Source organism: Cyprinodon tularosa, unplaced genomic scaffold, assembly GCF_016077235.1.
Source record: "Cyprinodon tularosa strain WSP-4 unplaced genomic scaffold, ASM1607723v1 ctg37, whole genome shotgun sequence".
Taxonomy (NCBI): domain Eukaryota; kingdom Metazoa; phylum Chordata; class Actinopteri; order Cyprinodontiformes; family Cyprinodontidae; genus Cyprinodon; species Cyprinodon tularosa.
In genome coordinates, this window is record NW_024039085.1 from 1671468 (window position 1) to 1743556 (window position 72089).

At 37.6% G+C, this 72089-nt stretch overlaps 3 protein-coding genes and 1 long non-coding RNA gene across 4 annotated transcripts; all 4 read right to left on the reverse strand.

The window, feature by feature from the left end:
* Nucleotides 1-200: 200 nt before the first annotated feature.
* LOC119790644 (golgin subfamily B member 1) lies at nucleotides 201-15137 on the reverse strand. Its single transcript, XM_038296258.1, has 2 exons — nucleotides 14644-15137; nucleotides 201-11942 (listed from the first exon to the last, which is right to left on the reverse strand). Exon 2 carries the CDS (start codon nucleotides 11751-11753, stop codon nucleotides 945-947), a length of 10809 nt encoding a protein of 3602 aa, XP_038152186.1. The 5' UTR covers nucleotides 11754-11942; nucleotides 14644-15137; the 3' UTR covers nucleotides 201-944.
* A 3588-nt stretch (nucleotides 15138-18725) lies between these two features.
* Nucleotides 18726-25681, reverse strand: drgx (dorsal root ganglia homeobox). The gene is made up of 7 exons (XM_038296337.1): nucleotides 25515-25681; nucleotides 25301-25380; nucleotides 24438-24538; nucleotides 23914-24015; nucleotides 20568-20740; nucleotides 20019-20131; nucleotides 18726-19926 (listed from the first exon to the last, which is right to left on the reverse strand). The coding sequence occupies exons 2-7, from the start codon at nucleotides 25356-25358 to the stop codon at nucleotides 19553-19555; spliced, it is 921 nt and encodes a 306-aa protein (XP_038152265.1). The 5' UTR covers nucleotides 25359-25380; nucleotides 25515-25681; the 3' UTR covers nucleotides 18726-19552.
* Nucleotides 25682-28229: 2548 nt separating this feature from the next.
* ercc6 (excision repair cross-complementation group 6) lies at nucleotides 28230-47498 on the reverse strand. The gene is made up of 22 exons (XM_038296259.1): nucleotides 47381-47498; nucleotides 46668-46873; nucleotides 46349-46577; nucleotides 46024-46144; nucleotides 45821-45935; nucleotides 42600-43320; nucleotides 40368-40499; nucleotides 39907-40065; nucleotides 39070-39205; nucleotides 38500-38670; nucleotides 37031-37207; nucleotides 35854-35970; nucleotides 35383-35478; nucleotides 33309-33527; nucleotides 32679-32789; nucleotides 32182-32301; nucleotides 31246-31340; nucleotides 30660-30805; nucleotides 29774-30325; nucleotides 29514-29682; nucleotides 29349-29427; nucleotides 28230-29265 (listed from the first exon to the last, which is right to left on the reverse strand). The coding sequence occupies exons 2-22, from the start codon at nucleotides 46861-46863 to the stop codon at nucleotides 28804-28806; spliced, it is 4323 nt and encodes a 1440-aa protein (XP_038152187.1). The 5' UTR covers nucleotides 46864-46873; nucleotides 47381-47498; the 3' UTR covers nucleotides 28230-28803.
* Nucleotides 47499-61277: 13779 nt separating this feature from the next.
* Nucleotides 61278-63213, reverse strand: LOC119790701. Its single transcript, XR_005281751.1, has 4 exons — nucleotides 62409-63213; nucleotides 62259-62322; nucleotides 61669-61805; nucleotides 61278-61371 (listed from the first exon to the last, which is right to left on the reverse strand). It is a non-coding gene; the product is annotated as an uncharacterized LOC119790701 (long non-coding RNA).
* Nucleotides 63214-72089: the final 8876 nt, after the last annotated feature.

Genomic DNA, 72089 nt, shown 5'->3' on the forward strand with positions numbered 1-72089 from the left:
CTGGATAGAGTTCTAACTGTTGACCCTGCAAAAGATGAAAGGTAGTCCGATTGAGCCAATGACTCCTGTCACACATGCAGACTCCTCCACCAGCCAGCCATCCATCAAAAAGTAGGACTCAAACAACTTACAAACCATCATCAAAAGCTTTACATATACAGGCTTTCACTTGTGAAAAAAACAAAATTGTAAAAATAAAATACATCTATTTCAGAAATCCTCCAGATTCTTTTATTATTATTTTAAACCCTCAAAAGAAACATTTCAACATCCACATGATGGGAAATAGGTGTTTTTGTTGTCTAAAAAAGTCCCTGCTACATTCACAGCAACACAAAAGCACTCCTAGAAACATCCCTCTTTCAAAAATAGACTACTGTATAACTTTTAAAACAGCAACACCTCATCACTAGCATGTCACCATGTTTATTTTGACACTGTTGCTGCGCAAAAAAAGTTATGTTGTATACCATTTGTAAATGTTTGGCTTTAAAGAGTTAATATTTCATGCATTACAAGGCTTTTACAACAGGAAAGTATATCAGTCCATTCATCGTTTATAATGCCGTACAAATGCATTTTCTTACAAGGACAAAAGCATTTCATAAAAGGGGGTTTGCAATTTGTATATATAAGGTATGTTTACCGCATGAGGAAATTGGATATGGATGATTCTGTAATTCCAGGAGACATATGTTTGCTTCTGACATTCAAAGTCAAGTGGAATGGTAACAATAAATATAGAATAATAAATATAGAATAGAACATCTAATCTCTGAAAAAGACATCATCAGCAGTTTAAGAGCATGTCACCATGACAACTTTAGTCAAAAACAAGATGTGTTTCAACTAAGGAGGTTGTTCTAAATATGTATCTGCATTTATACATTGTTTCATTTATCATTTTGGCAAATAGATTTTAAAATCTATGTCATTTTTTGCTGTCACCAGTCAGACACCTCCATGAAATCTTCTAACTCACTTATGGCTATGATGTGGCGGGACTGATATTCTGAATTAGCTGAGTGGTCGTTCTCACAAACAGAACTTTTATCAAGCTGGCTGTCGCACTGGATCGAAGGATTGCATGTGTCCTCTTTGCTGTTGGCCAAATTGTATGTTTTGGTGACGTCATTAACCGTGTCCATGTATGGTGTCTTCTCTGGACTGTAGCGATGCCCAGCAGAGTTCTGATCTACTTCAGGATTTCCGTAGCTGTGGTTTTGCCTTAAGACCTGTTGAGTTGCTAGGACTGATGTGTTGCTCGGGAGCACCGAGTTGACAACTGCTGTCTGGTAGTTTTGGGAAGTGCCATTATTGTGTTGATATAGACTGAAAGGCTTACTGTTAATAGATAGGGGCTGTTTTTGTTGCCTTATATGTATTTGTGGTTGGATTTGAGGCTGTTGGTAGGTTTGTTGAAGCTGGGGTTGAGAAATGTTTAGACCAGTCTGGCGTACTTTCAGTTGAACATATTTTCCTGTCTCTGGGTCAAAGAAAGTCTTTGTTTTTACTTGAACAGGAACATCCACAACAAAGTACTGACCCGATCCCGGGTCTTGTAGAACCTTGCGCTGCGTCAATGGATAGGATTGAGGATAATTGGCTGACTCAACATGGTATTGTGTCACTGAGGTGGCCGGGTGATTGACGTGATGGAGAGCTGGAGAAGAAGACACATGAGCAACTGTTTGAAGGGCAACAGGTTTGGAAGCAGTACTAGAACCATTAATCGATACTGCAGAGCCAGCATGAGACAAGGAACTGGGAATAGATATGGGGTCAGTGGCATGAGGAGAGGCATGAAAAGAGTGATGAGAGGATTTGTGATCTTTATGAGAAGAATGCAAGCTAGATCCAAGAGCTGGAGCTGGGGCAAGAGCAACAGCAACAGGTGGAGTAAAGTGGGGAGAAGCCACAGCATGGTAGTTGGAGGAGCATACCTCATTGGATGATTGGGATGAAGAAGGAAAACTGGAATCGTCTTTCCCAACTCTCAGAGGACTTTCTGCTGCCACCTTTGAGAGTTCTTTCTTTATTCTTCTAGAGGTTAACCTTTGAGCTCTGCGCAAGGCTTTTTCACTTTTTGGTGGAACAGCTGGAGGTTTGCCCATAGAACGAGAAATATCACTGCTGAAGCTGCAAGCTGATTCCGGTCTGTCAAAGTCAAACAGGCCTTGCATGTCGGTCAGATCAGCTGCACTGGTAGCAAAGCTTTCTACATCTTCTGACATATTACTAATGACAGAGCGGGATTCATCATCATCCATTGCCATACCTCTCCTAGAATATGGTCTAAGATGATGCAAAGAGTTTGAGTTATCCTGTGATGAAGACAGCAGAGCAGCTGCTGAGTCATTGATAGCAGCAAAGCGATTAATTGGGGTCCCTCGATTTTGTCTAAGTATTTCCTGGTCTTCCCCTGTTTTATCTGATCCTCCATCCAACGTTAAACCCATTAAGAAATCCTCTCCGAAGTTCTTATGGAAACGTGGCTTCACTGACTTTGTGAAAGAGGAACCTCGGATGGTGTTATCCTTTACTCTAAACATTAAAGGCTTGGCACCAAGAGCAGGAGAGGAGGTGTTGGAACGAGGTAGATATGGAGCTGGGGATACAGCAGCTTGAGGTCTGTGAGGTCTAGTGTGGTACAACAAGTTATTGGATGATTCAGGCTCTTGTAGTTTTTTATTTTGATTTTGTAATGGTGAAGTGGGGGACAACTGTCTATCCCTGGGTGTTTTCTCTCTGTTGTTTGAGGTGATTGCGTAATACTGCAGAGCATCCGTGTTCTGTGAGACTCTTTTTCCCATCTCCATTGGAAGGTCTACGGCTTTGTCTTTTGGAGATGTTAACTTCTCACCTTTCATCTTTTCAACATCAGTGTCATATTCTGTTTTTGTTGGTGTAAAATCTTGTGGTTTAACACTTTCTTTGACATGTTTTTGTACTCTATTTTCTCTCATGATTTTCTCCTTTTCAGCAGTTTTGTTATCATTTTCCAACTTTCCAGATTTCTCCTTTTCGCCTTCATTCTTTGTCTCTTCAATACGATACAGCATTTTATGTTCCTGCATCTGTTTGATGCTTTCTTTCTCTGAAATCAAACCAGCATTTACATCCACTCTTGGTTTTCCCTTTGTTTCCATTTCAATCTGTGCTTGTGTTTGCTCTTTGACCTGTTTAACTTGTATTTTCCCTTCAATCAAATATGGTATCCTTTGCTGCTTTTCTTGTGCAACCCTCTTCCAGTTCTCCTCTAAGTCCTCCTTTTGATTCTCCTCTTGCACAGCTCTTCTCTGTTGCTCTTCAGAGGCTGTTCTCTGTTGCTCATTGTGTGAGGATTTTGTTTTTTGGTCATATAATTCCCTGTGTTTATGTTCTTCTGGAAAAACTGTAATTTGTCCATCCTTTTGACCAACTCCCTCTTGTTGCTCCGCTTCTCTTCTTTGCCTCCTCTCTTCTGCAGTTTTTAATTGCTGTTCATGTTCTTTTTCGCTCTGTTTTAATTGTGAAGCTCTTCTTTGTTTCTCTTCTATTCCTTTCCTCTGTTGTTCATTTTGCAATGCTCTGCTTAGCTGCTTTTCTGCTGCTCTTTGGTGTTCCTGTTCAGTTTTCCCTTTGTGGTGTTCATATGCACCTTCCTTCATCTGTATTATTTGTCCAAGACTTATTTGCTCCTCTTCTGCTCCTCTCTGTAATTCTTCTTGTACTGCTGCTGTCTGTTGTGATTCCTCTCCAAGCTTCTTATGCTGCTCCTCTGATGTTTTTCTTTCTTGCTCTTTATGTGGAGCTTGTCTTGTTTGCTCTTCTGCAATCCTCATCTGTTTCTCTAACTGTGCAGCCCTCCTTTGCTGCTCCTGTGCTGCTCTTTTCTTTTCCTCATATGCAGCTTTTCTTCTTTGCTTTTGTTCTGCAATCCTCCTCTGTTCCTCTAACTCCACAGCCCCCCTTTGCTGCTCCTGTGCTGCTCTTTTCTGTTCCTCATGTGCAGCCTTTCTTCTTTGCTCTTCTTCTGCAATCCTCCTCTGTTCCTCTAACTGTGCAGCCCTCCTTTGCTGCTCCTGTGCTGCTCTTTTCTTTTCCTCATATGCAGCTTTTCTTCTTTGCATTTGTTCTGCAAGCCTCCTCTGTTCTTCTAACTCTGCAGCCCCCCTTTGCTGCTCCTGTGCTGCTCTTTTCTTTTCCTCATGTGCAGCCTTTCTTCTTTGCGCTTCTTCTGCAATCTTATGTTCCTCTAACTGTGCAGCCCCCCTTTGCTGCTCCCATGCTGCTCTTTTCTGTTCCTCATATGCAGCTTTTCTTCGTTGCTCTTCTTCTGCAATCCTCCTCTGTTCCTCTAACTGTGCAGCCCTCCTTTTGTGCTCCTGTGCTGCTCTTCTCTGTTCCTCGTGTGCAGCTTGTCTTTTTTGCTCTTCTTCGGCAATTCCACTCTGTTGCTCTAACTGAGCAGCCCACTTTTGCTGCTCCCACTCTGCTCTTCTTTCTCGTTCATTCTCTGCAATGCTCCTCTGTTGCTCCTCTTGTGCAGCCCTCCTTTGCTGCTCCTCTGCTGCTCTTCTCCGTTCTACTTTTCTTTGATCTTCTGCAATACTCCTCTGTTCCTCAAATGGAACACCCTTAAGTTCCTGCTCATGTGCTTCTCTTTTCCGTTGTTTGATCTCTGCAAGCTTCCTCTGTTGTTCCTCTATTTCAGTCTTCATTTGCTGTTCCTCTGCTGCTCTTCCCTGTTGTTCATCCTCAGTTTGTCTGATATTCTCTTCTTCTGTGATCTTCCTCTGTTGCTCCTCTTGTTCAGACATCCTTTGCTGCTCCTCTGTCGCTCTTCTCTGTTCTTCATGTGTGGCTTTCCTCTGTTGCTGTTCTTCTTTGGCACTCATTTGATGTCTCTCTGCTGCTTGTACCAATAGCTCTGTCTTGGCTGAGGTTGACTTGTTTATATCAGTTTGATTCTCAGCACTTTTATTTTTGTCTAAAGAACTTATGTTCATTTTGGCATTCAGTTTTTCTTGCTTTTCTTTATCTCCTAGTTTAAACATGCCAGTTTTTTGGTGTTCCTTCTCCATTATTGGAAATCCTACAGATTTGGGCTTTTTATCGACTGTGGCACTTATCTCTGTCTTATTTGGCAAGCTTTGGGTTTTCATAGAACGGTCCTGTGGGTCGTCAGTAAACACAGGACATCTGCTATGACGGGTCTGAATTAGTGGGAAGAACCCTTCCCTTTTGTTTGGTGGTAATTGCTGATTCTGAAGGTCTTCTTTATCCTCTGAAACAATTACCTTTAACCTGGCATAGTCTGCAATAGCTGATATCTCAGGAACTGCACAGACTCGTTCTTTTGGTTTTGGTTTAACCTCCGATTTTTCTTTAGCAAAGTGTGTGTTTCTTAAATGTTTATTACTTAAATTATGCCTTTCCTTCACAGAGGAGTCAAACCGATTCTCTTCATTGTGTTTTGTGGTAGTGAGAGATTGCTCTGCTTCCATCTTTTTATCACCTCTACTCTCCATGGAACCATCAGTCTGTTTCGAAGCAACTATATTATCTTCATTTTCCATTGTTTTTCTTGTCAAGTTTTCACCTTGAGTTTTTGCTAAAAGTGACTGATTTGCTTTTCTTTCACTCTGATCAACAGTAAACACAAAAACATCACTTCTTTGATCCTCATGCAGTTCATTGCTGATCATTGTCTTGCTTGGTAATAACTGCTGAATGTCCTTTTCCTTTAAACCATTTTCAGGTCTGATCTTGTTTTGAGACATATCGCTTGTCTCTTCTGGCCCTTGTACTTGAAAATAGTCTGCTTCTATTAGCTGTACACTTGAATCAAACTTTTTGCCTTGAGTTTCAATATGTTCCTTGGTTGTATTTTCTTTGTTCTGTTTATCACTTGCCTTCAGTGTGTCAGACAGTTTCTTCACACTCGAGAGAACATACTGTACAGCTAATTTTTCTTCCAGATTGTCTTCTATTATCTCCTCACTCTTTGCCGGAATTGAGTTTTCAGAACAGCTTCCAGTATTTGAAATCTTTGCTTTTCTTTCTCCACTAGATGTTGCAACTTGTGACTGTTCATAGGAAGAATCCTTACTTGAAGAAATTGTTTTGATCTTACTCTTTTCCATCATACCCACATGATCTTCTTTACCTCCAGATGGCATAACTCTGATAGCAATGTTGCCAATATGTACACTAGTATCTTCCTTATTATGCTCCGCATTATGTTTTTCATTTGATTGAAGGTTCTGAGACACATGTTTCGTTTCATTCAAGACTAGATTATTGCTGGGACTACCAAAGCTGAATAAGCTAGATGAGGAAGAGGGGCAGATGTTATCTTCTTGTGTTGGTGCACATTTGGCTTTGGAAAGGATTTCACCAGTTGTATCATCTTTGACGGGACAATTATTTTCAGCTTTGTTAACTTTTTCATGAGACACTTCACCTATAAGTGTTTTTTGCATTTTCTGTTGCTTTTCATCATCTTTTCTTTTTGTGTCTTTAGAGTTTTCTGACATTTTTTCCTTTGATATTTCAACTGTGGCATCCTTTCTTTCCTCTACAAATTTCTCCCTTTGGTGTTGAGTTTGGTCCAACAGTCTATCTTTGGATGATACAGCCATTGTCTCAGGTTTTCTTTTTCTTAGATGTTCTGCATCAAGTTTGAGATCTGTCGTTTCAGCTGTTACTTCTTTGTCAATCACCTCCAACGTTAAAGCTTCTTGCATATGTTTTATACGATTATGCTCAACAAGGGTATGCTTATCTTCTTCTGCTTCCTTGTGGCTGGGATTCTCTTTGCCTCTCTCTGGTTTATTGCAATCTACTTTTGCTGCAGCAGTTTGTTTTTCCACATCGTCTTTTAGGGAGCCAGTGCTCTGCATCGGTTCTCTTTCTACTACAGTAACCATGATGCCCATAATCTGTACAGTGTCATTTGATAGCGAAGGTTCTTTTTTATTCAGACTCGCAATCAGTCCTGACTCACTGCAAGCTGCTTCTTTAGTTTTGGTATCCACTACAGTCACTGGTTTAGACAGACTTGTACTTTGTGCTAGATCTTCTTTTGTTTTGGAAGGAGTTTCCTCTTTGACTTCTATCAGCAGTTTTTCAGATGTCTCTATGAGATTTCCTTCTTTTTCCATATGCCCATTCAAGGCTTTACTCACATTTGTCCCTGTTAGTTGATTAGTTGGTTCTTCTAAACAGTCGGCAGAATCACCACGACCTGCTGTATCATCGCTCAAAGATGAAGCAAATGCGGTTGGTTCTTTTTGTACCTCTGAAGGCTCCACTTGATGCTTTGGTGTGATTTTATTAGAAGCCATGTTTTTTTGCTTCTTAAACACCTCCTGCAAAAAAGGCCTCTGCTGAACATTAGCACTTTGACCGTTTGCTAAGTGCTTGGTGGAACTTTTACCAATAAAACCTTCTGGTAAAGACAAGGTCTTTTCTTTTATCGCAGAGATCTCTTTTTCAGCATGAGCTTTTATTTTGGAAGTCAGTATCTCTTGCTTAGTTTGAGCTTTCTCCTTCTGAGATAAAGCTCTAGGTGGAGTTACAGCCATATCTAGTCTTGAGTTTGTACGTTGATCAATTGAATTTCTTTCATGTTTAACCGAAGCAGATACTTTTTGCAGTGGAGCTACGTCTTTAAAAACATTTATTTTTTCCAATTTCGGGGCAGTGTTTTCCTTCAATTTCTCTGCTGCATTGTTAGATTTATCCTTCAAATTTTTTTGGTGAGAGTGAGAGCTTAATAACTGTGTCTTTTTTAATGCATCATTGTGTTGAAACTGACTTCCTGTATCCTCATTGCCCCCAAAACTTCTGACGCATTCCTTATTTTCTGTTTGTGATGTCAAAATAAAGTTCTTTAAAGAAGGCCCATTAACTGATTTTGAATTATTTCCTGACTCAGCTTCGGTCTTGTTGACATCGTTTGAGAGAACATTTTCTGTGACAGACATTTTGGTGCAGTTTGCTGACACAGCTTGAGTAAAACCATATTTCTCCCTAAGCCGTTCATAATCATTTGGAATTGCATGGATTTGCATTTCTATTGGGTGGTTCTGGTTTTTGCTGTCTGCATTACTAACAGTATTTGTATGTATATGATCAAGGTTTTTCAAGGTACTCTCTTCATCAGTAAAAAGAATATTTCTAACCTTTTCTTTTTGCTCTCCTCTCATTTTCTCTTTTATTTTGGCTAACTCTGCTTTGGCTTTAGCTAACTCTGACTTAACTTGCTCCACTCTGTCTGGTTCCTGCCTGTCTTGTTGTGGAGCTTGGAGTTTAGCTGACCTCTCGAGCAGGTCTTCTGTTTTTGATAGCTTGGATTCCTTTTGCTCCAATTTTCCTTTTATCTCTACCTTTGTGTGTTCACTGTTACATGTAGAGGATGTAGCCAGCTCTGAATTAATTTGACATGTATGACTTAAATCTTTCTCATCCCCAGCTTCTCTGACATCCTCTCCTTTTATTTGGTTTGTTTTGACCTCTAGCACTTCAGCATCCATTTGCTTCATGTCTAGTGTTTCAGTTTGTGACTGGTCTTTCTGCTCCTTTTCTTCACATCTGATCTGTTCTTCTTCCACTTTTTCATTCTTGATTTTCTTCTCTTTCATCTGCTCTCCTTCAGCTTTTTCTGTGTCTCGCTGTTTTTCCTCTGCTTGCACGCTAATGGGCTGATCATATTTAACTTGGTTGGCTCCGACCCTCTCAGGCGTCTCAGTCTTTGCCAGTTCAGTTTTTATGTTTTCCTGTTTTAGCTTCTCTGTTTCAGCTTGTTCTGTTTTGAGCATCTTAGGGATTTTCTTCGTGCTATTTGTTGACTTGTCTTTTGGCTTCTGAACCAATTCTTTTTCATCCTCTATCTGCTTGTCTTCATTGGGCCTAATCCATTTGTTTTTTAACTTATTTCCATATTGATCTTTCTTCTCAAATGTATTTGTATGTTCCTCTTTGACTTGTTTAATATTTGTCAGCTGTATTGGTTCTGATTTTGGTAATTTGATAGTCTCTAAACCAGTTTGCCCTGTTAAAATAAACCCAGGTTGTTCTTTCTTGGGTGTCTCTTCATGAGCCTGTTGTTGGGGCTTGGCTAGCTCTGCTGGAAAACATTGTGGCTTCATGTGGAATTCCTCAACCTGTTCACATGTGATGTCCACATTCGGTATGTCCTTTACCTGATTTGCCTTTGTGTTGGTAAATGCATTTCCTGGGATTAAAAGTGCTGAATTTTCCTTCTCAAAATCCGATTTAGTTTGTTTTTTCTCATTTAGAACTGGTATATTTTGTTTAATATGGTCTGCTGTTAGCATGTTTATTCCTTTGTCTGATGTAAAATCAAGATTTTTTATGCCTGTGTCATATTGATTGGTAATTCTTTTGTGATTCTGTATTAAATTTGCATCTGTTAACTGTTTTGTTTCTCTACCTTCCAGAGTTTCCTGCTTTGAGCCGTCTATGAAAGACCATGTTTTCTTTCTCATTGGCGAAACACTGGTTTTGATTTGGTTGCTTTCTGTATTTTGGTTGCTTGTTTGTCTCCAGTTATCCTGCAGGGACACATTTTTGTGATCTAGTTTGCTTTCTTTGAGATTCTCCCCCTTTGTGGACATCCTTCCTGTAGTGTTATTTAAACTGCGCTGGTTGTTGTCAACACTCAGTCTTACTGTGTCCATAGCTGAGTAAGGCTGCTTGACTTCTCCAGATCCATACGTTTCTTGGCTATAAGGAGTAAATGCTGCAAGAGATTGATTGGGATTCTGCCCAATTCCTAACAGCTGATTGTTGGAGTAACTTGAAGGCATGGAGTTAGTGAGTCCAGAGCTGTAACCCATCTGACCCTGCATCTGTGATGCCTGGTAATTGATTTCAGTGTTTTCTGGATCTTGGCCTGTGTTAACACTGGCAGTATGAGAAGTCTGGGATGTAAGTGATAGTCCAGGGATGTGATACTTGTTTACAGAAGCGTTTGTCCTTCTAGGTATTTCCTGCTGGAGACACTGAATATTGGAATCAGTGAATGTAATTTCATGTGGCTCCTGTATAGAAGGCTGTTGGTTTTTCTCCAGTGTATCAAAGCCTTTAAATTTGTTTGGACTATAAGTGCTTTTCACTCTTTTTCTGTTGTCTTTTAGGTTAAAGAGAAGGCTTGAGGCTCGGGATCTGTAGCTGGACATCCTGACCTCTGGAGTTGCTCCTCTGCTTTCAGCTCGCACTGGAGCATGCTCTACTGGTTGAGGGGACACTTCATACTGTTGTAAATGAGATATATCTGTGTCCTGATGTTTTTGGACAGAAGGAGTCAGCAGTTGACCAGTTCTAAAGGAACTTACTGTGTTATCGCTGACAACATTAGTCCCCACTGGCAATGCATTGTTGCCTGAGTAAATCCAGCTTTCAGTGCTGTTGAACACTCCATGTTGGTTGCTCATTTCATGCTCTGAAATCATTTTAACCTTCTGCTGCAGAGCTTTGACAGAGCTGATGGTGTCTCTGACACGTCGAGACATGTCTGTTGAGGGCGACGCAGTTGACGGGCGATGGGTTGGAAGTTTGTTAGTCCCCAGGCTTTGTGCCCACTTCCTGTGATGATGATGAACTGCCAGCTCAGATTCACAGCGTTTCTCCACAGCTGAAGGTCTCTGAAGCTGAGAGGATGTTGAGATGGAGCGTGGATATTCAAGGTGGCTCCTCGGGTGTCTGATTTCTCTACAATGACTACCGGCTTGTTTTTCAAGAGAAAGTTCATTGTACATTGGTGTCTGATACCATTTAGGAAACCCTGAGTAATGCATAAAGCCTGAGGCTTCTGCTCCCTGGAAAGGAAACCTGTTATAATCTCTCCATAGCTTAAAGGGACTAAACTCACTATGGATAAAGAAGTTGGAGCTGCAGTTCACTTGTGAAGACATACTGTGTTTAATCTGTGATGACTTCATGTAGCTGTGAGATATTTGGGCCATTTTTTCTGCTTCAGAGGGACAGAAGTTGGCATCCCGACATGAAAATGACCCGGCAGGATGAAAATTATGACTTTTAAAATTTTGCTGACATGAGAATTCAGAAAGTTCTCTCTGAATACTCATCAGAGCAGATTTGTCCCAACTTGGCTCATCATTCTGCTCTCTAATCATATCATCTGTTCCCGGTCCATCTCTGTGCCTGTCAGTGTCAAATGCTCTAATGAGAGAAGAAACTCTAGAGTTGCTTCTGCTTTGCTGTGAATGTAGCTCTGTGGCTCCATTGCTGTGGAAGGACAGCTTCTCTGCCCTCAGAGACTTGTCCAACTGTGAGGTTTCCACTAGGGAGTGCTGGAATGTGGCAGAAACCATCCCCAGTGTCCTATCCCCATGAGCCTCCCACTGCGGATCTCTGTGGATCTCTGCTCCATAGATCCCTCCAGTGATCCATTCGTGTCCATATTGCTGCATCCGGAGGTTGAAATTCTTCTGGGCCACTCTCTTTCGGTCCTCTCTTTCTTTCTCCTCTTGTTCTCCGCCAAAAGCCAGCTGTCTGTCTGAGTTGGTGCTCGGCGAAGACAAACTCAGGTCAGAGTCGTTATAAATAGCCTCATCCCCGATGCAAAGGCTTCTGAATGCTCTGTCTGTCAGACTGCTGACCTCCCGATCAGTTTCGTCTAGGAAGGAACCTCCACTAGACGTGTCACTGAAGCCTCCATCACTCTGTTTCCTATGCCCACCGCTCTTTCTGCTTGAGCGGCGTTTTTCCACTGAGGTCATGATTTAGACTTACAGACCAAAACAGTTGTTCAGTCATTCAATAGAAAATATAGACCGAAACGATTCACGCTGTTTCTTCTGGTGGAGCTGCTGCACCCGGAGATTGGGGCCTCTGTTCAGGTTTTGCTCCAAAGGCATTGCCTTTTTCAGTTTGGCTCCACACACTTAATCCTTAAATCTGCTGCTGTCCTGGAAGAAGAAAATAAAAACAAATTAGCCTATAACTGATAACATAACCAATAAACATTTTAAAGAAAAAACCTTCATTCTTGACAATGGTGTGTGATATAAAACTTGAAAGGCAGCACCTTTCAAATGTATTCCCCCCTTTTAACTTCTCCTCATTTTCTCCCATAACATCAACAAACATTTATGCATTTTATTTGTATTTTATCTGACACACCAACAGAATGAAGCACATAGCTGTGATGTGAAAGAAAAATAACACACTTTATTCACATTTTTACATGATGTTTTCTGAGTTGTGCATTTTGTTGTGTGTTCTGCATTTCTATTAGTTACCTCAACTTTTAGTTCCCCCAATTGGTTGTACTGCAACCAATTGTTTTCAGAAGTCTTCTACTAGAGACCCACTGTGTGCAAGTTAATTTTGTATAAATACAGCAGTTTTAAGACTCAGTGATTTGAGACTGATAAGATTTAGAAGCTTTGCTGCTGAGTTTGGTTATAAAACAATAACATAATTCAAATATGCCAAGAAAGTTAATATAGAGCATCAGCTTGAACATAGCTATCTCCACAGGTTAACATAATAGTGGCAACATTACAGTAGGCATTGGCAAGCAGGGACAGGGAAGCTTGTCAGAAATTAACTAAGATAAATTCAGGACAATCCAGTAAGCATTTCAAAAGCCTTGATAATATTACAGAGCTCCACATCCCAGACATACAGTCAGAGCTACGACTGAGTGGTTTATTTCAAAAAGCATAAATGTTCTGGAAAGGCTTAGATTTCAAATTTTAATCAAAAATCAGAGTTGGTGGTAGTATAAGAAAGAAAATTGATGTTCCCACATCTATCTTTCCTACTGAGTTTGAGCTGTTTGCATAAGGTATAGACATATGCCTAAAGCTGTTGTTGCTGCCAAAGATGGTTTAAGTTTTAACTCAAAAAGAAAAACGGCATGCTGAACGTATATATATTTTTTTATCTGTTTTGAAATAGTTGTAAAAACAACAACAATCCATTTACAATAATGCACTGCTATGTCTTGCTCTAATGTGTCAAAATTATCTTGTCAATACCTTTTTAAGGAACTGCGTGCATAAGGGTTTTTCTAAGATCCCTTCAGCTCTGTCAATATGATGTTTCGTTTATGATAAGTTATTTTTTTTTCCCTCTTTGAACTAAGCAGCAATGTACTGTATGTGGTTCTGAAAACAGCTCTGCAAATCCTTTCTCTCAATCACCATGACCTTCACGGACATGTTGGTAAGAAAACCTCTCTGTTGCTAGGCTCAGAAAAGGCAGACTCACGTGAGTTATTTTGGGTGATCAGGATGCATCAGTGCAGGTTTAACAGAGCACAAACACACACAAACACACAAGTTCATTTTGCATCTGAAGCCAGATAATGATGCTTATTTAGCAATAATTTAAGACATGAGCTGTTTGAAGTGCTTAACTGAGCTTAGCTGTTTTAGGCAACAAGTGTCTGAAAGAAATTGTAAAAATACTCGTATGACCTACTTGAGACTAGTCTTGGAAAAGCCATTCAGTTTATTATAGAGAGTGCAGCAGGTGGAAAGTAGAATATGCTGTACCAGAAATACTTCTAATTTTAGTCTTCAGACGTAAGATTAGATAATTAACAGCAGATAAAGCTAATACAATTTAATGTATTCATATGACGCTTAATATAGTCATAAAAATGTTTGTTTCAAAATCAAGGAGATTTAATATTTGCTTTAAAGCATTTTTATGATTAAAATATTCTTTGAGAACAAAATTTGATATACTATTAGTGAGTATGTGTAAACAATTTAAAAACTGAACGCTGACTGTGGTTCTATATACTTGAATTCACTGGCCTTACAATTCACACTTATCTCTATTTATAAACTTTAATATAATTTTAGTTTAAGTTATAACAGTAAGTGAAAACTTGTTAAGAATTTCAGAAAAAGTGTCAATGATTTGAAGGTACCTCAGTATCGTCACGTGCTTAAAGGAGAGCAAATTCCAAGAAGACGTCAACCTGCTCAGAATATCCTGAATGAATCATTATTATTCTCTGATTTGGAGAAAATTCATTTCATGCACATTTTCACACATGCTTAGTCAGCACTAAATAAATTGCAATTTAAACTATTTGTCCTTTGGTGGAGATTTTTCTGCTAACTTTGAATTAAGAAAAGAGCTTAACTATAAAAATTCCTTTTAACAAGCTCATTCAGATTGTTGGAAATGTAATCCACATCTTTCATAATATCTGAATAAAAACATATCCAGCCATGAGAAATTTCTTTACTCTAAATGTGTTTTTATGCAGCAGAAATCTCTCTCTCTCTAACTGTCAAGAGGATTTTTTTTTTTTTCATTCTTGCTTGTGACAGGTTTATTTTGGTCCAGTGACGGGTTTGCAGCTCTAAAACCCGACACCAAAGACGAGTAAATTTCAGCTTTGGCCCCATGAAGGGCTGAAACAGCGTCATAGCTGTCCCTTTTAGAACAGAATGGACCAAATGTTTTCAAATTGCAGGAAGGTGAGAGAAAACTTCAACCAGAAGAGTTTAGGATAAAAAAATTTTGGGGGCTTTTTTGTGTGTGAATTTGCATTTACTTAAATTCTCTCCATTATCAATGTACTTATTTATTAACCTAAAATTAGGTTTTAGTATGTAACACACAGTAAGCTCATAGTCTTACCTTCCTGGTTCATTATCCATAATTTTTGGGATTGTGTAATAACTCCCCGTTCCCAAAAGAGATCAAGTTGTGGACTGTCACCTTACACAACCACTCTTTGAAAGATCCAGGCTCTTCCTAAGGATAATCCAAATTCAGTTTCGGGTCCACTGTGAAATCTCGGAGGATCTGACCAGCAGCAGGCATTGGAACTCAGGACAGGAGACCGAACAGAAATAGAGGAGCTGTCCCACAGAGAGTGTCCACCATGGAGCCGAAGAATGAGGGCTAGAGCTTAGCATGTGGGTCTGAAAGATCCTCCAGTGTCAGGTGTCCGACAGATGAAACAAACAGCCTCTAAACTATTTATAAATCTGGACAGCTATGTTGGCCATTAGCAGTGATGGCTAACTGTGAGTAAACTGGGAACGTAAGTCAGAAAGTAGAGTGGGTTAATGCTCAGCAAGACTGCAGAAAAACTACATTTTCTTAAAATGGGTGAAGGGTGTGTGAGGGCTGCCCCCAGAGGGCTGCAATATGGAGACATAAATAGCTGGAAGCCTCACTGTGTAGTCATCCTGACTGAACAGAGCTGACAGTAAGAAGGACTGTAAACAAGTGGCCTTTAGTCACCACCCACAACACTGCAGCAAAGCTGGTTGAAGCCAAGACAAACTGAGACCTCTTTAACTTTTTCCCAATGTGTCACATCGTACACAAAAACTACACATCATGTTATTTTAGAGTTGAACTAAAAGTAGAGTTTAGCTGAGAGCAATGGTTGGTTTTAAAATATTTTTTTATATTTTTACAAGTAAAATTCTAATGAGTGTGGAACATATGACCGTTTGGAACAATGAGCATTTTCTCCATCCAAATTTCCAGTTTGTCTTGAGGATGTGCATCTTACCAGCTTTGGAGTCACATCTAGGGACTAAAATGTATGCCCATTATATCTTTGAAAACATTGTAATTTCAGTCAGATATGATTGAAAGCTTTGGTTTACTTCAATTTTCATGTTTTGCCACAGATTCCACATTGCATTTAAGTCTGGACTTTGTCTGGAAAATTGGAGCGTATGACAGAAAGAAGTGTAGTTCTGGATGTGTGTTTGGGTTTTTTATGTCATACCAGAAGGTAATCCTCTGTGATTTTCATATATCTTTATCTCTTCTAACATGTTTCTTCCAGGAGTGGCTGGTATTTAAATGTTAAGTTTAGAATGACAGTCAAGTTTTAACAGCTTTCCAAAACATGCCATTCGATTTTCCCCATTTTGGATGTTAGCTTTCAAATTTCTCTGAAAAATAAAGCTGAAGATACTGTTTTGAAACCTCATCCTTCTTTAACATTCTCCATTTTTTTTCTGCCTGACTTGTCTTTAGTGGTTCTCAGTCTTAATGATGCAATTTTTTAACTTACATTCCCTGAAAAACTTCTGAGGACCTTACAGAACAGCTAGGTTTATACTGAGATTAAATTAAACTCAAGTAAACTCAATTTAACAATTGCTTGCACTGGATTTTATTAAGGTTAACCAGGGTAAGGAAGTTTAACACAAACACACACCAAACACTCCTATATTTAACCTACTTTATGATGATTCATTCATTTTTTTTTTGTCAGGTAAAATCCTCAGAGTGTGCATTAAAGCTTTTGGTTGTTATGACTATATGTAATAAACTTTGAAGCTTGTGAATGATTTTGTGGATTCTGTATGTTTTTATAATTTCTTTGCTTTTCATTAGTTTACTAAAAAGAAAAACTTCATGAATTTGGATTGCACACTAAGCAGCAATCAAACATTTAATGGCTGACCTCCCTGTCTACAACCCTCCTCAATCCAATAAAAAAAAGTACCATAAGGCACAGGAAGGGGAGGACCTGTTCCTCCCTCTTTCACTCCCACCTACCTCCTCTCCAACCCCTGCTGCTTTATAAGGAGATCACTGCAGCGGGTTGCTCCCTGGGATTGTTGATGGTGGCTCCGGAACAGCTCGGGTGATGGACACACACACATGGGCCTTAAGGGAGACAGACCTGTTCATATAAGCATGCACCAGCACACATTCAAGCTCCTAGTGCTATAGGAAAGGAAGAGGCAGCAGAATAATCCCTCTACTCCTTTTAAAACACATTTATAGAAATATTATTTTTTTTATGTAATACTAAGAATACTACTTTAGAATTTAAAATTAATTACTGATTCTTAATTTTACTTATTTTTCTCCATTTTTTCTTAATGACACCTGATAAATGATAACAACTGATAGCTAAAAAAAAGAAAAGATTAAAAAACATTCTTAATTTACATGAAAAATGTCTTCCTTTTAAATATTCAGGCTCCCTGTAGAAGTCTGAGATTAGCTCATGAAGTATGAAGTATTCACCCAATTCCTGCTCACTAAGTCCCTCTAGTGGATGAACTAGGAAGACACATCCAAAATGATTTCACTCTGCCAAAAATACTTTTTTGAAGCTATCATCTCAGGTTATTGTACCTCATAATTCTGCATATTTATCTTTTTAAAGATTTCAGTAAGAAAGTCACTGAGCCCAATGAGAATTGATCACGAACTCTGATGATGCTCATCCCTTTGCTGAGTCATAAAAAAACAGAGAGAGCTGTGGTTGAGTGGTAAATAGCAGACAGGCACATTACTTGCTGCATTAAGAATGGCTTTGTTTGGATATCTCCATTCAGACATGAACTCGACTGATTCTAATTGATTGTGTTATTGATCAGCTCTGTTGTGGGAATTAAAAGCAGAGATGATGTGTTAGCAGGCCATTTTGGGCCTTCAGAGGAACAGGCCTGACTGCACGTTAGGAGTTATGTCTAACTTTAAATTTTTCTGTGAAGATTTACAAGGATTTCTTGAGTGCGCAGGGTAGTGTTTGTAGATGTAGATGGCTGGGCTAACACATTTTACTGCTTCTATGCAGGACAAAAAAAATAATATTTCATTACTGCAACAAAAGAAGCCCATTAGCTGCAATGCAGGAACAGAGTTCATCTGCTGTCCCCCCCACATTCACAGTGTTTGTCTGTTTTCTGGATGCTCTCCAGCTAATTTGATATAACAATGCTCGACGAAATATCACCAGGACTTTTTTTAGGTGACAGAAAATTATCAATGATGCCACATGCACAAGCTGAATGTCAACAACCAACTTGACTTGTTTATAAAATATTAAAGCAGTGAATTATGGGCACCATGCAGAACTTAATGATGATCGGAGTCATTATGACTTCAGTTTCCTTTGTTTTGGCAAATGATTAAATTCCACAGCTACTGTTGTCAATTTTGGGGAGATTGAATGCGTTTTTGGGCGCCTTTTGTATGAGGTCTGCTATCCAATCTGCCACATTGTTGGAGTGAAGCTGATTTAATGTGTTATCATTAGCTGCCATGTCACCCGGCTTAACATGGATGCTCTCCCATTGACTTAAAATAAAACCATTATATTAGAACAAGATGTTTTCTGTAGATTCAGTAAAGTACCTGCTAAAGAAACCAACAATGCAGTGATAAGCACCTTTTTTTTTTTTGTTTAGTTTTGTTGAACATTTTACAGGGTTATTTGGTGCTACATTTAAATACAAATATTGTAAAATCTAAAAGTCAAGAACATGAGTGCATCACTTTATTGTTATATCTTTAAAATATTTACAACATGCACACACAATGGTGTTGTCATAATAATAATAGTAATATTAATGAACATAGAGATGAAAGTGAGCTGTGTACAATCAGACACGACTTCTGACATTATCTCCTTCTCCTATGTCATGGGTGGGGGGTGTCTCCTCATCAATTATTGAACCAGTACTTCATGGTAATACATAATTTCCCATCAATTATTCACGATAATGTGTGTGTAGTTTACTTACTTGTGTTATCGACTATCAAAAGTAATTTCCTGGAAATCCTCAAGGACTCAAATTGAATCAGGCGAACTACTGCCCGTTGTCCTGCAGTTAAGTGTAATCAGTCCGATCAGCTGACCCGTTATTCAAAAGCGTTATTCAAAAGGGGATAAAGAGAAGTCGACAAATATGTGGACATACACACTAAACATAATTCAACATAATTAATAGTTTTTTTTTTTTTTGGATTTATAAAAAAAATTAAAAAAACGTTAAGCAGTAGGAACAGGAAGCGTTCCTAAAAGTAAATAAATGATAAGAGTCCCCTTCTGGCTTTAAGAGTTGCTCATAAATTATGTATCAGAACAGATGGCTGGAGCGAGAGGCAACAGGAGAGGAACATGAGTGACTACATCTTTAATTGTTTTAAAGAACATGTCACAACAGGACTGGTGTGTTTCCTGTCTGCTGCCACTACAGATGTGCTAACAGAGAGCGAGGGATAACTGAACACGCACAGTGACAATGGCATTTTTTTTTACATGTAGTACAGCAGATATATTACTAAAGTGCACTTTCACTTTAAGATAAAAAAAAAATAGATACCATTGTTTTGTCTCACTGCTGACTTAAAAAAAAAAAATCCCCAGTACTATCATAACTTCAACACTCACTCTTCATGCACTGACATTCAGAACATAAGCAACAGTCCCCACACCATTATTAAAATTCACATTATCAAATAGGCCTTTTGCTTCACACATAATGCATCTATGTTATAGATATTATAGTCCAAGAGTGCAGGTAGATGGACAATTATTAAAAACACAGTTTTTCTTTTCCAGCGTCACACCAACCCAGATATTCGGCATTTCTCACAAGAATACTTTACAGTCAGATAAATGTGTTTCTGTTGCCATCCATACAAAACATCTGTCAGAGGATTTTTCTGAAGTCAGCCAGCAGTTGTGCTTTGTTGCTCATTTTTCGAGCATTAGAAGAGATCAGGAGGCTTAATCACAGATTATCAGCAAACATCCACATTTGTGTCCAGCTCCTCACTTCTTATCCAGAGGTTCCTTGGAGCAGTGAGGATGTTTGTCAGGACTGCTGCCCAGGATCGGGACTTTTGCAGCGGTGCCAGGGCTGGAGTTGTCTCCTCCTCTCAGACCACTGCTGGGTACTTCTATGTTGGGTCCCAGAGAAGGCCTAACCACCCCAGCCGTGCTCACGTTGGATAGGACTCCCATGCCTGCTCCAGGAGTGGCTGCGGCGCCAAGCAGGTTGGCAGACTGCAGAACAGCCTCTGAATGCTCGCGGGCTTTCATTCGCAGGGCAGCAACGCTGGCTGTGCGGTTTCCCTGACAGCCATAGGGAGGCAGGAAGGACAAGCCCATGGGGTCAGAGACACAGCAGGAGCACAAACCATTCCCTGGGTAAGAACAATGAATAAAGGTTGGATTCATAAGGAATTTGTCCCAGCAAATACAGGATCTTCAGACAGGTAGTGAGAATCATATTTACCTTTCAGGGTAGCAACGTGTGAGAGGGCCTGGGCATAGGTGGCAGAGTTGAGGAGCGTACCTGGAATGCATGATGGAAAAAACGGACCGCCTGGACCCACTGTCCTGTTGATGCTGCAGAGAGCAGACAAACTGCATCTTAACATCTTGAAACTTGTATGGTTATCATACCACTTTATCATGCACATAGATATAACAATAAATAACTATAATTTCAAGCTTTTAAACGTCAAGGCACCTTGAAGGGAAAAAATGTTGTAAACAATGCCATGGAGCTGCAAACATAGGTCTCATCACATACTGTACAGTATATATATATATATATATATATATATATATATATATATATATATATATATATATATATATATATATATATATATATATATATATATATATATATATATATATATATCAACAAAAAAAAAAGAAACAGAAACTACCTGAATAACTTGAATAGTGGACAAATCAGAGGTACTTTTATGGCGAATTTTCAGCACCCAGATCCACGGGTTTGGCAATATGTGAAATTACTTTTTTTTTTCTTTACCTCTGCTGTATCTCCAGAGGTTCTTTTTGTTTCCTGCTGTGGTCCACCGGGGACTGAGAGTTGATGCTGCGAGATGGAGGAGTGCCATCGCTCATTGGCTCCTTCCCTGCATCAGGCTCCGAGCCACCTCGCTCCGTCTTCCTCCACTTAGCTCTGCGATTCTGAAACCAAACCTGAAAAACATTGAAAGGTAAACATGAGAGATGTGCTGATGCTTTTATTCAAATGATCTGAAAATACATTCCTGGCTAATTAAGATTTTCTGATGAAAACTATTATAGCATGCCAGTTACAAGTTATTATGATATTATTTTTAATCAAAGTGAGAAATATAAATATGCTAAATATACAAATACCACAAATATACATAGATTTAGACATATTAAAAGAAAAAAAAAATACATAACTTTAATGTAAAATAAACTGGCAGTAGTATAACTGGAAATACGTATAAATCATAAATCAATATTTATGCTGTGAAATCACTGAAAAAAAACCTGGATAAATTTTTTTCAGAGGAGCAATAAAGGAGAAGAACTACAATATTTTCAAAATACACACTTAAAATCAGTTTTTCAAAACTTTTAATATCTCCATTTACATATATTTAAAATATGATTAATTTTCATTAAAAAAAAAAAAAAAACAACAAAACAAGAAAACCGAGGACTCAGAATCTTGTGAGGTAAGTGAGGAAGAGACATTTGTATTTTCTCTGGCAGGCCAATGTGATGATGCCTTTAAGAAACAAATATGTAAATTCAGCTTCTAGATTTTTTTTTGGTTTGTTTTTTTGTTCCATTAGGTTTTAAGTAACAGCAAAATTATTTAAATCCAATCAGAGGCACAAAATCTTCTTTCTGTCGAGACATAGAGACACATTTTGAGCGCTCAAGACAAAGGGTGTTGCCTTTAAAGCCTGATAAAGAAAAGAAGAACTGGAGAATAAAAGATTTTGGAAAAACAATAATTATTTAATCTAAGTATTTTATATTTTAAATATAAGACAAACTGTCTATTGTTTAGCATCCTTACTGATTTATTATGCATTTATATTCACATATTAATAATCTTTTTCGCCCCCAAAGGATGGGCTGCAAAGAAATCCTCAAATAAGGCAAAAAATGACAAAGAAAACTGAAGCACTGATCAATATAATGTAACCGAAAACATGAAATAGCCTTTAAACAATCTTTGCACGCATTTTCTTGAAAACATTCAGGGGAATATTTATAAGTATAAAAGGTTATGAATGACTTTATTGTTGGTTTTTATAATTATAAATGTCTTCACATTTTTGGCCTTATAACCATTTGGAAGCAGAATTTTCTATTGCTATGATATCTGTGTTTCTCAGAGGGAGCCTGTGGCTTTTGACTCAAAGTTTTTTCAATGGCAGAAGTTAAGCAAAGCAGTCAATAAAGTGAGTTTTTCTGAGAAAAGGATGAACTTTGTTAAAGAATTTGTGACTTTTGTGCATAAACAATATACATATTGGTTAAATTTTTTTTTTATTATTACAGCATTTTGAATAAATGTGCTCCCAACACAGACTTGATTAACAGCATATTAGAACAGAAGGAAGCAGCACTTTAATATTAAATAAATGATCAGACCTTTTTAATGTTTTTCACTTGTATTTTTCTTATTTGCCCTGCACTTTTATTGTTCATTCTGAAACAGAAGTGACTTTTACACTGCGCAATTACTTTATCTTTTTAATCTTTTTTGATTTTCCAACATTATGTTAACTAACAGTGGCATTAGTAGAAATTTGACTGCTAAACATCTTGAGGCATACGCCCCAGTAGACTAGGTCTGACATTCCTCTGATTATGATCTTGGACCCCTATACTGCTAATGTCAAGGAACACCCGTTTCCCTGTCAAGTATAATATGGGTTTTGTTAACAGGTCTGGAAAAGCTGAATCAGATGAGCTCAGCTCAATTGATTCAGGTGTTTGAACCTGCCTCACCAAGTGCTCTAAATCCCAACCTCCCTCTAATTTATCCCCAAAAAACTTCATGGTCCACACACAGCAAAGACCACATATAGCCAAGTTCTTGGGATCTTAATCGACTGAAGGTCAGTGCCTGTAACAATATTTAATTGAGCAATTTTTCATTATCATATTTTAATGACTTCCCGCTGACAGTTGTGCTGCCCAAGAGAGAGGCAGCTATGATGAAGTCGTTTATTTCCCTATTTAGTGATTGTTTGACAACATCAGATTCGATTAGGACTGGGTTCTAGCAGGCATTAATCATGGTGTGTGAATGGAGGTTAGAGTCTGCGTGCATGTGCTCTGTATCCTCTCCATTGTAGCAGAGGGTATAAATGATGTCAACAGCCAAACAAAACGCATGCATTCATTTCGCAGAGAAAGGGACAACATTTTCATGACAGGACAACAATGCATCCAATGGACTTATCTCACCCCTGCACCTTCCAGCTAGAAGTCGCGCCCCCCCACCCGCTTCCATCTCTGAATGGGCTATAATTGCTCCATTAATCTCAATTTGCTGCGTGCTCTTAATGCGGGGGAGGGCCCATTGACACTTTACAAAAAAAGAGGAAAAAAAGGAGGGGGGGGCAACAACACTACAAGAGAAAGGAAATTTATTTTCTAATAATAATGTAAGTTTAATATCCCCTGCATAGTGCGGTGGATTCATGTTCAGATTTAATAATAGGAATGCGGTAATCGGATTAGGAGGGGGAATAATTTGTTTACAATCCCTAATTTACAGCGCTGGATTCCATTATCAAGCTCCACCATTGGGTTTAAGCGATAGTAAAGATGACCCTGGGGAACAAAAAGCCAAACTATTATATTTCTTACAATTAGATCTGCTGCGCACAACAAAACCCAAAAGCAAATCTGGAATGCAGGGAAATTACATACAGGACGCCTAACCTAATTACATTTGGCCAAGTTTATAACCGCGCACATGTGCAGGGCAGGAGCCGAATATCAATGCCTATCTTAAGACGTGATTGTGGGACAGAGTCAAAAAGATTTTTGGTCGATTCTGACTTTTTTTCACCTCTTAAAACCCAAAAAATAATAAAACAAAAAAAGCAGACACACAGATCCGGTGTGCGTCACCGGATCTGTGTGGATGATGTATTTCTGCCTATGCAGACGCGGACAAATTAGTGCAGCACATTATCGCTGCTTAATTATGAATGACCGATTAATCAAGCTAATCTAATATTCACCATTACGTTTATGTTATTAAAGTGTATCTTTGGGATGACAGAGTGGCTTCATTTACTCTCCCCTCCCTTGCCTGGGCAAAAGTGCCCGATGACAGGACGCAGTGCGCGCTGCATGCGGCTCACCTGCACCCTGGCCTCGGTTAGGTTGATTTTCATGGCCAGCTCCTCCCGGGTGAACACGTCCGGGTAATGAGTCTGTGCAAAGACGGCCTCCAAAGCCTCCAACTGCAGGGACACAAAATAAGGTTGGACACAACTTTCAGTTCACTGTTAACAAACCTAATCATCATAGGTTTGCTTTTTCTTTCTTTCTTTCTTTCTTTCTTTCTTTCTTTCTTTCTTTCTTTCTTTCTTTCTTTCTTTCTTTCTTTCTTTCTTTCTTTCTTTCTTTCTTTCTTTCTTTCTTTCTTTCTTTCTTTCTTTCTTTAAACGTTTAAAGGTAAGCTCGCTCTCTCATTATACAGCTGGACTATATAAGTTTTTTCGTCTTTATTAATCACAGAATATTTCAAATCTTGAAGAAAGAAAAAAAAGCAAACTTTTGCCTGATTTTAGGCCAATATGCAATCAACTGTTGTATTTTTTCCCCACATTTCTTAATGCAGGCCTAGATGTGTCCTGCTAAGGTTTAGAAATTAACAAGTTACCTGTTGTAAAGTGAATGTTGTTCTGTTTCTGCGCTGCTTCCTCCGCAGAAATCCATCATCGAAATCAGCCGGGGCGTGGTTTCCAAATCCGCCTGAATTAACTAAAAATATTAAATAAAATAAGATAAAAAAAAATTAAAACAAAAGAAATTATCAATCTTTCCAATTTTACTGATAAAACTGTTTTAATTAACCTTTGTATTTTACGCGTTGATGCAAACAAACCATGAGGCAAGGACATGTGTTTGTTTTGAATAATAAAAGAAGAAGGCCCATACAAATTGACCAACTGGTCATATTTTGTTTCCATTTGTTTCATGAAACATTTACGCAGAAGGTCTAAAGGGAACCATGACGAACTAAGAGCCATGACACCCAACATCTGTGCTCGGGACAAAGCGGGCCCCTCTGCCCCGGGGGCAAACCACCAGCGCTTCTCACCAACGCAGCCAACAAAGTGCCACAAGCAGAGAGGGGAAATCACATTAAACCCTTTATATCTACTTTAGATTTGTGAAGGAACACATTAAGGCTATTGCTTTATTTAAAATCGTTGACATTGTTATTTAACCATTTTTTCTAATAGGCCTAAATCTTACGCGTGGAATTGCTTATAGAATTAAAAATATTGCTGAGAAACAACACATTTCAGCAGGACTTTAGCAGCCTTTACATAACTATTAATATAGATGATAATATAGATGGCCTGTTTTCTGAAAACACTTTGTGCGCAATGCCTCCAAGATTAATAAACTTCTTTCAGAGCTTTTAAAACCAAAGCAATGTTTTAACGTTGTGCAAAATTGGCACAAAAATGTTAAAAAAATAATAATAAAAAAGACACCAGAGAAGGAAAAACTCACGCGTGTTGGAGCGACAGCACTCTCCGTCAAGTTGAGGCGGGCAATGGAAGTAGAACATCCTTGATGGCGCGTCTCGGAACCTGAAACACAGAGGGGGGGAAAAGTTTCAGCCTCCCCTCAGATGTGCTCAGTGGCAACTATTAGTCTTATGTTGCTGCAGATCAATACAAAACGGCGGAGGAGGCTTCAAAGCTGAGACCTGCGCCCATCCTACCTTCAAGTAAAGGAAGATGCTGATGAGAGTGAGTTTTCGCTCTGGAGAGAAGCGGCTGATGCTGCGCTCTCACTGACTCTCTGCTTGGGAGTGTCCAGATCCTTCCTGCTCTCTTCTCTCTTTTTCCAACATACACACACACTCTCTCTCTCTCTCTCTCTGGGAGTGTCCAGATGTCTATATGACTGTATAACTGTCTACACAGTGTTAAGGCTTTCAGCTAGTGTCGCAGAATCTCACGCCTAATTGGTCCTAATCGGATTATCACGGCTTTGTCTCTCTAACCCCGAACCCCTGGTGTGTGTGTGTGTTTATGCTGTGTGTGGATAGACAGAAATAAAAGAAGAGGAGAGAGACATACCCAAGGTGCCTAAAAAATTCATCACAAGTGATTGTTATTTCAGAGTGAGGCATATTCCCTGACCATAAACATGCACACATACCGCTGCACTTTTTTATTTGGTTCTTTCATATATTAAAAAAGGAGGATGACTGCTTTTGGGTTTTAGATTGACTGTCGGGCGGGTTAATTGCTCGTCAGGGTGTGTTAGGGGGTCCACTTTACAAGGGCTTGCGCATGTAGAGCACTCACAAGGCCAAATTTTTGATTTTGTTCACAGCAAGGGGTCCCGCGATTTATTTCGCTTCCTCAGATAAATGATCTGCTGCGGGACCCTTTCAATTAGTTTTAAAGCGCTTCTGGGACGCCAGAGCGCAGACGCCATGCGTCTCTGAGGTGGAGGCAAAATGAGGCTTCGAGAAGCAGCTGAAATTTAGAAGAGGAGTGCGGGATTGGACTAAACCACATAAAGTGCAGAAAATCCCTTCTAATGGCGCGTAATTGGTTCTGTAATATCATTACAGGCGGATAATGGCCAGTTACAGGGCCCCGCGCTATTAAGGGTTTCCCTGGCGTGCAGCGTTTATGTTATTAAAGGGGGAATATAATGATATTTTAGTTATTAAATGCGCGTAATTAATTTATGCACCACTGAAAATAAAGTTGTTATTATGACCTCGGTGAAGTACGTGGAGAAAATTGAAATCAAATAACAGTTGATAACTTTATCCTAAGATTTGGTCTAGACAACTCTGACAGGAGTTCAGACCTAAAAGGTGAATGACTTTCCTCTGGATCCTCTGGATACTCAGGAGCGACAGATCTCCACCTCACCGGGCAGAGGCAGTGTCATTGCTTCAGTGTGCGGCATTTGGACTTGTACTCTACAAACCACTTTTTGTTTTTATTCTTGTTGTTATTTTGGACATTTCAGCACCTAGATCTGGGAAAGAACCTTACTATGGCTCACCGCCCAGGGCATCATAGCCAGGGGGGTATCTCCTGCACTTTCACAGTTTTCTTCTGGTAATGTGCCAGTTTAGTAAATGGGATGTATGGTTATTAATCTTAAATATAATCATCTCAATTTTAGGCATCAAAAACTATTTCCAAATTTTCCCTCATGCATTGAAAATGCCATGTACAGTAGCTATAGCTATATTTGTACATTCATTGCTTTTGGCATGCAGTTTTTTTGCTTAATACTTAATTTAGTTTTTTCTAAATAAATCATGTACAGCATCGATTTTCCCCCTTTGTTAAGGAATTAAGATAGTATTTTGCTTGGATAGAACTATAGGGAAATAATTCAACATCCATCAAGTTATTTACAAACCTGAGAAGGATATTTGATCTGGATATGTTTTGGTTTTTCATTGACAGAATAAAAAAAATATGTTTTTCCTGCTCAAGTGCCATGGAGAATTATACCACATATCGTTTTAGGAGACAGAGACAAGCTTATCAGTTTGTTGTTCATGTTTTTGATGTCGCGCTTTTAAAGCTGCACCTGTTTTCTTCAGATATTTAGAAGAATTCAGGACCCTGGTCAGCACCACAACCAGGGGATGGATGGGAGGGCTAACAACTGAAGGTGCCAAAGGCTAAAGGGCACAAAGTCATCCTTATTATATTTCCAGGTCTGTTTTAAATGTAATAATTCAGTTTGTTTATATAGAGGCAATTCACGCCTCACATCATCTCACGACACTATACTCAGACAAATTAACCAAATCAAGTCTGGTTTAGGTTTCTGATTGCATCAAATCATTGACTCAATGTAATCACTGATAATCTAGATTTTTGACTTTAGTCTTTAACATATCAAAATTGAATTGATCTTATATTTAATTTGGTTATATTTTAAGTGCCTCTTCCATTGTTTTTTTTTTTTTTTCCTGTTTGCTAAATTTAAGGTCTCATCATGATTGGTATTAAACATTTACCTTGTTCACACAAATTAAAAGAATTAAATCAAAATCTTAGATTTTATTTACTACCATTGCCATCTAGAAGGTCAAGTTACAAAATCTAAGTCAGACCTAAAAAAAAAACACAAATTTAGAAAAGTTGGCTATGCGCTGCCACTTATGGTAACTAATAAGCAAAACCAGTAAAGTGACATGCCAGAGCCAAGAAAGTCAGTTGTATGTACATTTAAATTGTAGTAGCCTGAAAAAAGAAGTATCAGACTTAGAAAAAACTTGCTCCATAGATCAAACCTGAAGTTTTTTCTTCTGTTAGCTAGCCAATATCAATCACTTTAAAACAGGCCAGTTAGTTACTCTAACAATCAATATTATGAAGGAGTTCAAGTATAATAAGGCCTCTTTGATTTTGTAAAGGGAAACTTATAAATTGAATCCACAAAAAAATGCAAGAAAAGACACTGACTTTATTTCAAGTGAAAGACAGTGGCAAACATAATGTTACATTTTTATCACAACAAAGTAGGTGCCTAAACCCATTCAGGCAAGATAAGGTCCATTTATGTACACAGATAGATGCGTCAGTCATTAGAAAGGTCCCCAGAAACCTACAGTATAGCGATATTCATAAAGTGGCACAAAATAGCTTTAATATAAAATATCAGAAATCTTTTAAAGGTAGGCTGGTTCAAGTGGAAACAATTAACCTGAAAGTGAATGAGGTATTATAGTTTGACAAATGAACAGAAACAGATTCAAGGATAAACAGATTAAAAATAAATCTGCTTTAAATAAACATGAAGACATGGAGACGAGTATAACAATGCCAAAACTTCACTTTAACCATTTCATGTTTGTACAGTAAACACGCTTTCCTAGAAATAGTCCTTAAAGCACCATTGAAAAGTTGCTGAATTAGGTTTGGAGTGTATTTTCACAAATTAAAACATAAAATAAATCTTTCGGTATAAGAGACTTAGAGGTGAACGTTTTGTTTTTCTTGGTAGTTTTGCTGTTTCTCTCAGCGGAAGTGCTCCTTCAGTCTCCAGATGCCCTCCTGACCGGAGGTCCGATGGAAGTCACAGATGCTCCTGAGCAGCTCTCTGAAGACGGGGGCCTGTTTCTGGTTCAGTCTTGGTTTGAAATACTCCAGGACTTCCTGCGTGGTGGCCTCGCCGTCCACATTGGCCTGGAAGGCTACAAAGTTGCGCAGATCCACTAACAGCTCATCGTGCTCTGTTGGAGGAGCAGGAGGGGTGCTTGTTCCTGAAGCTCCGAGGCCATTTACCTCCTCCTCCTCATCTTCCTCTGCTGCTGTTCCCTGAGAGGAGAGCTTAGAGATATGGTTTCGAGCTTTGATCTTGGCCAGCAGGGAAGCGGACGACAGTGGCGCTGAGTTTGAATCGTCATCTGCCCCTTCCCCACTAAAATGAAGTCCTGCACTTGGTTTCTTTGAAACAGGCATCTTCACGATAGCGGCATCCTACAAACAAGAAATACTCAATCAAACACGCATCTTTACAAATCTGAGAAATATCAAATGACCTAGAGGTTTGATACTGTTACCTTGCATTTAATGGGAGGGGGTGCAGATGGAGCAGAACGCGTAAGTAAAAGAGGATTCTTCTTCTGTCCAAAACGTTTCCTGACAAAGAAAAATAAACTACTGTTGGTTTTAAATGGAACAACAAAATCTCCTTTATAAAATGATCATATGTGAGAACAATGTACTTCGCAGGTGGATCTGGAGGTCTATCAAAAGGCAGCCTGCAACGCTGCCGAGAAATCTTGAGCGCTTTCAGGGCATCTTTGGCCACCCTGTTGGCTTCAGCTTCCACAAGAACATAGTCAGGGTTGGAAGACTGCATGATGGTGTCATGTTGCATCACACTGTGTATACCTAGGCAAGACCACAGGATGAACAACAAAGAAGAGAAACAAATCTAACAGCTGATATAATATGAATGCAGAGTTTGCAAACTGAATCTTACCAGATTTCCTGAAGAGCTTTGCCAAGACGTAGTCATCCGATTTTCTCTGGTCTTCTGTTGAATTCTCTTCGCTTTCTTCTTTTTTGTAAGTGCGTTTCTTCACCAGATGTGAGATGCGGTGGCCTTCGAACCGAGCATCCCGGGAGCGCTTGTGTTTTTTATGTTTGCGTTTGTCCACATCGGCGGAGTCACAGTGCTTTCTCTTTTCCCTGTGCTTTCCTTTGTCTCTGTGCTGCTGATAGCTAGCCGAGCTCAGGCTTTTGTTTGCCTTCTCAACTGGATCCGAGTTGTTATTATCTTTTACCAGAGGCATGTTTGTCGAATCATTCAATTCTAAATTTTGATTTGTGCTCCGACTGTCCATTGGAGCGTTAGATTTACCCGGAAGGTTCCCACTGGATAGGGATAAGCTGCAGTCTCTTAAGGCAGGGATTTCCCTGTTTTCAACCTGTTTTCCTGGGGACTTTTTATAATCACGGCTGACTTTGTTTATGCAGGCCGATGCCTTTAACCTGTCAGGTTTCTTGGGTACTTTGACATCAGATCCAGTGCCTGTTTGAAGAGAAAAGTTTAACTTGTCAATTTTGCTTTTCAATCTTATTTACAGGATTTTTACAGCTGTATCCCTATTAAACAGAATATTACGGTTTATTTATTCTGGTAAATCAGTTTGGAAAAGGAAACTAGTACATTTAACAGTGATGAATCTGAACTTCCCCATAAATGTATTCAAAATGTTCCCCCCTTTTTCAGTAGAATAACTGAATAAATTACTACTTTGATGCCGTTTAAATAAATTTATAGTTAGTTTTACACAGATTTGGGATTAAAAAGCACCTTAAAACCATTCTCTGATAAAAAAAAAAGAGAGAGAGAACAGACAAACCTGCAAATATGGCACTGGTCTCTGTCCCCTGAGATCCATCAGGATCAGCCAAAGTGAAGAGCTCATAGATGTCATTAGACTTGAAGAACCGTCTTTGTTTGGGATCCTTCAGAACGCGATTGGTGAGAAACTGCTTGAAGATTTGCCTGGATGGCAACAGATATAATACAGAATTAGACACTTGTATCTAATTAGTTTTTCCTTTTTAACTCAGCAGGCAATTTCCATCATGTCACCGCAGAGTAGTTTGGCTGATGGATGAGAAAATTAAATAACTTCACTGCTGCAGGTATCAAAATAGAATCCCTGCAGCTCTCCAATCTGCTTTTTCAGGAGCGCTCCACCGACACCAACCAAACACAGCAACAGTTTCCGACTCCTCAATTGGCCATTTAATATTGCAGGAAAGCTTTTCAATTACAGAGAAGTGGGACAGCAGAAATACTAAAACTGCATTGGTGTAAGCAGTTAACAACATACAGGACACTCAAAGGTAGATGGAGAGAAAGCAAAACCCCAAAAATATGCTTGAATTTCTGGTTTTCTGTGAGTTCATATCTTGTGTATACAGAAGCTGTTCAATTACCTGTGGTAGATTTTTTCCTCAATGGTCCCTGCAGTCAGCAGCCTGTAGATGGTTACTTGCTGCTTTTGACCTATCCTCCACGCTCGCTCTCGAGCCTTTGAACAATGAAACACATTGAAGTAGACAGTCAGCGTGAATAAAGGAAAGACTAAATAAAGAGCAGCAACTAAGAAAGGACAAAAAAACACTTAAGCTTTTAAAATATACGAAACAGAAAAGGTACATTGTTAAACAGATCTTAAAGTATGCCTTTAAGAAATTCTGTCTGTACCAGTCTGACATCTAGACCCTGATAATTCATAATTTGAATGGGGGGAGGATTTACAGTGCCTCGTAAAAAAATTTCCCTACCTTGGATGTGGATTTATAAACTATAACAGCTTTAAATATCTACAGAACTTCACCTCAAACCTGTTTGTTGTGTTCCTTTGTCTTAATGAAGGTGTTAGTATTTTAATGTTTGAAAAAATTTAAGAAAAAACCTCTGATGTCTCCTGAGAACAGCGGAGGTTAAATTACTAACCTACTCATTTTATGTACCAATTATTTACCTTTTGAAGGAATTTGTTTGGAATGGGTAAATTATCAATTATATGCATAGAATTTTTAAGAGGACTTTTTAAATATAAATGTTAGATATATGTACAAAATTTACCAATAAAATAAAATAAATCAGGGTCTTTCTGCATCGAGATTGCATGTTTTTCTGGTGCATTTGTGGGTTCTCTCCATGTATTCAAGTACATGGAGAGTCCATGTACCCCTCCTCTCACCCATACACTGCCAGAGATGGGGCACTGGCCCAATTGCTACTCTGATGTTTTAAGCGGGAGACGGTGAATGGATGGTTTAATTTGTGAGAAAAAAAGTTCAAGAAGCAAGACAGATTTTGTAGAGCTATATAAAGTCACTCAAGTGTTTTATTTGAAGACTAACCTGTGTGTCTGTACTGGGGTTCCAGTCCGGATCATATATGATAACTCTGTTGGCTCCAGTTAGATTGACTCCCAGACCACCAACTTTAGTGGTCAGCAGGAAGATAAAAATGGATTTTTCCTGAAACAAAGACAGACCGGGCTCAAATGTCAGTGGTTTATAAGCAGCATTTTAGCAGATTTTTATACATATTCAGATGGACAAGTTTTTTCAGATTCAACTTTTGGATTAAATGAAACATGTTAGTGCCTCTATTCTAAAGTACTTAATAAAAACACATTTCCTAAGTTTCTCCAAAGAAAAATATGCACTGCAAAGTGATATTTCTACTAATCGCAGACAGATTAAAGAGAAAAACTTCCACTCTGAACAAAACAGATTGCCATCAATTAGTGTCTCCACCTCAGGCTGAACAGTGATTCTCTGAAGCATTGTGTCCCCAGGGACTAGATTTTCATGGGAAACACTCTGAGCCATTAGAGAAGGCTAATCCTTACCTCGTTGTAGCGAGCAATGAGCGGCTGTCTGGAAGCTATCGCGGTCGTGCCGTCCATTTTCAGGTAGGAGTAGTCCTTCTCCCTTACAAAAACCTCCAGGATGTCCAGCATCTGCAAATGAGGAAGATCATGAAGACAACAGAAAGCCGAGGAGGAAAAAGAAGACGAGGAGGCTGGGGGAAACAAGGGGCGGGGGTCTGGATTAGCACTAAAAGGATTAGAGCAGATTAATATTACATGGACAGAGATGCCGACAGGGAGGGTCTCAGGTTCCCTCTGAGGTATAATCTCATTGGTATTGACTGCAACAGCTGGGGCCTCTGTCACATCTACACACTTCCTCTGTCTCCAAACAATTGCAGCAGAAGAAAACATGACATCACAATCTAACATGTATCTTTATATATGATAATAAATAAATAAACCGATTAATTTGACTTCTGAGAAAATTGTTCAACAATTTTATATATTTATATACGTTTTGAAGAAATTATGAAGCTAAAAGCTTTTAATGTGGTCAAAGACTATAAACATAGACAAATGTAAAATGACAGATGAATGGAATCATCTTTAGTAAGAAAATGTAAATCAAGTCAGACTGTGGAAACTTTTCTACTCCCGGTTTCTTACCTGTCTGGACTGAGTGAAGAGCAGGACACGGTGACTCTGTTTGAACCAAAGACGCAGCAGCGACTCCACCACCATCAACTTCCCTGATCGTTTCCAAAAGCCAAAGTGTTCCTCCTCTGTGAGCTGATCCTCTGGTATTCCCTTCAGGATCCGGGGCCCACCAGAGAAAAGGTCCGGATGGTTGCAGATCTTGCGCAGTGCAATCAAACCTGGAAAAACCTAAAAAGCAGCAAAACTGTTAATTTCAAGGCATTATACCATGCCACACTTTTAAACAAATAAGCACATTTACTTTAGTCAACAGGAATAAATTACATAATTTATTTACGGATAATAAAGGCTGTTTCCTGATGAGGGCCCAGTGGTCACTGCATTAGTAATGGTGGATAATGGACTGACAGTGACCACTGAATACATCTATAGGAGTGTGTGTGTCTTTGTGTGAGTGTGCAAACAATCTGGTCACCCATGGCTCTTCAACCATTTCCATTTGGTCAGTGGTGATAAATAGTTGCATCTCCTTCATGAGGCTAACTAATATAAGAAAATCTGCACACCTTCTTGGTGAGATCTTAAAAAATACTAATAAAGAGCTTATCGGTGTAAGATCCATGTGGATTTTTCTTCTCTCTCCCCCGCTGCTAATTTTCACAGTCCATACCCATTTACCATTTATGCACCCATCAATCTTTGTTACTAATTTATTCTTTTTTGCAGTGTGGGAGTAAAAAAAAAAAAAAACCCCACAAATTACTCATAATCAAGACAAAATATTTAAACTTCTTAAAACTTTTGTAAATTTATATTTGTTTAAAACAACTTTAGCCTTTTAGGTCCCATATCCTGAAAAATTCACATTATAAACATTCTTGTAACAGTCTTATGTGTTCTGAAGCCTGGTTATTAGTTTGACAAATGAAACAAATCCTTTCACCTCCATCTATCTTCCTTTCTCCACCTCTTAGCTAAAGTGTGCTCAAAATGGTCTGTATGAAAAGCAATCCCCTTATGAGGTCATAAATATTTATATTAATTCACAATACAAGCTTTGTGATATTAAATTACGGTATTAAAAAAAAAATTATAACGTTTTCATTGAAACACCTGAAAATAGTGAATTACAATAAAATATATTTCTATATTTTCTAAAACGGATGCCCTTAAATGGATCATTGATTGATGAGACGAATTTTGAGGTATCTTTTTGTTACTGTTTAACAACCTCCTTCATGTGCAACTCATACAAAAAAAAAAAAAAATCAGAAAAAGACAAATACAACACACTTTTCACTTGATTGGTTCTAATCAGGAATCAGCGAGTCAAAACAATTTCTTACATAGCTGAGTTTCTTCATTTTTTCTACCCTGGCATTTTTGGTTTATAAAACAACAACCATAATGATGTAATTTCCTGTACTCCTGTAAGTTTAATAAAGAAAAATTGTCTGAATTGAAATAGTCCTAAAATGTTTTAAGGTTGAGTTGGACACAAGCTTAGTACTTTAAAAAAAACAAAACAGAAGCATAATAATTTTTTTTTTCCGTGGTTTAGTCATTAAGGGCTGGGAGTAGCATTCAGCATCTCAAAGAGAAACCAAAAAGTCTGTCTGGCACCAAAATAAAAGCCTGGTTGGTGCATATATATGAATAAAAATACAAAATATTCAATTTTTTTTTATTACTCTGGTTATGCAAAGTAAGATCAAATCCTAAGGTATCTACATAATCAAGCTTTTTCCTTTAAAAAACAACAACAAAAACATTTTGAACAGAATATCAACATTAGGCTGAGTGGTAGTAAAGAATTATTGCCTAACAGTTGGAAAAATTAAACAATCATTCTATGTTCAATCAGTTTTTTATTTTGTCTCTCAGTTTCTAGACTAATGTTTATTCTACATAACTAGAAATCCCTGTCATATATTTTCAATGTAAAGACAAACCACTTACTAAATTTTTTTTGTGTGTTCGTGAAAGGGAGTTTGGAAAACCACAATTATATGTTAAATTGTGTGAATTTTTTTTAAATATTAAATTATATGTTAGATTGTGTGACATTTTAAGTGAGTCTTACCTGCATGTCACCATTCAATATTTGATACACTTCTTTGGAATCTAAGAAGCTCTGATAAACTTGCCGCTGCTCCTCTGTTAATCTGCAAAACAGCACCTACACATAACACATAAAGGACAGAGTAATGGTCAGTGAACATCCACTTTAAAGCCCCCAGATGAAGGGAGGGAGTAAGAGGAGAAATTAGCGGGGAAGCAATGTGATTTTTTCTAAAGAAAACACCTTCCTGTGGGACTGATTTAATGAGCTGAAGTGGACTGAGGAGTCAACCAGTATCAGCCACGAGGAGAGACCAGAGACCAGCCACTTTAATGAATGCCAACTCCTTTTACTTTATAGAGACTTTATTAGCTGGCTTCACCTGACAGGAGCCATACACAACCATCAGGCGCTTTGCAGATAGGTCCCAAAGACTTGCACCACACCAAAGGAAGACCTGCATAGTGCAGATGATTGAAATTTGAGGATTACTTGTTCGTTTTTGTCAGGTAAGGAGAGGTTGGCCTTGACGTCATCCTTCATTCTTCTGAGCAGGTAAGGATTGATTGTATCTCTCAGCACACAGGCACATTTGAACGCCGTTTGGACCTAGAAAATGACAACAGGCAAATATTTTAAATAAAGAACATAAGTGAAAGCATGCAAAGTCTCAGACTTTATTGCTTCTTGGGCTTGTTTATCTCTTCTCCCTCCTCACTTCACTGTCCACCTTGGGGTGGCCATTAAACATTGATCAGAGCGCCTTTATTCTCAGTCTCTCTTTTATTCATAGGACTGATCAACTGTATTGGAAACAGAAGGGTAGTTTCTTTTGGTTTCATCCCCAGGAACCCCTGCTGTAAAACCTTCTGCTACACTTTATCTACAGCTAGCGCTAAAAGCCAGTTAGCCTTTTAAACATTAACTCACTTGGGGTCCACAGGGGGATCAAAGACACCATTGGCAATGCTGAAGGGGAAAATAAAAAGGAGGGATCCAGAGCTAAATGGAGGTCAGAGTTGGAAAAAAAAAATCAGAGGAGGGTAGTAGAGGATCTAGCGATCTCAGCATAAGCTGCTGAGTGGATTCACATGGGGCCGCAAGTAAATGCTTCGATAATGGATCCAATTTCCACACGCTCATCAAGTCCCACCCCAAACACATATGTTTTCACACACATCTGTCTGTACATACGTGCCTTGTATGAACCCTCAGAGTAGGCGCTCTGCTGCTTTGTGACTTTTGAAAACAGGATAAGGCAGCAGAGCTTTGCCCTCTGACCATTTAATAACATTAATAATTAGTAAAGGTTTTTATTATCGACAGCGGAAGGAGCATCAATAGCCATCTTAAATAATTAAATCTATACAGTCAGTGGGTTATTAACGATAAGACGCTAATGACAAAGAGCTACAATTTAGCTCTTTACTTTATCCTCTTCCAATCTCACACATTAGGGAAGGACTGAAGTTCCTTTGCACAGACCTACATTATCCAAGCTTAATGGTTCTGTTGCTCCCCTTTCCTTCCTTCTGACCTGCTTCAGTCTAACTACGCAGAAGTGTGCAGAAATGCATTTGTACAAATTATTAACTTGGGCTAATACATTAGCTCAATTTAAAGTGATTTAAAAGCCTGACAGACCACCTTTATGCAGTGGGATATATACCTGGACAGGTGATGCATTGCTGTACCCTCCCATAGTTATTGGCACAGAAAACTGCTCCATAAAGACAGGAAGTGTCCCTAGTTTGCCAGGGAAGACGAAGTCAAAGAGAGACCACAGCTCCTTCAAGTTGTTCTGCATTGGTGAGCCAGACAGGATGAACCTGTGAGGAGTACGAAACTAGAAGAAAGAAAACAAGTGTATAAGACCACACATAAGCACCAGAATTATTGGCTAAGAACTTCACAAGACAAGTTACTCTTTCACATCAGCACAACTTTAAATTATTCACATTATTGGAGTGTGAAAGTATACATATTAAATGCCTTTATTGTATGAGACAATTAGGATATAAAATCAACACTGACCAATGTGTTGCCCTGGTGCCGGACAATTTGCCAAAAACATATCATCACTGCAGCATCAGTGTATGCAGTAACTGATAAGAGTGTAATGATTATAGGCTGGTATCTTCAAGTGTTCTAAACTTTCAATAAAAAGTGCTAATGTAATATTCAGCTATTTGGGTTGAGTCTGACAGCAGCAAGTGCTCTCACTGGACAATAATGACTTGGATAAAAATGCTAAAAATAACTGGGTGAGATGTACAGACAGAAGAAGATGTACAGACAGAAGAGAAGAAAATAGGTTTATAATCTGTAGATTTTCTTAATGTCCTGTAGCCCTGAAGCCATCTTGGTATTTCTTTTATTTTCTTTTTATTTCGCCAGGTTGGTCCCAATGAGATCACAACCCTCTTTTTTAACCACATCCTGACCAATAGGCAGCAACAAAGTTCAATAGTAAAAAAACAAAAACAAAAAAAAAACTCTTTATTAAAAATGGGCACACATTATTGAATGAGCCTCAAGATAGTTTAGTTTGAAGCTAAAAGTGTAATAGGGTTTCATTGTAAGTGCTAATTTCGGGATCATTCTCTAGTTTCCGGTTCTCAATGCTTCCCTTGAAGCTATTTGAACGAATTATTTTGTATTTTTTTTCCCTTTTATTCAGTCTTAAATTAAATAAAGTCAAATAAACCAAAAGGCAGTAATGAGAGTAAAAATTAAAAGCAATAAGCGCACAGAATAGGGGAAGAAATATTAATTTTTAAACTGTATTTGATAATGTAATGATCAGTGAGTTTATTGACTGGTGGAGCAGATCCATCTGTTCAGTCAGCTTGTTTAGAACATGAAGAAAGTGTTATTGCAGAAATGGGACCCCACTAAGGAGCAAACTTGGTCCCAATTTGCTGCTACTGATATATTTTAATTATGCTAGGAAGATAAACGCATTTGAAACATACCTTCATCTAATCTATGGCACAGTTGGTCATGCCAACCGCCTCTTTTTCAGAAAAAACAAGCAACTTTGGGTATGACTTACACAAGACTGAAACGCCAAACAAATAATAAAGTTGTATTTCCTGCAAGAACTTGTCCATCCTTGTTATCCTGTGTAAACAATACCTGTTTGCAGGCGACAGTGACGCCGGCATTTGGATTCCTGATCTTGTGGCCCTCGTCCAGTATAACATAGTGCCAGTCGTAGCGCTGTAACACGTCTTGTAAATTTCTCACAGCTGAATAGGAGGTGATCAGGATCCCATGACATGCTGCTATTTCTGGAATCAGCTTTTCCTGTATCACAGAAGTAAAATCAATGTTTCTCTCTGCACCTCATTTTACAATTTAGACCAGTTCCTCAGGGCCAGTATCCTGCAACTTTTTGATATGCCTTAGGATTCAACACACCTGAATAAAGTAATAAGATAATTGAGAGAACTCTAGAGGAACTGACTGCATGCTGAGAAGGTAACTCAGCCATTTGTTCAGGTGTGTTGAACCAAGGATGGACCTAAAAATTTCAGGATAACAGCCCCCAGGGACTGGAATAGCCCACTACTACTTTAGACTGTAAGCACCAGAAAGAAGAACCAACACTCTACACACAGATCTCTAGTGCCTCCCAGAGGATATAATTTACTTGAGTCTGTATTACCACTAATACTCTTAAAAAAACAAACAAAAAAACATTACCTTTTTGCTGGTGAAAGAGCCAGTTTCATGCAGGACAGCCACTCTGAAAGGAGGCCACCAGGTGTGGAACTCCTTCACCCACTGGTGCATGACCGTAGCTGGGCACACAATCACTGTTGGACCTAAACCGACGTATCTGCAACCAAAAATGTTTCAGTCCAGACAGGTGATCAAGACAGGGAAAAATAAGACTGAAAATGTGCTTGGCTGGCGCTGAACTTTAAAGTTCTTAAAGGAATAGGCATACAAAGTTTTCTCCAACTGCGTCTTCAATCAAAGAAATTAATGGGAGAGATCCTCAGCTCCTCCGTGCAGATTAGCGATACCACTGTCAAACACACACAAACATGTGCTAATGGACTGGAATGAGCCTCTGCCTGGTGGAAGCTATTGATACTGGGCCATAATTGAGTTTGCAAACAATCAATTTGTGGGCGTCTATAGCAGACACAATATTGACCATCTGGGAAAGTCCACCTCTTGAAGGCGCAAAGTGTCGTTCCTGCAGTAAAAAGCCTTCTTCTCCAATGATACCCCATGCTTTCTGTGGTTGATTAGCCATCACCTGCCTATCCTACTCACATTTCATGAGTCAAAGATTCATTTTTGGAGCCCAGGAACACACTAACGCTCTTCCTCAAACACACAAACAGAGTGTAAGTGTTTCCTCTCATGTCTGCAGTAAGAAAGTGAGGAGTCTGATAATTGAAACACGTTTAATAATTCAGACGAACACTCTCAAGCAGAAATCCTCCTGATCAAATATTCATACCATACAGACACACAGTCTCTGGACACAGTTTATTTGTGTAAGTGTGTGTGTGTATGTGTCTGTACCTGTAGTTGGACCCTCTAGTCCTCAGTTTACTGTAGCTTAGTCCTGCCAGAAAGCTGATGACCTGGATGGTTTTGCCCAATCCCATCTCATCTCCCAGGATGCCTCCTGCCTGCTGACAGTGGAGTTCCCACATCCACCGCACACCAGTCTGCTGGTACCTAGTGGTATTAACAATATGTTACAGGAAGCCAAGATGTTCAAGTTAACAGATGTTAAAGGATTGGGATACAAAATACAAACATTCTCTATATAGAAGTCTTTTTTTTTTCTTTTCGTTATAACTAACAAATCCCCTCAACCGTGCAGTGGGAGGGCTCCGGGACAAAGCACATCGATGACATTAGATAAGCAGATGGTTTACAGGGATATACTGACAGCTGTATTCTCCACTCGGCTAAAGTGTTTTGGCGATTGTTGCTCAATTGTCCTCTTAACTTTTAATCCTAAAAATTGAACCTACTTGTAGAGTTTTTTCCAGAGGAAACCAGGAACTTTGAAGCCTTCATCAAATTCGGCATCGCTGTCGTCCGTGAGTTCCTCCCCTCGGTCTCGTTTCGCCTCTCGTTCTCGAAGCCGCTGCCGCTTCCATCTCCTAAAACAACAGAAATCAATGACATTTTTGGATGCCAGCTCAGATAAATAATAACCCAATCAAATCTTATTACATCATCTTATGATCTAAACTTTGCGGAAGCATTTCTAGCTCGCCTTATAACACAAACCTTCTTTTCAGTATTTTATTTAAATTGCATGTCATACTTTTTAGAATAAAAACTGTAAATTATAGCATGCATTTGAATTTCACAATTTTGGATCAATACTCTGCAGAACCACCTTTTGCTGCAGTTGAAGCTTTTGAGCCCTGTACAGCTCTGTATCTGTTGAAACTAAACTTTTTCCCTTTTTCTTTGTTGATTTTGAACATCAATTCTTAATTCTACATTTCTACACTATTGTGTTGTTCAGACATCCAAATAAGCTTTGATACTGACTACTCCACTGTAGCCTGTATCCTGTATTTTGGTCCCATCAAGAACATGGTGATCATCACACTGTTTCCAAATGGGGATGGTATGTAGTGTTTATTTTCATCTAGTCGAAAAAATTTGGTCCAATCTAACCAAGGTTCCATAACAATTATTGTATCCCTGAAAGGGCTTTGAATAAAAAAGGCAAACAAGTCCTTCTTCCAAAAAAAGGCTACTTATTCTCCACGTTCTACAAAAGCTGTATTTGGGATTGATCATTTCTATTCCATAGGATATAAAGCACCAAATTTGCTTAAGAAAAATCTCTGAAATTTGCTGTTATATCAGAAAAGTGATGCAACAACTCGGGGACTAACTAGTATTTGGCAAATTGATTAATCTGTCAATTTTATTTTGATTAATTTATTAATAATCGGATACCAAAAGGTTCCTTAAAGATGATTTTTGCTAAATTTAACGAGGTGAAATAAAACTTTCCCATTTAAGGAGTTCTGTATAGAGCATATTGACAGATAAAAAATATTTTTATCTTAAATGCAAAATGTTTAAATATTTGTTTTTTTTAAATCTTGGTATAATTCCAGCTCTAAGTGGATCGCTCTGTCAGCTAAAGGCATGTTTTAGAGTCTCTAAACTCCAGTTAACGATTAATCGATAACTAAATTAGTGACAATTATTTCAATAATCGATTAATCTAACTGTTTCACCCCTAGGAATGACTAACTAACAGGGGTATGAGTAACTTTAGTTTCACAAAATGCGTAGAGTGAATAATTTACACGATGCTTTTGCACATCTGCGGATGTATCTTACATGCTCTTAGGCTGCAAATATTTACCTTAGAACTCAGGGGAGATTTTACCGCAAAATAATGTAAGTAGGAGAGTTTTAACACTGCAGCGGAGAGGGCAGTTAAAGGCACAGTCGTCATGCAGCAAATGAAGATTGATATAGACAATTAGCAGTGTGAGTTCCCCAGAAAGGTGTGAGGTGTGGAGGATAAGAATCCATCTTCATTTGGGCCCGGTCCTGTCACCCTGTTACAAAACCGGTCCTTTAGCTAGGCCTGGGAGACCATGCTCTCTAATTAAGTCAAGACTAAGCATTGGTTCAGTTAATTACACTTTTCTGCCACTACTCCACAACCCCACCCCAACCAGAAATAAAGCCCACTCTAATAATATCATTCTTCACACCAGCCAGTCCCACCATGGCATATGTACACATTGGTATTGACATTTAGTTGCTGGAAGTCTAGAAAAATACGTGTGCCAACACAATTTATTTGGCAGCTATAAATATGAAATCTCATTAGGGCTGCTCTTCCATTTATTTGAGCATCGGGGTGAATGAGAGCATAAAACCATGTGCAGAAGGATAATTAGGCCAGTGCAAGAGCAGAGAGAAAAGAAGAACCGAGAGTGAATTTGCTTAGTCAAGAAACAGCTGCCAATCTCATCTGGGATTAACTCTCTCTCTTTCTTGAGCACTACAGAGCCAGTAAAAACTAAACAACTGCTTTTCACCTTAAACAAAGTCAAGAACAATAGCCCATTTACACAATTGCCAGACAAATATGATGGAAAATAAAACAAATCTCAATCTTTTGTTGGTTGGAGATGCGACTGTGTGCACACCAGGAGCTGATAAAACTTTTTGCACCTTTGCATAAAGCCTAGGTTTGAGTTTCTGACAAATCTCACCTTATTCGCTGCCTGTAGTACTCCACATCCCCATCGTCTTTATGTTTTTGGGATTTACTCCTGTTATCACTGTCATCATCTGAACTCTCAGGGGAGTAGTCGTCCTCACTGTCGTTTTTCTTCATTCTCTTCCTTCCTGCCCCCACAGCCTTTTTCTTGTATGGTTTTAGTTCATACTCATCATCATTATCATTATCATCCCCAAAGCCTTCTTCCATGGCATCCCTTTCCTCCTGGTCCAAATCCAGTCCTTCATCACTGGGCAGGTACTCTGACCCCTCGCTGTCTGTTTGCTCTCCCTCTGTGTATCTCTTCCTCCGTGACTTAGGAAGCTTTGGTTCAGGCTTAGGTTGAGCCTTAGGTTGAGTCCTCAAAGCATTTATTTGCAGCTTTCGCATGCGCTTCTTCAGTTTTTTATCCTTGGATGAGGAAACTGTTTTTCCTGTTTTACCCTTGGTCCCTTCATAAAGGCTGAGTGCAGAACTTTTCTTCTTCTTAAGAAGGGGTACCTTCTTCCGTTCGGTAGCCAATTTGGCCTGGTCCGCCAAGTACTGGTCAAATGCAGAGTTCTCAGCCAGCATCAGTTTCCGAGGCTCCTTCTTTACCTCCTTCTGTGGTATCCGGGTACCAAAAGGTGTCATGTGGCCTTTCCGGATGAGTTCCTCCCATTCGGTTTCCTGTGCTGGCATGAGCATGCTGCCCAGTGTGGACGGTCCCGCTTCTAAAAAAAACACAAACATGTAGAGATACAAAAAGTTACACTCCATTTACTTCAGATCTATCCTCCAGTGTTTTCTTTAACCAAATCCCTATCAATTATAACAAAGTGTGCAGATGTTTCAATATTAAACCCATAACTATTTCAAGTAAAAATAATATTTTAACAGCAGATACTTTTTGCAATTGAATCCCCAAAATGCTCAATTGGATAGGGATCAGGTGAAAATTTGAGGAAAAATTAACACCTCTAAGTTATAGTTGTGCTGTTCATAACATCCCTCAACCATTTAACTAGAAAGGATGCTGAGGGACTGAGCTAGGGATGGGAATCGAAAACCGGTTCCTGTTCAGAACCGGTTCCGTATTTTCCGATTCCATGGCATCGTTTGGCAGCTCGCTGAACGATTCTTTTTTCGATTCCCGCAGCACCAGAGGGGAGCACGTTTTTTACGTAAGTTACTCAAGTTGGAAGAACTATTCGAGGAGGAAGACAACGGCTGCAGTCACTTTGTGAATCAAAGCCCCGTCTTTCCTTAGCCCAGAGGGTAGATCAGGAAATCCAGCTCTATAAAAGCTTGCCCTCCATCCCCTGCAGGGATAGCGCCACACTGTGGTGGTGAAACAAGCAAGATACGCTGCCCTTGCTATCTGGACTGGCTGAAAACTACCTCTGTGTGCAGGCTTCCTCCACCCCATCTGAGAGGGTGTTCTCCACGGCTGGAGACACCATAAGCCCTGAAAGATCCCGTATCCTTCCAGAAAAAGCAGATATGCTCATCTTTCTGCAAAAGAACTGTTAATTTTCCCTACTACTGTTTTATAATTAGTATTTTTTGTTATTTAAAATAGGTTATTATCCCATCATTTGTTATTAGACATTGTTGGTTATTAAGTTTGTTCTTGTATTCATTTTTCATTTAAACACAGATGTTACTCCAGTTTCACATTTCCTGTGGACATCTTGATCTTGTTGATTTTGTAAGATTTTGCAATAGTTAAGTAAACAAAGTTGATGCTGATAATCAAACTGTTTGTTCTCCTTTTTCCCCCAAATTGGAATCGAAAAAAGAATCGATAAAGAATCGAATGGTTTCATAGAATCGAAAAGGGAATCGGAATCGTGAAAATCTTTTCAATTCCCAACCCTAGACTGAACAATGCTTCAGGGAGTGGTACCCAAAGTAAAATCCAACTGGATGTAATACAACAAGGTTTCTGGAGAACGCTGCACAAAGCCACCAGCTATAGTGCATTGATAACTGCTTGCTCTTTAGACTCTTTAATTATATGATCATTTTAAATTGTTACGTAACTGCGGTTCAGATTTGGTGTTAGATAAAGGTTGTTCATTCTGTCTAATCTACAAAGCAACAACATAAAGGCTCCAAAGTCCGATACAAATGAAGGATGACACAGCAGAGAACAAAATTCAACAACTATCCCATTAGAGACATAAAGAAAAGACAATAAAATAGTCCAATATCATTTTTTTTTTTTTTCTTTCCAAGCCAAACTTTGTGTAATTTTGTTCTCTCTAGGGCCTCAACTATCAAATATTTAGCAAATCGATTAATCTGTCGTATATTTTTTCAATTAGTCGATTAATAATCGGATAGGCAAAGGTGCCTTGAAAAAGATTATTTAATAAATTAAACCAGGTTAAACTCAAACTTTTTCACATGAGGACTTCTGGATAGAGCATATTGACAGACAAAAATATTACCTTTAACTTAAGTGCAAAATGTTTAAATGTTTTTTTTACAATTTTGGTATAATTGCTGCTCTAAATAGGTTGCTCTGTCAGCTAAAGGCATGTTTTACAGTCTCTATTCTCCATTTAATGATTAATCTATTACTAAATAAGTTGACAATTATTTTAATAATCAATTAATAACAATTAATCAGATTTTTTTCAGCTCTAGTTCTCTCAAGTAAAGCCAAAAGATATATTGTTATACAAAATCACTTAACAGAGCAAAAGAAGAAATTAGTCTAATTTAAGTCCACGGCTGCGTCCAGAATGCCTGATCAGGGTAAATCATTTTATGTTTTACAGTGTGCTTAAGATCTTATTAAGAATAAAACTGCAGTGAGGTAGACAGAAGAAGACATGTAAAAAAAAAAGCCTAAATAGCTTATTTACCTCACAAAAAATAAAAAAAAATGGGTGGTAGCTTTTTGTATTTACAAAAATAAAGTAAAAAACCTGTTTAGAATACTGATAACTGCAAATAAAAAACTGCCTAAAGAAAGATGTCCCAATCATAAAAGAAAATTGTGAAAAGAAACATCCCAGGCTATACAGATTAAAACAGTAAACTAGATGGGATTTTATGTCTGTGCTTGTTTAGCTCATCTGCCTGCTTGGTGCTATTCAATGCATTTGTTTCAAAATAGAAAAAAATTGATAAAAGAATAAAATGTCAGGACTGGATGTACAGCATGTTTATTTAGCATGTGTGGAAGCACAACAATGTCAAAATAACCCCAAAAAACATTACCTTCCTCTCCATCATCTTCTGCCAGCAGTTCAGCCTCAACTCTCTGAACGTCCTCCCCTCCCAGTATGGCCTGAAGTCGCTTCTGTTTTGCTTTGACCTTTTTAAGCTGCTTCTCCTGTAACACATATTTGATCTGTTAGCATCACTGCATAACCCTGTTATTGATCGCTTATTTTGTGAATCATTGTTTGAATCAATATTACCTTATTTTCTTTCTGCCGTTTTACAGACTCTATTTTCCTGCTAATATCCTTGCTAGAGGCAGCATAGGGGGATAGCTGCTCGATAATCTTGTTGATGTGTTTTAAAGATGCTGTAACAGACCTGAGTGACACACAACCCAAGAAAAAAAAGCTTTACCACCTGATAGATAGATGGATAGATTAATGACATATTAGTGTAAAACACATAAGCATTTAAAATAACTGCTTTTGTCTGTAAAATAACTTGTTGCAAAGAAGCAAAATCTTAATTCTTCTTAAAGCATATAAAATTCAAATTTGGCAATTTATGAAATTATTTATTTACCTGACATCATCTAGCACTGATTGGTACTCCTTCTCAGCCTCTGCTTTGGCAGCAGCCTGATTTGCCTCATGGATCGCCTCATCCACCTGCTGGAGAACACCTTGCTCGAGAACATCCTGATCATACACAGCCACACCAAGACCTTGCAGCTCGTCTGCTCCAGAACTGGCAGATGCCACTTGGATTCGCTGACGGTTGATCTGCAGCAATGCTCCTGCCCGCTTGCCAGCTGAATGTGCCACAGGTATCAGTAGATGAATTATATCAGTTAATATTACCTTAGTTTTAGTTATGTTGACAGGTTTTTTCAGTAGCTTACCACTGTTACCCTCCCCGGGTCCAGTGTTGGCAGGGAAAGCTGCAGCTGCCTCAGAACCCTGACTGTTCTCTGGGAAAGCACAGACAGCAGGTCCCTTTGTAGATCCATCCTCCTCCAAACGTCCTGGGGTGAGAGCAGCACTAACCGGACTGGAGATGGAGGAGGATGCCTGGAGGTCTCCATCTTCTGCAGGCATTATGATGTAGCTACAGAGACCCAATGAGATACAACATACATTACCCAATATAAAACAACAGCATCCTTTAAATGCATATGACAAATCCGACTCAACGATATTAAGGCGACTTAGATATTACATTTTCCTAAATGAGTAGTATCTATAGGTGGTACTACCTAGCATGAGCGTTAGCTTTCATCATTTCAAGACAAAATCTCAAATATTTGGGAATCATTAGGACATTTCGGGTTTTTATATTTTATCATGCCTGACCCTAACCATATTATGTAGTGGAGAAAAGGAAAAACATGGCAATACGGACAAATAAATGTTAGATAATTTCATTGACTTTCATTGTTTATGTGGCTGTGCTAACCGGCTAAGCTAACAGAACATATCATCAGCTGTTCGCCTCACCAACTGCTCTTCGGCGACGGTTCAACTTTTAATCATAAAGATAATAATACTAAAACAAAAGACGCCCCTCAAAGAAACCCTACGTACAAAAACCAAATAACGACGAAAAGTCACTCACAATATACGTGATTACACAACATCTCCAGCCGGGGTTATATATTGCTTGGCTTCCTCAAGGCTGGTCTTTACACAGACGCACAAAACCAGGCTTGAGCGTCAGACCTCACCAAACGTGACCGCCATTTTGTGAGTGGCATTGCTTGATAATGCCACTCACATTATGTTTGGAAGAAAAAATATTTTTTATTAACGAGTGGTTAAACAACAAAATAAAAGGCAGAGTTTTATCTATAAACGGAATCTTGGCATAATTTCATCACCTCTAATTAAAAAGTTGTGTATGTTGACATTTTACACAGATTATTCGCCATTTAAAGTAGATAGATGATAGATAGATAGATAGATAGATAGATAGATAGATAGATAGATAGATAGATAGATAGATAGATAGATAGATAGATAGATAGATAGATAGATAGATAGATAGATAGATAGATAGATAGATAGATAGATAGATAGATAGATAGATAGATAGATAGATAGATAGATAGGTAGATAGATAGATAGATAGATAGATAGATAGATAGATAGATAGATAGATAGATAGATAGATAGATAGATAGATAGATAGATAGATAGATAGATAGATAGATAGATAGATAGATAGATAGATAGATAGATAGATAGATAGATAGATAGATAGTATTTTATACTCTTAGCTTATCCGTTTGTACAGTTAAGCAGTCAAAAATTATTTACAATATTATATACAATATTTATGGTTATTTAGCTTGTTTTCAGAGAAAAATAAGGGGGTTATTTTTTCCGAGTCATTTTTTCACTATGTCATTCATTCATTTATACAAATCTTACTTTGTTAAACTTATATTTAGTTTGCTGATTGAATATTTGGTAAAATAAATAAATAAATAAATAAAAAATAAATAAATAAATAAAAATTATTCTGCAGGAAAATAATATCCAGGAAAATAATCGCATTGGTTAACAAGGTTAACTTGCCACCCACTATATGAATGATCTATTTAGAGATGTTGCTCTATTTACCATCTATACACATATGAAAGTAAGCACCCTCTGCTGAATTTCACCTGTTATCTCACATGGCCTTAAGATGGCGCCACAAAACCGGTTATTTTATCCTAGGACGAACTATAACTAACCAAGAAGCTTTCCCTGGGTACTTTTTTTAAAAAGTAAATAGAGCTGCAAACATATGCTTTTCTTTGTTACGCTTCTTCACACTATTTAATTTTGCCATTTGATAATCCTTGTTAATTAATTAAACAGTGATGGAGCCTTTTACAAATTCACCAAGTGGTTTTCATTTTCTCTTGTATGATTGTTTCAGTAATTATTTTGTAATAAAAAAAATAGATTTAATGTTTTAAAGTTATTTTATGCCATCAATCTCCCAGGGTCTGCTGATGGGCATTAGCCTCTGTGGTTAAATGCTCTGTGGTACTTGTGCTGAGTAATGCAAACTGTTTCTTCCAAGTGAAGCAAGTAAGGTTATCTGTTAAACTCAAACATAGAAAATGTTTATTAAATGTTATCCAGTCTGCCTTGAAAGGACCTGTAAATATGTTTTATTGCAAAATTCTTTGTGAAACAATAATAAATCAATGATAGATAACTTTTTTCATGCTGTTCACTCTATCTGTGTTATTTATAAAAGTAGCTTGGGAACCTGGAAGATAAATTTATCAAGCTACATTCTCCCAGACCCTGTGAAAAAGCACACCACAATGAGAAAAAAACAAAAACAAAAACCCTCTCCCACTTACTCCATCAGGGTAGGGATGGGGCCAGTGCCTATCTCTGGGCGGGGGATGGGGTATGCCCTGGACAGGTCATCAGTCGGTTGCAGGGCAAAAAAGAGACACACAAAGGCAAACAACCATGCAAACAAAAACTCACACCTAAGGACAACGCAGAGATGCGAATTAACCTAACAGGCTTTGGACTGCTGGAGAAAGCCCGAGTATCTGGAGAGAATCCATGCATGCATGGAGAGAACATGCAAACCAAATGCAGAAGGACCTTTGGCTGGGAATCAAACCTAGAACCTTCTTGTTGCAAGGCCAAAAGTGCTACAAACTGCTGCCCACTTGCAGATTGTGCATGCTACAAATGTAAACATTGCCATGTGTTATTATCTAAGAGGATGTTTAGTTCCAATGCCTTGCAAAAATAAATGAAAGACTTAATTAAAAATATCTTCTCTGCCTTCCACTGGGGTGCCTGAGCAGAGCAAAGTAATCTTTTCAAATTGCATTATCTGTGTAAGCAAACAAAGCTATATAGAGATATATTGCTGTCACCCTTGGATTACAAATTACATGAAGGCTGAAACACCAGTCTATTCTGTTCACTTAGCTGCCTTTACTGGAATTTCTCTGGAGACACTGGGATTTTTAAAAGAAGTGAACCAAAATAAAAGTGTGTTGCAGCAAAATGCAAGCGTTTATCAGTGGAAGGCCTTGTGGTGCTAGATTGAAGAGGTACTCAAAATATATTTCAAAGGTGCAATGATTTAAATTAACAATACAGCTTGTGATAAATTAAATTTGACCAGAATTAGCAAACAAACTCCTCCTCACCATGTTGTTACTGTATGGTTGACTTACAAGGAAGAACAAGTTTAGACCTGTGAATATAAACCTCCATCTTTTATATTTCCAGCTAGTACTCCACAACCTTTATCTCCTGTGAGGAGGAGATAATATTTATGCATTCACTGTGTTTTCATCACATCATAATTTAGGGAAAAACTCTCAAGGTTACACTAAGGTGATGGACCACACCAGGTTCACAGGATTTACTGGATGACAGATATTTGTTTAACTCCATGCTTTCTTTTGTTAGTGACTCCCGCCAGTTTGTGGGCAGGGGGTTTGCAGATTTATAGGTTGTACAAGGAAAGGGTGCAAATCCCAAAGGGGTTCATTGAGGTTTCTTTTAACACTGTCGATTTGCATTGTGACAGTTGAATAACAAACATAGAAGATTTAGAGAGCGACGGTTCTAGGCTTACATTTAGCAACGTTTGGCAGTTTTGTATTTCAGCTCTTTTCCATCAGCTTATAGCTCCACCAACATGCTGCATGTTTATGTACCTAGACTAGTTTGTCTCCAGAAATGCACTGGAACAAGTGTGACTAGTGGTTTTCGCTATATTTTTTGTTGATGGTATGTATAAAACATGTTTCACATTTTTATCTCCTGCACACAGATTCCCATGGTAGGATAAGATTGTTTTAGATTGTGTGGCCTTCAGTTGTTGTCTGGCACAGAGACACAAGAGTTACTAAGGATGAGATCATTTAACACAAATATGTTTGAGTTGTGAAAAAAAGTTTAAATTTTTTTTTACATAAAGTTGTTCTTAAGCTGTAAGTGTTTTACAAGTTCATCACATTTGACAAGTTTGCTCTTGGTGAGGATGACCCCATTTTGACTGTTGCTTTTGTACCAATGTTTTAATTTCAACATTTACACACATTTCATTTACTGAAAAGCTCTTGTTCTGGATTTGGTGTTACAAAGACCCAGCCACTTGTTTCAAGCCTACTGTCATAGATCTATTGGTCATAGATCATAGAGCTATAACAGACATTTTCACCCCGTAAAATAAAATATGCCTGTGCAAATTAGGAATTGATAATAACACTGCCTAACCTTGCATTTTGATATTAAGTGGGTGCATTTTAGCTGCTAATTATTTTACCACTAGGGGGCACTCATTGAGTATACATCCAGGGTCAGCAACATAGCGCCAACTGGCATCTAATCCTGTAGAACCACATGGCCGCACTACCCACTGGGTAGCTACATCTATAATTCAATTTTTTACATTGTTTCTTTTTTAAATTCCTCTTAAATTTATATAGATTAAAGAATGACAATTTTTATTTTACAAAGTGTTGAAGTATGTTTATTATACAACTTGTGTAGGTGAAATGTTCTGTCATAGAGGTCAGTACTGGTAGCCTCCTACTCTATATGGCTCAGTACTCATGAAGTAGTTTTTGGTTTAAAAAGGTTGGTAACCACTGCTGTACATATATCTCAAAACTGGCCTCCATGGTCAGGTGATTATTGTAAAGATGAAATTTTTGGTAAAAATAAAAGATAGAATTTCTTTTTGCCACAGAACAACATTGTAGGCCTACTTTAATACCTCCATCCTACTACATACAAATAATACTGTAGATCCATCAATAGAGACAGACACACTTAAAACACATGAATGTTCTTGATGTGTCACGAGATGGGCTTCCTTATCTCACGTTTACAACTGCATAAAAGTCTCACAGATATTGCAAAACTTCAACATGTATATTGTTGCACTCATAAAGAAATACACAAATGGAGTGAAAAAGCTACATTTTTATCAGTTCAGCTTAATAAAAAAAAAAATTCTTAAATCAATTCTGCTACTTTGCAAGAAAAATAATTACAATTCATATCCATTTTGAAATATATATACCGGTAGTAAAATTATAAAAGGTTCTGCCAAAGAATACAATAGAGATATTTGAATACATACGCTTTTTCTTTCATACATTATGGACAACTTCAGCTGAACCTTTCGGCTACTGGTGGGAATCACTGCAGTGATGTGCAGTTAATTGAGACAAGTGAGCATTTGAGGACATAAGTGGAGAGGCATGAGGACCGCACTGTTCTTCAAAGCCATAGAAAGGTCAATAAATCAACATGTATAAAGCCTCATCATGTCTGCATTAATGTACATTCAAGCCACACTGTGCTCAGCACATGTTCTAGCATGTTTGCAGGGCTAATATATCCCATGTGTTCTCCCGTCCAAGTTAATACATGTCTCGTAGTGTATCTGACAGTAATTATAGGGGTGGGCCGGGATCTCATCCGGGTGCATCAGACCCCTGCCATGCTGCTGTTAGCGCAGTAACAGGTGTGGGTTTATGTTTCCAAACAACCACATTATAACCTCTCACCACTGTGCTCCTGAAAAGTCGCTAAATTGGTTTAGTACATGGAACTATTTAAAAGATTAAGCCCAAGCCAAAGCAGGAAAATAATAATCTCCCAGTAAAAAGGTTTAAAGAGATCACTAAATCGCACACAGCTGCATGAAAGCCGGTCTTAACATGTCTATCTGTTCCAGGTCAGTCTTTGCCAGTGGATTACTGTGAATTCACGCAAAATTGTGTATTTAGCAGACCTCAGACATGGCTTGAACAAACCACAGCAATATGAATCAGAATAAGGCCAGTGTTGTGATCTGACATGTCTCACAAAAACCACCAGAACCCTAGTTAGAGCCTCCATCTTCTCCATACATACATGCTTTTCTTAGGCCACATCGTCTCCTGTTTGATGTGTTTTGGAGGAATTGAACTTGCAATAGTTGTGGTCCACAAGAATGCACTCTGAACTGTTTTGACAATGTATAGTGGCAGTAATACCCCTTCTACAGCCTGGCCTGAAACACGAGCTGATACAAGTTGAAGGGATACAGAGCAGAAATGGCTAGACTGGTGACTCCGGAGCTCAATTGAATTTGACTTTCCATGGATACTGTTTTGAAGTGTTTATTTCACAAGCTTTAAAATGGAGCTTTGCAGTTTTCAAGCTGACAATGCAATGACAGGTTCCTTGAGTAAAAAAAAAACTGCTTATCTGTCATATCCCTGGGAAGATAAAGAGGCTGCCATGTGGACAAAGTTCCATAGGAAATTCCTCCAAGAGGGAAACCTTCAACTGATTAAGTTTTGGCAAATCTCACAGTGCTTGAAACTGAGTTATGGCTACCTTATGTATTAAAGGCCTACAGAAAGCAAAAAAGACAGGCTTTGTAAATCATTTCTTTTAGCAACCTCCAGTGATTATTTAGAAGTCATTTGTATCTCTGTTACAAACAGAAAAAGCCTCACGTACATCCCTAATAATAAGTGTGCTAGCATATTTACCTGTCCCCAAACTATCGTCCGTTCACATAAAAATCAATTGTTTTGTGCTTGCCACTAGTAAACATCTGGAACATGGATTGAGGTTGTAATTAGTCTAGAACATTAGATTTCTCTACCGGTTTTTCACATCTAGAGACTGGATTTTTTGCCCCTTCTTGATTACAAATAGCACAGGTTCAGTCAGATTTAACAAATAACATTTTTCAGTATCATTATCAAGTCTTGCCACAGGCTGTCATTTGGATTTAGGCCTGGACTTTCGCTAGACCATTGTATTCTCGTATCAGTTGCCATATTAAAAGACTCCTAAATGACCTGTGGATCTCTATATCCCCATCAGAAGTTTCCAGACTTGTTTCTTCTGGTGTATGGGCATATCCATTTTAAGATAGAATTGTTTGATCATATAATACATCTTTAAACATGTCCATATCTTCATCTTTGACCCATCTGCTCTGTTCTCTGGGCTTTCATGATCCTGTTCAGATGTTAATACTCTCTAGCAAACCTTTGATATCTTCAGAGAGAACCCTCCTCTAGAATATTTACTAATCAAGTAAATTTTTTTTCAGTTTTATTATTTAGAGTTTCAGAGTAAAGAAGGATGAATAAAACTAGTATATAATACTCCAAACTCTTCACCCTTCTCTGTGTAGGTCTATCAAACCTGTGCCACAATTACGTTGTCATTGGAGTATGGAAAATGTGACAAAGTTCAATGGACATAAAGAAAGGAAAAAAAACAACTCTAGCACATGAATAGTAAATACAAATCCATTGCCAAGTTAGAACTGTAGTATTAGTTACTTTTTCAAACAGATATACGAGTTCAAAATTACTAATGAAGTAAGCAGCAATATCCAAGCCTCTTTGGAAAAAGCATTAGAATAAGAGTAGTTGCAACTTTTTAAGTGCCTCTACATAAAACTAATAGTGACATAAAATATATAGAGTTTAATTTAACATCTCAATTGTTTTTGTTTTCTTTTTCTCTCTCTCCAATGAAAACAATATGAACCATTAGAAATATTTGCTGAGCATACAGAGCTGTAACTGGATGGCCTCTGCACACCAAAGTCATCACTTAGTAGGAACATTTGTGGGGACGATGACAGATTTCCAGTAAACTCAAGTGATAAAACTCAACAACAGGAATCTGTGCTGTTGATGTTCTTCCTTTATTAAATTATATAATGACACAATAGTTTATTGGTGGTAAGAAACAATGCCGAGGAGGTCTGATATGGAAAAGCTCAATTTAGCATAAAAAAATGTCAAGAGAAAGTGCATGGAGGGAAAGGTAGAGTGGCAAAGATCAGGTCAAGTTTCAAGTTCAAAAATGTATTTTCCTGTCACTTTGCTGAGACATGATGTAGATGTTCTAGAAGCAGGAAGTAACCTAATGCTCCTTGCCCAAGTTACAACTGTTGTGCACAATTCTGCACCTTTAAGAGACCCGATGATTAGTCAAAAAATGTTGTTTATAAGAAAAAAAACAACTTTAAAATAAATAAATGATTTCGTTATTAGTTTACCTGATAAGTATTTTCAATCTCTTAGCTATTTTGTTGTTTAGAAACAACTAGAAGCAGATGTAACACCTATCCACCTGTCACACCTGCAGTGAACAGTGAAGAAATATTTAATGAGAAAATGTAAACTATTATAGAACGATGTATGGCATTAGCTTATTTAGCTTTTTTTTGTTATCTAAGAGATGATGTGTCCTTGATCAACACTGCTCAAGAAATATTACTCATGCTGGAGCTCAACGTTTAAGCTGCATGCATTTTTACAAACCTTGCAGTCACCACACAATAGAGATTGGTTGCAGGTTGATGGTCAATTTTGTTCAAAAAGAAAATTAAAAAAATCTAATTTCTTTTTCATCAATATTTTTTCTTTTCTTAAAAAATACAGAAAGTAGCCTTCTTTGCTGCCATACATATTTGAAATTGTCACAGCCTGTTGGGTCGAGAGTTTTTGCGGTTCTTGTGTTATTTCAACGTAGTACTGGGTTTTAGGTCTCATTATGTTTCTACATACTCCCATGTTTATACCATGTTGGTTTGGTTTCAAACTCCAGTGTAGGCGATTTACAGAACCAAAATAGAAGTTTAAAAAGTTTATTTAAGTGAATGAATGCTTCTTCAGAGTTTGCCTGGGGAAATCAACGCCAACACCAAAGGGGACAGGTTGAGATGCATTCAGAAAATGTTAATGGAATGATTTGCTTGCTGTTTGGAGAGCTAGTGAAGTTCCAAGCTTCTTTTATTTGGGTTTTATTAGTTCAAGTAGTGAGCTTGTCAATCAGAGCAGGCAGAGATATATACACCCTGTGGACATGATAGCGCTGTATTTTTTTTGTATATTTTCCTAGTATCTTTCCTACCCATTATTTCCTAGTGCCTCAGTTCAACCCCACCCCCCGGCAAAATGCAGCAAATTCTGTTAATCAAACTCACCTGCTCATGGTTGCATTAATTACCTCACTCACTTTCCATTTTCCTGCTGTTGCCGTGATGCTCTACCCAAAGCCGTTTTTCCTCTCTGTCTAACCTGCACTTTCCTTAAACCTGGTTTTGTTTTTTTGTTTTTTATCAAACAGACTATTTTCTATGTGATCTGTCCTGTCCTGCTGCCTGCCTTTGTATTATCCTCAGGTCAAAACAAAATAAAGTTAAATTTTTCTATCTTTCTAAAATGTTTTGTTTATTTTGAAAGCTGGCAGCATGTCATACATTTTATTTTCATTTTAAACTTGAACATTTATGAAGGTCGAGATTACAGTTTCTGATTTATATGCATTCCTAATATTCCCCACCGTTTTGGAAAACACTGACTCATTACATTGCAGTAGAGTGATCTTACTCAGCATTAGGAATGAGAGATTGCAGCTGATTGTGCTCATAAAGTGAAAAAAATGAAAAGCAATGTACAGGAAGACCTGACCTGACATGTAGCTGCTCTGAGCAGACAACGTTAACCGAAACACCCAACATTTTTATTGGAATCAGCTCATCTTACATTTATTTTGTATCAACCAATTTGTTTCTATACAAAATATTCAGAAGAAATTAATTATTTATATGAGACATGGCTGTCTGAGTCCCTAAGGGGTATTTATCTAAATGGATTTATATGTCCAAACTCCCAATGTCCTTTTGTCAGCTTTTTGTGTGGCGCTGCTGATTTACAGGCAGGTGCGTGGTTTGTAGCAGTAAAAACATACCACATAGGGCATCACTGAGAGCCGCAAAGGTTAGATTAGCTGATTTACCCCAAGATAGTCCAACGTTGTCTGGCCAATGGTTTTTCAGGCCAAAGTGTTAGAACTAAGTCCCCACCCCATCTGGGGATCATAAATTAGCCAAAAGCTTTGTTAGTCGCTCAATTCTTTACCCTTTACCCTTCTGCCACACGTGCCCTTTATTCTCAATAAGTTGGCCCCTGTCTTCACTCAGCATGATTGGAAACACACCCCACTGCATTAGCCAGGAACACACTGTTCCACATGGTATGCAGCAGAGATCGAGAAGATAACTGGAAAGCTTTGTTGGCTTTTTTGTTCCTCCCAGTGGACTGAAGAGCAAAGAAAGCTCACCGTTTCCAATACTGCCAGCAAGTTGCATGCAGTTTTGATTTGCACTTGCACAGTTTTCTAAAATTGATTGAGGTCTGAAAATTTGGGGATGGGATTATCTAATAATCTTTATATAATCTTAGACAAAGATTGAATAAAATATGTCACTGTTTTTCTGAAACCCCATTTCCACTCTCATAGTCAGAAGATAAAGATTTCATATGTGGGAGGTCATGACCAATCTTGTAAAAAACGCCTCATGTATTGGGAGTATATGATGTGCTGAGCCAAATCCTTTTTATAAGATGCCAGATCCAAGGACATCAGTAAAAGTAATGAGTCTTCTCTGTCACTGTCTTATGAAATAGTTTCTTTTAGTATAGTCTGTTTCCTAGACTCTCAACAAAGACTGGAAAATCTACTGCACATCGGGCCCTGATTATAAATGTATCGGGTGTCTGATCGTTGTATAAAAAGTACATTGAATTAGTTGGACTAGCACAAAATCTACTGTGCAAACACTCAAGGGATCTGAGGTTGTGGCCATGATGTGACCCCCCCTTGTCTGTAGACTTTGATGCAACTGCACTCTTCTGGCCAAGAGCATACTGTACTCAGGCATGATGGATTTATATCTATACACGATGGACTGTTGCAGATAAATGGAAAGCATTGATGGGAAAGTGAAAGTAAGACTTTGGAATAAACTAAGGGCCATACCTGAGCCAAGATACTGTTAGCAGGTTAAAATCTACTCAAGTATCACTGGTTCCTGTAAAAGAGTTTTGTTGGAAACAGAAAATAAAACTCTGGGTCTTCTCCAGGTTAGCAGGACAGAAAAGATTTTCAAGTAAAGGGGTCGATGAGTAAATATAGTAAAGACATAATCCTCTCCATTCTATTGTTGTTTTTGAATCCTGTGTTCTCTACCATTTCCTCTGTACCACTCATTAAAACTTTAATAGCAACCAGGGATACAACCATGGAAAATTCAGTTCCTTACCAGCCATGTCCCTTTCCTTCCTTCCTGACAGTCGTCACTCAGCTCTGTTGGCATCCTTTATCAAAGACTGTTAATTGAGATGGTCGGCTGTGGATCCTCCTCCAGATATAGATCCTGGTAGAGGTCTTCACACCATTTGAGCTTTTTCACAATTTTTTATATTAAATTCAACAGTTTCAACATATTTTCCAGCTCTGAAGTTAGGTGAATAAAAACAATGTATTATTTAGATGTGGAAGGAAAATAAAAGTTGGTTTTCAAAATGTGAAAAGTCTTGTGCATTTGTCATTGGCTCCATAACCCCTTATAAAGGCAATTACCACTACATATCTTTTGGGCTTTGCCTCCACCAGCTTTGCACATGTTTGAAACAGACACATCTTTCCTGGAAAATTCAGACTGGAAATGAGCTTTGGATTTCTGAGGCCCCTTAGAGTCACTATGGTCTACACACATGCAGACTTTATTCACTATTTATGCTCCTCCTGGTCAGAATTGGTAACACACCATTTGATTTCAATGCAAGGCAAGGCAAGTTTATATGTGTGGAACAATTCAGTACAACGACACTTCAAAGTGCCTTACATGAATTCAACGATTAAAATATAAAGAAAACAAAAGCAGCATAAAAGCAGTTAGTTAAAAGCATAATAAAAGCAGGTAGTAAACAAATAAAATAGTTAGACCACAAACTATAGCTAATAATACCTCAGTTAACAGTTTAACTTCTATAGTCAAAGGCAGTTCTAAATAAAGGGGTTTTTAAGTTTGAGTTAAAAGACCGAATTTCAGAGTAAAATGGGATAAATGCATGTCATGCTTTTAACTATATTTAAAATGGAAAATTGATTTGGAACCATCTATCTTTTTTGGTATATTTTGAATCTTATTTTTTTTTGTTCATGAAAACGTATGTTGTAAGGTTGTCTTATTTGATTTAAGCTAACTAATATAACAGCTGGTTGCAAAACCTACTTCCTGTATTCACAGTTCCATTTCTATGAACACTGAGGGTTTCTATACTATTTCTATCTTTTTCAGTTGAATATAAATATTTGCAATTTAGTTTGGTGTTTTTTTTATTCAATCTGCTGTATCTAATGACAGGCCTGCTGAGAAGTACTCTTTACAATGCTGAAAGCTCAATGAAACCACACACAATTTCATATAAAAAATAAAATAAATAAAAAGCCACCGCAGCATTTCAGATGTCGTTTGATTGCTATTGTAGTCTTTTGAAACAATATAAACAGAACACATCAGTAGAGTCAGCAATATACCAAAATGGCCTTCTCTAAATTGATTATCCTGTGTGTTTACATAGGCCTGACAGAGCAGTTTCCAGTCTGACTGTAAGAAGAGTCCCACACCAGCTTCTTAATCTTCTATAACAAATCATTATTGTTTGTCCTCAGCAGAGATTGATTTGTTTTTGGTTGTGTTTTGTCATTTTGATTATTTTTCATCAAAGTTTTGCAAGAATTGAACTTTCCTATGTGAGACCTCATGACTCCAGTACCCATTTACCATTCGCTCACAGACTAACTATGGAAACATGTCCTGAAGGCCATGTCATTTTATTGTGACTTTTTAGCAAAGGCCGCTGTGTTTTCCTGCATCCGGACATTTCTGCATTGTTTGAAATATTCTTTTTCCCCACTCAGTAAAATCCCAGAGGGGAGTCATGGTTCTGGCTAATGGGGGTCTTGTTATCTTGCCACATGTTTGTAATAGCAGTGAATCTGTACTGAGTGGTTGCGTGGGGAAACTCCAAGCTGACGACAGTGATTCATGCTAAAAGGCAAAAATGTGAAAGTCGGGACAATCAAATGAAGATTTCACATTTTTCTACAATATAAACAAAGTCGTTCTTGGAAAACGCTGACCACATATGTTTGAACAATGACCTTTATTTACCAGTGGACCTAATTTATTTCTTTTAACTATTCTATACTAAAAATAATAATTACTAAGGTATCGCCAAAAGGTAGTGGAGTTTTGTTGGTTCAGATGGTTCACATTACTCTGGTGGAATCAAAAATATACTGTAAGTGCTGGACATGTCATGCTCACAAAGATTAAATAATTGCAAACTTGAGGACAACAAGAGCAGGAAATGTTGGAGGCCTTCGCATTTAGCAAGGTCAGCATATTTCATTACACATAAATGGTCTGACCTCATTTGAATGGTCCTTTGGCATCATTTGTGGCTGAAGCAGAGAATGCATGGAAGGAAACACAGAAACAGTCACATTGAACTAAATTTGTTTTAGAGTAAAGCATTTTGCTTCATTATACTATAATCAAGGCTTTTATATGTATACAGATTGTTTTTGTCCCATTTTGACTCATTACATGAACAGATAATAATGAAAACTCATCTCTTAGTTATGCGCTCCACAAATCTGATTTATGTAGAAGAATGCCAAGAAGAAAGCCGTTGGTGAAAGAAAGAGGTGTTGTTTGCAGTTTACCACAAGGTATTTAGACATACCCTGCTGAAAAATAAATGTGCTAAGTGTACTAAAATTTAGCATACTTTTGTGTACTTGAAGGCACACTAATCATTACTATACTTTAAGTGTGTTTATGATTAGTTAACTTGAAGGATGCTATTTTGGAACAACTAATTTTGTACTAAATATATTTTAATTGTAATTAAATTGTGGACAAGCTCAACTTGAAGTGTATTTAGTGTACTTTGATGTGCTAAAGTGGAACAACTTAAAGTATATTTTGTATACTTTAAGTATATGAGTTTATATGTACTAATATATGCTTAATTAGTCAAATTAAAGTGCACTATGGTTGTATTATAACTACATTAAAAATGATTTGTTAGTGTCTTAAAAATATATAAGCTTTATACTTTTAATATACTCTTACTGTGGTAATAATATGCTTAATTATACTGTTGGCTTATTCCAATTACTAAAAAAGCATACTTTGCAGTTAATAGTAAATATACTTTATCATTACATTGCTATACTACTTTCTACCTTGCACATTCTTGCAAATGTATTAACAGTATACTAAATGCTGAAAGACTTGTGGATATACTTCCGTGCAAATGAAAAAATATACTTTAATGTATTTGAAACATGTCCAAATTATAGTACATTACAAATAATATAACTTGTACTATCTCAGAATGTATAAACATTTACATATCGACGTTAACCATTTTCATTATAAAACTTACAACACATTTTCAAATATTGGTACTTTAGTACACTTTGTAGAAATATGTCAATTTCAGGCAGCAGACCTAAACATTACAAATAAACTTTAAAGAACGCAGAGGAATACTGAACAATGAAAAACAACATTCCTTATTATTGCACCCCTAAACCCTCCCACCATACAAAAACACGCCCACCACACATTATTTTCCTTTTTTTGGCTGAACTGCTCATTGTTACATTTTCGTCTGATGGCCGTGCGCACATCAGAGACACTTGTCTACGGAAACTCCAGAAGAACAGCGTCTGTTAACCAAACAGAGAGATACTGTAAATTCATAGTATTTTTGAGCAGTACATCAGAAAAGTCTGACAAATTGTATCAGTATGATATACCAGGGTCCATAAGTGCACCAGAAAAAAAAATTGTCCATTTCAGTTGAATTTAAATAAATCTGATGCATCAAGTGGTTTTATCAGATCTGATCAAAAAAATTAAACAAAGTAACAACAAAAATTGTCAGAGATCTCAGAAAAGAAAAAAATTATGAATCCGCAGAAAGAAAGGGAAGAAAAATCCTTAAGTTTCCTTGTTTTTCCTACCACCCTCCAGGGAACCGGATGGCATTCAAATTGGGAACATCCTGCATCAACATCTCTGGTGGAGTCTAGTCCAGTCCATACAATGAACTGCTCAGCTGTAACAGCAGATTCTGCAACTATGTAAAAAAAAAAACAGCCTGCACACAAATGTGCAGAGCAATTACTTCAATTGGAAAATAAATCATGTAATCACCATAATATAAATTGGTTTTTACCACATTTATACAGACAAAAATATAAAGTAAAATTATCAATTTACATGTGGTTCACTGTCTAAGAAATCATTATGGTCAGTAGTCAATACTTGTATCTGGAAAAAACAATCCAGGACACCTATGAAGGGTTAATTTTACGTTAACCCCTTGTGGGGGTTTTACAGCAACATCACACAAGATGTAGCTAGCTTGAAAGTGCATTTTCTTTTTTAGAAGAGCACATGGGGGGTGTGTTAGCCTCCTTCTCACTGTGCTAATGCATTCAATAAATCAAAAGAGCTAGTAAAATTACATATATTACAAAACATTATATCCTGACTGGTTTTACATCTCAAAAAATATATATATTTCATTCACAGGTTCATGTGAACTCACCAGGATATTCTTCAACACAATAATACAGCAAATCTTCCTGCTCAACCGATTACATCTCCTGTTTCTACAATACAAATATAATAATCAAAATCGCGTTTTATACAGATATCTTAAGATTTCAAAACCAAATGGGAATGTTTTGAAAGTTACCTCTCTCCATGCAGACCAAGGCCTTAAAAGAAAAGCACGCTAGCTCTGAGCAGGGAGGAGCCGTGACTAACTGCTGTGCAGGTGTGGTGCATTCAAAGTCTATGGGAATTCTGATATCAGTACTGAACCAAAAACTCCCCAAGACTAAAATTCTTGGGGAGCTACTACTTTACAGACATCAAGGCCAAACAACCTCCACATATCACTCCTATATGCATGAAGTGCTGTCAGCGACTTTTAAATATGTGCACTCACCAATTGGTCTTGTTTGCAGTAGCCCTGCTTTGATCCATTAAACAATACTAATGAAATGTTCTTTTTTGAACACTTGAGACAATTGTAATGTGTTAAGTTTATTTCTTTTGCATTTGGCCAGTATTAACTTTTCTGTTGCAATGTGGGTTATGCTATTTGTTAGATCATAATGTAGCACTGCACCAGCTTTAAACCACTTGCTTTTCAGCAGAACACACATTTTTGTGCACCTGTACTTTTGAAGTGAACATTTAGTGTTTTGTTCAATGTGGTTTTGTGTGTAAGATGTATTGTATCATATTTCTTTTTCAAAACTTATTAAACATTACATAACAACTGCAATAATTGCTATCTGTGTACTTTACACACAGCACAAAATTGCATAATAGGGTTTAAGTGCATTTTTGTAGTTATACTATTGAACACTTTCCAAAAGAATTACCTGAAGTACAAGCGTATATAACTTCACTTCATAATTAGATTCAAATGTAACTTAAAATGCACTCAAACTTAATATTACAGTGTCGATATTAAAATGTGTACTTTTAAAATATGCTTTCAATGTACGTTACAATGACAACTTTGAGCATACAATTTAAAATATAGCAAAAATATATGTAAAAACAAATTTAAAATAAGTACACTTTAGAAATTACACATAACTTTCACTTAAAGTATACTTTTTTAATAATATATTTCTATAAAGTGTAACATAGTGTAATTATGTTAAAGTGTGTTAAAAGTATTAGCATGAAAGCGTAATGTTAGTATACTTTTTATATATTTACAAAAAGTACAATTTGTCTAAGTACATTTTCAGTAAACTATAGGAAATATGAATATACTTGAAATACAATAAAGCACATTTTTTTTTTACCAGGGTAGACATGTGGGGATGGAAGAGTGTAAGGTTATTCTGAGCTGATAATCTGTGGTAAATCATAAGAAACAATTTCATACATTTATTCTTCATTTAATCTGAGTTAAAGCTGTTAAATTTTTAAACAAGCTGTTCATCAGAAACACTCAATGCATACAGCCATACATGTCAAAACTTTTTAGATTTATGAGGTCAGCAAAACAAATAATGATAGAATCTTTCTACTTTTCTTCTTTGCACTTCATAGACATAGACTGCTACGTTTTGTTGGTATAAGAGTAAAAACTGTACCTATTACTGCCTCTCTTTGAAGGTACGTGCTGCTGCAGACAGAGTTAACCATTAAGAATACAAGTCTGGCTTGTTAAAAAAAAAAAATGTAGAAAATATGCATTTATTTTTCTTTGTCTGGTGACCCATCCAGTGATGACAGTTATATCTGTAATTTCATGCATCGAGATCGCTACGACACAATGTCAGTTCCCGTGTCTTCATTTGTAGAGGACACAGAGCAGTTTATGCCTAAACTTTTAAACAATTTGAAATGAGACACTAATCAAACATTTCTTGAGCAACCAGAGGAGGGGTTGTACTATTCCAGAAGGTCTGTGCTTGCAGAGAAAATAAAACTGTATTTATCTACTTGATCTGTTTTTACTCACAGTTTCAGAGCTTTAAGATAACTGTGTGGGGTCCCACCTGTCCATCAGCTCACACACCAGGTTGCATTTAATGGAACATATCTGACAGATGATGACCTGTAAAAATAACTGATTTATCATTGTGGCCATCTGTTGTTTGCATAATTTAGATTTTTGGAAAGGCTTGGTAGTAGTACATGCTTCTGGTTCTGTGTCTCATGAATATAATATTAAAGTCCTTTGCTGATTCTTATTGCGCAGATTTCTCTGTGTTGTATAGAGTTGGCTCATAGTTTTGTTCTAACATCCAACATTAAGATGTATTTCTCAAGAGAGGCAGGCTGTTCTAGTAATTTGATGGATTATTGAGAAATCACTTTCAAACAGAGTTTATTTGAGGAACAGCACAGCTTCTGATTGAGAAACTGGTTGAAAACGAAATCGAAAGCTGGCTTGAGCTGGGATCAAATTTGACGTAAGACCAACAAAAATTGTTATGATCTAAAGTAATTTTATTTCTTTTTTGAGTGGTTTTGTATTTGGCTTGAAAGATAAGTTGAAAAAAAAAGCAATCCATGTTTTACTTTTTAAATGTTTTGTTTTAAATATAAAATATTGTTTTGGGAGTGATTTTTTTTTTTATTGGAATCCTTTTTTTTTTTTTACATTTTGATTCACTGCTTCTGGTGCAATTCCTGAAAGTGAAAAAAAAATCAACAATACAAAACAGCATACGCAGTTGCTTTAAAATGCTAGAATATGAAACATTTTTCAAGTTAATTTCCAAATATCCAACATAATTTGCTTACAGTGTCCTGGAATTGTTTTTTTTTATAATAAGTTCTCATCTGTTAATTGCAGAAGTAATAAGCCACATCTTATACAAGAATTTTATTTATTGGAACATGGCAGCGGCCTCATATCTTTATGTTAACTAATTACTTGATCATTGGTTAGGTTAAATCATTTTAAAAGGAGATAAACCACCAAAATATTCTCACTTAACTGTGATGAGAGGGATTTTTCACACATTTTTGTTTTCTCGTTACTGCTTGTTTACTCAGCTTGGGTCAGAGGAGGGCTGCTGGCAGACAGAACCTCTCATTTGTCCTGCTGTTATCCACCAATAGCCCCTAAAACCTCTTAAGCCCATCTTTATTATCCTTAACACTTATTGAGGGCCACACTCTGCCTTCCTGTGCTGCTCATCCTTCTGAGCTCCCCCATCATCTCATGTATGTATCTTTGTGTGTAGAAGCATGGGGGCTTTCTGTGTTTTCAGAGCCCCATTGAGAGGTTGAAGGTCAGGGGTGCTTTGTGGTTCCCCAGTTACCAATTCCTTCTTTGCCCTTTGGGACTCAGACAAAAATATCCAAACATCCTTTCTAATGCAGACAGCTCTTATTAGCCTCAATATCCAATTGTTTGTTTATATTTATGAACAGATATCATCAAGCAAAATTATGCAACATTTCTATAGGTTAGCATGGGAATGTATTTATTGCAATAGTCTAGGCTTATTATTGTCCATTTAGTACTTCAAAGTTAGGAAAGTCATAGTTTGCCTCAGAAAAACCTTGTTTATTGGTTTTGTCATAATCTGTCCATAAATCCCCTGTCTCGAATAGTTCAGTGGAAAAGTGGGCACATGACATCAATTCATTTAGCACAATTAGTCAAACCAGAAAAACATTATTTTTGGACCAAAAATCAAAGTCATTATTTAATTTATAAAAAAAAAAGAGAAGATTAAAAAACAATTGATAAATCCGATGTTTGCAAAATGTTAGTTAATATTTTTTTTTTATAACTTTGGATAACAGATCCTTTTTCCTCTAAGTTACCAGCTTAACTTCCAATTATTGTTTGATTTGTAGCCAGACAGTCTGGATGGCAAGAAAATCAATGTGTAAAAAGCTCCAAGAATAAAAAAAAAACCATTCGGAATGGGACATATCTCTCCATAGTATTGCATAAAACCTCTCCTCTTTACCCATATGCATCTGCAGCACTGAGTCATATCTGGAAGCCAAAACAAAACAACTAAAACAAAAATCCAAACAGCTTGATCTTCAAAGTTACCCACGAACTGACACTGGTCACTGTCGCTTAACATGGATTTAGTTTGCTTGTCTAAATGTCAACACAGTTTTTCTTGGTTGCAGTTGCAACGGCAAGAGGCACAAACGGGTATCTAACAGAGATGTTTTATTGGATTATGATGATCAGTGGCAAAAGGGAATCCTGTGAATTCTTTAGATTTAAGACTGTGATGACAGATAACAGCCTCTGTCAATGAAAGACAAATAAACCTCCATTCCAGCTCCCACATAGTTGCATTTGAAAACAGATCCTCTCTCCCTCCTGGAGCTACAACAACAAACTCGGTATCTGTTTTAACAGATACCAGGCCTCCCCAGAGAGTCCATTATATTGGAGCACCACTGAATCCTGAAAGTGAGTGAATTTGAAAGTTCCCCAAAATACACGGTAAGCTACCGGTACTAAAAAACAACACATATGGACATTTGGCTTTGTTATGCTGCTCTAATTGGAGACAGCATGCTTTACTTTGAAGCTATTGGGGTCATATCCTTAACAGCTAAACATAAACCACAACAATCTGTTCTTGGTAATATTGTCACCTGATTTGAACTTTTGTCCAAATTTTGTGTATACCAAAACAAAATAAAAAGTTTTATATTTCCACATAATATTGCTGTCTAAAAGCCAAACTAAGTGAGGAGAAAATATCCGATCGTGTGTCGTGACCTCCTTTGTTTATATAAGAAGTGCGCTTCTTTACAGTCAGCTCATATATTTAGCTGCCAAGTATTGTGTTATTTCCCGTTTATATGGAGAGAGTCAATTGGAATTGTTTCCTGTGGGACAGTTTAACAGAACACATGACCAAATTTTATTAAGCTGAAGGGATATCAATGTTTAGCTCTAAAAAACATTTCTTTCTCACAAATAATAAGTACTTAAAGTTTCAATAACAATTATATATATTTGCTGTAAAAAAAAAATCAGTCAAATAAATGATACTATGAAATAGGTTTTGATCTCTTTCTGATTCCCTTTGTGTTTTTCTGCCTCAAATATATGGTAACATGAGACAAAACTGAATCCCAAACTAGGAGAGCTTGGTAAATGCAAAATTATGGAAAACAACATATAGTTATGGACTTGTTCTTTATTTTTTACTACTGTTGTCCTTGTGAAACAATGGCTGTTCCAAGCAGCATCAGCATGTTACTTTACTTTTAAAGAATTTAGTTACAGATGCAAAGCATTTGAGTGGTGCAGGTGAGAGAAAATCAGTCCCTCCATAGTCAGTCAAGAATGCTGTCTGTCATGCAAATAAAGCATATTTCTTACACTTGTATCAGAGAATGTGCCAGTTATCTGTAGAACAGATCAAATTGGGAGAAATAACAGAAAAACTGAGCACATAAGGTGTTCAGGCCAAAGAGACACAATCATTGTAGAAATTTGATTGAAAGATATCAAAGTGTTCAAAGTACAGTAACACACAATCTTATCTTTCACAGTCATTGATAATTTTATTTTCCTTTTAAAGCCCCTGTTATATAAAGCACAATATTAATATTATTCAGGGACTTACAAAAGATAGAGTGACGTAAAAGCTAAATTGCATTAATATTTTGGGCACCTTTGACACCTTTCTCAGCGGCTTTTTTTCCCCACCTGTCACTAAGCGTAGATCCCAATTGTGTTACTTTATTTAAAAAAAATAAGATTTACAGACTTTACTATGGGCTGCAAAGTGGAGCAGTGGTGCTGCACAGCTGCCTTGCACCAAGAAGGTTCTGGTTTTGATTCCCAGCCCGGGATGGAGTTTGCATGTTCTCCGTGTGCATGCGGGGCTTCTTCCGGGTACTCTGGCTTCCTCCCAGTCCAAAAACATGACTGCCAGGTTAATTGGCTTCTCTGAATCAGAATCAGAATCAGAATTCTTTATTGTCATTGCTCCACAGGGATGCAACGAAATTACTTGAAAAAGAAAAAACACAGTAAAAGCAATCAGTGCAAATTTAAAAATATAAAATAAAAAAATAAAATTAAATAAATAAATAAATACGAAAAAAGTTTAAAAAGGGATACTGCGGGCTCTCCTGAGGTAGCGGGTACAGGTTATTGCACGTGAGGTAGCAATATTGATAGTTACCGTTGTTAAATTGTACGTGAGGCGTTCAGGGCAACAACAGCTCTAGGAAAGAAACTGTTTCTCAGTCTGGTTGTTTTTGTTCTTATTGCCCTAAAACGTCTCCCAGGTGGGAGCAGTTCAAAGAGATGGTGACCGGGGTGTGAGGGGTCCCTGATGATGCTGCGGGCTCTCCTGAGGCAGCGGGTGGAGTAAATCTCCTCCAAGGAGGGGAGAGGGCAGCCAGTCAGTCTTTGGGCGGTGTTGATGACCCGTTGGAGCTGCTTCTTCTCTGCTGCAGTGCAGCTGGAGAACCACAGCGAGATGCCGCAGCTCAGCACTGACTCCACCGTGCAGCGATAGAAGGTCCGCAGCAGCTCTGGTCGTAGTTTGTTCTTCCTGAGAGTCCTCAGGAAGTGCAGTCTCTGCTGCGCCTTCTTAGGTGTGAGTATGTGCGTTAATGGTTGTTTGTCTCTGTGTTGCCCTGCGACCTGTCCAGGGTGTACCCAGCCCCTCTCCCATTTACAGCTGGAGAAGGGCACCAGCACCCCTCGCAACCTCAGCAGGGATAAGTAAGATGGAAAATGGATGGATGGACTTTACTATCATTATCATCTTCTAACCAGAAATGATCTAAAATCATTGAAATGTGATATCCATATATTCAAGAGTTTGGGAAAAATTATAAGAAAATCTTTTTCCCTATTTTTGTAATGTTCATAATTGTATTTTATTTTTATTTAAAAGAGTTTTTACAAATACAAAAAGGGGATGGGTTAAATGCAGAGAGTTCATTTCTCCATTTTTAGATCAATAAAGTTCAAATTCAATTTTCTATCCTTTTTGTCAGTAGAAATCCTTCTTGGTCTGCTGTAAAATCAAAAGAAGCTCTTTAAAATAGGGTTGTCTGCTAAGTTAAGGATACATGTTTTTTGCATCTACAATTAAAACCATGTAATTAATTCAATAATTCCAGAGTAACATCCTATTTTTAACCAAACTAAATGTCTAAATAAGTGCAACAAATTCCAGAAAATTTTTTTATTTAATTTACACAATACAGTATTTTGGAAACAAATGAACAATACATTTAACAAAACAGAATTTGGAGCTTTTGACAGATTATCTTTTTTACACAACGCACTGAAATCAGATTCCAGTTGATGGAGATAGAAATATTTTCCCAGAAACCGAGGAAACCAAACAAAGGGTTCAAAAAAGCAGCTCAGTCTATGAGATGCAATTCGTCTTCACTATCACCTTTGTGTAAATTCATCTACTATTTCTTCTTAAACAAAAACTTTTTCTTGCAACACTTTTTCTTCACCTCAGTGGTGCTTTCTCTTTTCCCACCTTTGGTAACAGGATAAACTTGTACAGTCTCCCTGCAAGAATAAATAAATTATGAGTCGAGCTTTATGTTCTCAGTCTGTGGTTGTCTGTAAAGAGAGGAGCTTTCCACCCAGGAGGCTTCTCAAAACACATCTTTCATTTTTCATGATCATATTCTGGTTTCTTCACAAAGGCTTTTTTTTATACTTTATTTCTGGTTTGTGACTCTTTGTGTAATCTTGATATAACCAGTCCAAATCAGTTCTCATTTTGACTTATTTGCTGCACAATCCATTCAGGTTAGTAATTAGAAACAAAAACAGCATAGAGCCATGACTTGTTAGGTTTTTCTATTTAGTTTAATTGTTTGACTGATATATGATATTTGAATTTTAATAATACAGTGACAACAAAAAGCAAAATCTGGAAAGAATGTCTGATTGTAACCAAATAATACAAACTGATAGCCTAAAAGCACATAATTCATGATGCAACAAACATGAAGCTGTAATATAACCTTTCTTCAGCTAAGACTGTGGTGAGTCCACATCAGATCTGTAAACCCTCCTCTCTAAAACCAGATTAAAGAGTCCTGAAAGACGGCTGATATTTTGTAGTATTGCATTAGAAAAGTTCAGTGGAAACAGAAAAGTTCAAATCAACTTACAATTTTTCTTCAAATGTTTTTATGTTCAGTTGAGTTGGTCTTTGACTTTTTCCAATGTCTTACCCTCAGGCATGGCGGAGTACTGAGAATAGCCAAGTAACAAACTCATTTAATTGAAACTGGGTGAAGCAAAGATTATAATAGCCCTTAGAAAAAAAAAATGTTGTTCATCTGTACTTTAATCTCGTCTCATGAGATCATTTTTAAAGTCTCATAGTTGTATCATTCTGTGATCAATTGTCTCTGAATCACTTCTGATGAGGAGATAGATAATTGAGACAGCACTTTAGCAAGACATACAGAAATAAAGATGTGAAAACCATTAAAGCAATGCTTGAAAAGTGGGATAAACAGAGGAGATCTCATAATGGTAGGACTCTGTTCTCAATTTTGTCTTAATTTTTTTCAAAGAAAATTAGAGAACTTAACATGAGACGAATCTGAGACCTTCGACTCTAGGTGAACAATTAGGCTAAGAACATGTAAATTGCATCCAGTTCTATTATTAAATATTTTTTATAAGATCTAATTTAGGGTTCTTTGATGATTAAATGACAGAAATAAGTACTTTCAGTAGAGTTATTACTGTACATTATTTATGGTGACCTGGATGAATAACTGCTTAGAAATGGGCAAATTACAGAAAAAATTACCAGATAAGCTATTTGGAAACAGGTGTGGTCAAAAAATGTTTGACAGCAAAGGTGTGAAACTAAACACTGCTCTGCTCATGACTGTGACTGACATAAACTTGTTAAAAAGCTAGAGTGAGCAAGCTACCAGGGCTGGCAAGCTTTGCTAAACACAATTCGATTTTAATTATCATCTTAAACATTGTTAGAGATATAGTTCTGTGAGGCATTTTCCCTAAAGGTGAACTTTGAGAATTACTGTACAAACCATGCCTGGTTAAATTATGAGCATGTTAATGTTTTTTTTTAAATATATTTTTCATTTTTATTTGGGTCTCAAGCTCTATTTCTTGTTCAGTTGGCATATCATCTCCAATATTTGTGGTTTTGCTTTGAGTATTACAACTTCTTCCCACAGTCTAAAAGCATGAGTTCTGTTTGGCCTATAAATACCAAGTAGATACCCCTAAATGAATAGGGTTTAAGTCTTAACATATAAAAAAGTTCTTTCTAAGTTACTTGTTTTCTGATATTTAGCCTTCCAGCATTTCTAAATTAGTTGACACTTTCCTTTTAGATGAAACATTAACATCATAATTATAGTTTTTTTTTATCATGTGGATCAGCAGTGAGCTCCTAATCTGCACCCTGAAAATCCCAGAGGCTAGCATTAAGCTATGTGGGAAATGTCAGGATTAAGTTTGCTGGGAAAAATATTCCATCTTGGTTTGAGAATTTTATTAGCTTTCACATCAGTGCTGTGAGATTAATGAGAAAATATTCAGGGAAAATATATTTTAAGGAAAAAATTTAACATGGTGTTTGTCCCTGATGAAATGTGGGGATCCAGGTTAACGCTGGACTGACCTTTACGGTCCTAGTAAGAAACAAAACAAAATACACTTTCTTCAGCTCTAGAGTTTGAGCATATAGATAACCTGGGCTGTATTATTTTCTAAAAATGATTTAAATCCAGCTCTCAAGTACAAAACCATACAATGGATTCCACTGTTTTGAAAAAGCAATGAAGTCAAACTAAATATGTTCTGAAAACAATTTAGAAATGTATTATTCAAGCAGTGGGATTGTTTGTGTGTTGCACCTTA

Excerpts from the sequence above, each read along its gene's own strand:
- drgx (XM_038296337.1), bottom strand. The coding sequence starts at position 25,358 with ATGTTCTACTTCCATTGCCCGCCTCAACTTGACGGAGAGTGCTGTCGC. Across the intron at positions 24,016-24,437 it reads CAACATTCACTTTACAACAG|TTGGAGGCTTTGGAGGCCGT; the intron begins GTAACTTGTTAA and ends GTGTCCCTGCAG. Across the intron at positions 20,741-23,913 it reads TAACCGAGGCCAGGGTGCAG|GTTTGGTTTCAGAATCGCAG; the intron begins GTGAGCCGCATG and ends AATGTTTTTCAG.
- ercc6 (XM_038296259.1), bottom strand. The coding sequence starts at position 46,863 with ATGCCTGCAGAAGATGGAGACCTCCAGGCATCCTCCTCCATCTCCAGT. Across the intron at positions 39,206-39,906 it reads ACTAGAGGGTCCAACTACAG|ATACGTCGGTTTAGGTCCAA; the intron begins GTACAGACACAT and ends TTTTGGTTGCAG. Across the intron at positions 35,479-35,853 it reads TACCTGACAAAAACGAACAA|GTGCTGTTTTGCAGATTAAC; the intron begins GTAATCCTCAAA and ends TGTTATGTGTAG.
- LOC119790644 (XM_038296258.1), bottom strand. The coding sequence starts at position 11,753 with ATGACCTCAGTGGAAAAACGCCGCTCAAGCAGAAAGAGCGGTGGGCAT.